General features: G+C 39.9%; 3 protein-coding genes across 4 annotated transcripts in view; 1 reads left to right on the top strand and 2 right to left on the bottom strand.

Moving 5' to 3' along the window:
* Positions 1-7,453: 7,453 nt before the first annotated feature.
* Positions 7,454-11,514, top strand: cd44a (CD44 molecule (IN blood group) a). Of its 2 annotated transcripts, XM_078173522.1 has the most exons (6): positions 7,454-7,610; positions 9,590-10,111; positions 10,205-10,333; positions 10,439-10,501; positions 10,598-10,676; positions 10,778-11,514. In XM_078173522.1, the coding sequence occupies exons 1-6, from the start codon at positions 7,514-7,516 to the stop codon at positions 10,953-10,955; spliced, it is 1,068 nt and encodes a 355-aa protein (XP_078029648.1). In that variant the 5' UTR covers positions 7,454-7,513; the 3' UTR covers positions 10,956-11,514. The 2 variants fall into 2 exon arrangements, with proteins under 2 accessions (XP_078029648.1, XP_033482557.1); XM_033626666.2 differs by having other exon boundaries at positions 9,590-10,333.
* A 109-nt stretch (positions 11,515-11,623) lies between these two features.
* Positions 11,624-30,659, bottom strand: LOC117256915 (excitatory amino acid transporter 2). The gene is made up of 11 exons (XM_033626655.2): positions 30,395-30,659; positions 27,008-27,147; positions 26,044-26,196; positions 23,335-23,585; positions 23,130-23,238; positions 21,788-21,914; positions 21,347-21,580; positions 20,342-20,536; positions 18,648-18,782; positions 17,644-17,851; positions 11,624-15,126 (listed from the first exon to the last, which is right to left on the bottom strand). Exons 2-11 carry the CDS (start codon positions 27,135-27,137, stop codon positions 15,055-15,057), a joined length of 1,614 nt encoding a protein of 537 aa, XP_033482546.1. The 5' UTR covers positions 27,138-27,147; positions 30,395-30,659; the 3' UTR covers positions 11,624-15,054.
* Positions 30,660-47,499: 16,840 nt separating this feature from the next.
* pamr1a (peptidase domain containing associated with muscle regeneration 1a) overlaps positions 47,500-62,218 on the bottom strand; it is a 20,846-nt gene continuing 6,127 nt past the window's right edge. The window contains exons 4-11 of the mRNA XM_033619690.2: positions 60,346-60,460; positions 58,993-59,214; positions 55,337-55,545; positions 55,018-55,212; positions 54,668-54,734; positions 52,929-53,179; positions 49,091-49,428; positions 47,500-48,401 (exon numbers count right to left, since the gene is read on the bottom strand). Coding sequence (XP_033475581.2) covers positions 47,829-48,401; positions 49,091-49,428; positions 52,929-53,179; positions 54,668-54,734; positions 55,018-55,212; positions 55,337-55,545; positions 58,993-59,214; positions 60,346-60,460 — 1,970 coding nt within the window. The 3' untranslated portion in view covers positions 47,500-47,828. The remainder of the gene's footprint in view (positions 48,402-49,090; positions 49,429-52,928; positions 53,180-54,667; positions 54,735-55,017; positions 55,213-55,336; positions 55,546-58,992; positions 59,215-60,345; positions 60,461-62,218) is intronic.

The following is a 62,218-nucleotide window of genomic DNA, read 5'->3' as shown; positions in this document are numbered from 1 at the left end:
TATTATGGCAAAGCTTAACTATACAGACCAGTGAGCAGTGATAACTAACATGTCTTTGGGGTCATCAGGTGGGAGCCTCCTTTCACCAGTGTTTCGTCTAGTTGGTCCCACGACACCTCCAGGAGGCTAGACAGTGATCTCTGGCATCCCAGAGACACTCCCCTAATGCCAGGTCTCACTGCTCCCCGTGCCAACCCAACAACCTCCTTTACCTTACTTACACATGGCTTTCTCAGCCCAAACAGCACGGCCACCTTCAACCAAACCCAGGCTCCGTTTATGCGAGCTCCAGGTAGTGGCCGTGCCAATACTACCTTTCCTAACACATTCACCATAGGCTACTCTATGTCACATGCTACATAGCATAACTCAAATATAAGAAAGTTAAGGGAGATAGAGAAGATAAACTCACAGGCTTTCTCAGGTAAAGCAGTTAAAATGTCTTAAATATAGCGTACACTTAAACTGACACTGATTGTTTTAGGTGGCTGAAATATATTTTGTTGCTGACTCCTCTGCAGGGATACGTTGCCTAACTTCCATGTTGGACTTCAGCTTGACATCTACTGTATATAATATGCTGTCTATGGATAAGTGCCCCACAGAACCCCACTTCCAAAAAAAAACTGAACTATCTCATTAGTGCTCTCTGAAACGTAGTTCAACTTGAATTGCTGTTTTCTAACTATTGGTGTTTTGGTACACAGATTTGGTACGGATAGTCCTGTTCTCAGAAAATGATGCTAATGACTTTGGTGATCTACTTACTTTTCATTGAGAGCTACTATTGGGTTGACTTTTGTTGTTCATATGTGGTAACTATTGGATACGATGCTATAAAATGTGGGACAGACATTCATTATAAAGAAAGGGTACTAAATGTAAATGGAAGAAAGAGACTTTTAAAAATAACAGCAGCAACAGCAGTCTACAAGGAATTACTGGAAGCTTTTAATACAATGTTCAAATCTCCTGTCTGGTTCTTACAAAATTTGAAAAACAAAAAATTCAAACAAATTGAACTGAGCATTTTAGAGTGGCAAAAATACACATGAAATCTAACACAGACAACAGTGTCTGGTTGATCTACCTAGCAGTCAACCAGTAAAAGAAAAATGCAATCAATCAACCAGGAATAAAACATGGTCTCAGGATTATTGTCATCTTAATGTGACAAGATAAGGTCTTGTACCTTGTTAAAGTTCCTCAAGGAGTAAAAACATGTTGTCTCAGGATTTAGAGAAGGTGAAGTAAAAGTAAATTTCAGAAAGAAATCGTGTACAAAACATTCAAGACGACAATTTTTACATTAAACATTGTTAAACCATGACAAGATTCTTCAAAAAAAATGTTAAAGTTCATTTGACTATTGATGCAGACTATCCAGCACGTTTATGAGCCATTTTACAGATTTTTATTGTGGGTCTAATGTATTTGCAACAAATTAGACGTGTTGCATCAATCTAAATAGGCCCATCCCAAGTGTCATGCAGCCTTAAACCTGTGGAGCACAATCAACCTCCAACTAAACAAGAGCAACACCCTTTAAGCTGCCGGCCATGTTCTTGTTCAAGTTTTGCCCTGTCAGGTTTTGTCTGCGATGTCACAAACAGGTGTAAATAAATCCAGCCCAGCCTGATCAGGGGAGGAGCCTTCTGTGTATTGGACTCCTTCAACACCTAAACAGGTATCACCGTGGAGACACAAACATTGGGTGTGTCTCGAACTGATATCCAGATCATTAAATCATACAGGAAATCAGCTACTGTGTTTTCCTGGGTGTGACAAAATGCAGCAAATTAAACCCAGAACAAAATGTTCAGCATTTGTCGAATCAGTTGTTAAGGCAGTGAGAAAACAAAGTGCCACATGTAGTCTACCCACAGCCTGGTAAACAATGTTACAACGTAGAAATACTACACATAGTTAGACGGGATTTTGCTAGCCTTGCAACATTTATTATGATGAGTTCAAATCTTGGTTTTAATGGTTTCACACACGATTTAACATTTCACAGTACAGATATGTTTCCTTTCTCTAGGACACCTGTGTACAACTCTTCTGAATCCACACTATGTACTGCTGTTTGATAACCAACTAAACCTGCCACCTGCACTCCAGTTTAACTGACTTCCCTCACCCTGCTGCTGCTGTGCGAGATGAGACAAGCTGGGAGGTTAAAATGCTGCGCAGCCAAAGCAGAGTAAACACAAGTGCAGCTTATACAAATAATACTGGTTAACTTTGATGTAGTGCTGACAGTTTGCAAGGCATGATAATAATGTTATCTGCCATGCTAACTCACTATAGCATACTTATATTGATTATAGTTATTATCTGAAGCCGTGTTGTCCATGTTGTGACAAGTCCACCTAATGAACTCCCTGGGAAGCCAAACATAAGTATTTATACAGATGAACCACTTTTCTTTGTTTTGTTTTGTTTTTTTTTACAGGCTCAACAATAACATTGACATTTTTTTGTAGATCACTGACTCAGCAGTGTCTTAGTGTTCGTTTAATCTGTAACTTAATCAGCGCCCCGACATCTAATTCACTGTACTAGGCAAGGCAAGGCAGCTTTATTTGTATAGCATGTTTCATACACAAGGGCAATTCAAAGTGCTTTACAGGGCAATACAATATGAAAGATAATTAAAGATGCAGATACTATAATTCACCATCTACTGCCCTTTGGAACTAATTTCAGACAAACCCACTGATCTCTTTTCCTGAACAAAGGTGGTAAGGATGAGGAGAAGCTTACTATTTTCTACAGTTTTTGGGTGTCACAGAGAGCTGGTGACCAGTGGCAGTGCCAGGTCGAACCTGTGTAATGGCAGCAACAGAAAGTTTCCTGATCCACTGGGGGAACGGGGTCTGGTCCCCTGGAGCTGGGGTTTGCACTGGCTAAACACAGGCTGCTATGGTTGCTGACTAGAGCTTAGATCGGGCCCAAAAAAATCCAGCCTGACCCCACCCAAGCCCATGAATATTCTGTCCGAGCCTGGCCCAGCCCGTCCCTTTAACTGTAACTTGCGAGCCCGAACCCGGTTTAAACCCAACATTTTTTTTAAGGATACGAACGTGGACATTGAAGGCTGACTCTCGTCTTTCTTTCCATGGCAAGCCTTCGTCATGTGCCTCTTAAGTGTCGAGGTCCCCGTCTTTTTGCTGTCATTTACCAGCATCGCACTGCACTTGGTACACTCGACGAAGCCGATACACACGTTGTCACTGTCGACAACTCACTTGAGCCTTGGTACTATTATGAGGAGCCTGACCCGTCTGAGCCTGAGGATAGTGGCCGGGTCGGACCAGGTCCGGGTCGAGTTCGGGCTCGGGCAGAGAATCTAAGCTCTATTGCTGACAGGGGGCTCGTCTCCGGAGCAGCTGCCCGCTCTCGTCTCTGCAAGGTGGTCTGTAGCGGTGGGGAGTGAGGCGGAGGACATTCAAGGCTGATTCAAGGCTCTAGCTAACATTAGCTGCATAAACGTAAACTTGAAGCTGCAGCTAGGAACCTTTAGCTCCGGTAGGCAAAAGGTTAAACTAATGGCAACATCCTATTGCCATCTCTGAAATGTTTTGTTGATATTGACAGCTGTTTTGTTTTGTTTATTGTCAGACACTCTTTTAGACCAGTGGTTCCCAACTGGTCCAGCCACAGGGTCCAGATTTCTCCTCAGTCATGAGTTCAAGGTCCACACAGTTTAATATATTCGGTGTCATACTTGTGTTTGGCCATCTTCTCAAGCTAGTTTGCTGTCTCTGTCAAGTAGCTGTCAGTTATTCACTCACTCTACAGCAGGAAATGACAATTCAAAATAAAAGCGCTGTGCTGGAAATTCACTGTACTTCAAAATTAAGTGGTTTTTTTTACAAACTTGACACGTTTGCGAGTCACTTGTGATCCATTCATTCCATTGTGGACCCACAACCCAATTTTGGACCGTGACCCACCAGTTGGGAACCACTGTTTTAGACTCTCTTTTTGAGAACTTTGTTTTCCTGTTTTGGGTTGCTTTGCAGTGTAGGCAGTCGCTGCCAATGCTGGAATGTTAAACGTCTTTGCAGGATTCTAAGCCACTGACCGAAGGGACATTCACACTCACCTGCATTCATAGGACATCCAATAGGAACACCCTCTGTTTAAACTGCCCTGTGATTGGCCAAAGTCTCCTATCACAGGCTAGATTTTGTAAATCCTGAGAACAGAGCCAAGAGGAGGTGCAGAATTCTAGTTTTCTCTCAGTCCACTTGAATTTCAATATGCTTAAAGTTTATAATGAGATCTCAAAATGAAACTGCCTACCACAGCTTTAACTGTGTGAACAAATGAAGACTAATTACATCTGTGATTAGTAATAAATATATGGATTACACTGAGTAATCATGTAGAAGCTCATGGTGTCATCTCTGAAACTGAAGAATACATATATTCAGGATGATCTGGTGAACAATGAAGGATAAACTTTCCAAACTTTGAGTGACTATAACATTTCCTTTTCAGCTGAAACACCACTGTATCTCCCTCCCTGTTTGAATTTATAAACTCTTTTCACATTTCACTGATATGGCTAAAATTGGAAAGTCATCAAGCAATAAATAGTACTTTGAGGTGGCAACAATCACCGCTATCATGTGTTTTTATGAATCTGATGCAGAAATGTGAAAACTGAAGCGGATATTTGTCCACGGCAGAATAGAGGTGATAAAGGCTGACTAGCTCCTCTTGATTATTCATGGTGGTAATAGATGTGAGAGCTGCAGAGAGAGAGAGCTGGGATTTTGGAGACGGGAACAATGGTGGCTGCCATGAAACATGAGATAACAGCGAGGTGGAGGGAGTGAGGGAGGGAGTCTTTTACAATGGCTCCTAATTGGCCTGCACATGCCCAGTAGACCTGCCCTGAAAAGACCCTGTGTTCTGCTGCTTTACAGAGAAAATCCTGTGTCGTGTTTTAGGGTTTGAAAATCTGGAGATGGATGTGTGTGTGTTTTTTAATACCTGAGAAAAAAATATGAACCCTAAAGTCGAGCCTCTTAAATTCTCCTAAGGTGTGAGGCATTTGGCCAGAAATGCTTGTGTTTAGACCGTGTTTTTGAAATTCAGGCTGTTTTACTTTTCAAGATTTAAATGCACTTGTAATTCTGAAGAAAAACCTCACACCTGGGGCCAAGTGTTCACAGCTTTATACCGAGGGTTGCTTTTGAAAAATGAAAAATGTTCAACCAAAGTGAAATACTGCTCAGAGTCCAAATATCTCAAAATGTAAAGGAAAAGCTCACACCAAAATGAGAATTCAGTCATTATTGATTCACCCCCATGTTAGCTGAAAAGCCATTGAAGTTTGCAGGATGATGAAAGACATAGCCAGTTAGCTTTCAGACTTAAATCTCAGCCTTGTCCCCGAACGACTGGCATTATTTTACTGCCCCAAAAATCCTGGCTACAATGAAAAATAGCATGTTTTCCTAAAACCCAAGTATTTAGCGAGCAGTTTTCTGCAAGGGATGATACGACATTATATCTTTTTAATGATGTTGTCATCCCCACATTGTTCCTCAACCTCCCCCCACAAAATGACGTGATGACCCTCTTCTCTCTAAACAACCTGCGCACTCATGAGACTGTGAGAATAATTTGAATACTGAATCATTACACCAGTGTCTAGCCAGTGAAAGCTGACTCTTTCACGCTCATGAATCCAAGATTTGGGCTTGAGCCTTGAGGTTATTCCTGTTATGCATCATCGCTAATACATTGTAACTTCCCGTTCTCTACAGTAACAGAGTTGAGCCTTTTCTGGGTGTGGAGTGCAAGACTGGACAGGCACACACCCACACATGCTGAGTAATTCATGACAACTGTCTCGATCTCATGAACGTGCCAGATAGCCCGAGGCGTGAGCTCTGCTGTGAGACATTCATTTCCGTCAAATACCAGCGAATCACAACAGTCGTTAGATACAATACACACTGCCTGTAGGGACGATGACACTGAGCTGAGTTTGTGGCAAAAGTTCGAAATTTGCATTTAGAAATTTTAGAATGACACCAAGAATGGAGATTCTTGTTTTGTTGCAACTCATCTGTTGTGACGTGGGGATTGTGAAATATAAACTTACAAGGAAACACTGATAAGCATTGTTTTGTGCTTTTCCTGAACCACGTGTCATTTATCATGTCACTAAGTGAGATCTTGAATTATTTCCAGGGTATTTCCCCCAACTGTCAGATATCAGATTCATGAATGCTGTTTCACATGGTGTGCAGAGTGGTGTCACTATGTTTCCTATAGTTAAACTGTTGGTTGAACTTTATGATATAGCAACGTGAGGGATTGTTGATGGTCTGTTGCATCTGTTTGTTCATATTTTATGTAAGACCTGTGCTCTCTATCTTACAAAGACTTGTTACCCTCAGCCATCTTAATTGCACATCAAGGCCAGGTAATGGCATTCTTAGATTTACAGGAATGTGGCAACTTCTTTTTCCTTTTTTTTCATTTCTGTTTTTTAAATTTGATGTTTTTGAGTACTTTTGAACTTAGATAAGAACATTGTTTGATATAAAAAATAATTTTACTTAACTAGTTTTCTTATTTGGGTGTTTGTTTCTATCTCCGTGTCTCTCTTTATATTTATATATAAAGAGAGACAGTTATATATATGTTTCTCTGTGCATGTTGTCTTTGTTCCTATATGTCTTTTAGTTCTCTTACATGTATGTATGTATGTATGTATGTATGTGTGTAAGCACGTATATGTGTATATATTTACATCTACTACTGACTGTAATGAAAAGGTCAAGTATATCTGTTCTACTTTCTTATGTATTGTATTAGACATTAAGCAAGCAGATATGAAAACTATCAGTGTATTTAATTTCTTAAAGTTTAAATCCATGCCTCCTTCCACTTTTGTTAGTTCCACTGTTTTCCCACTGGCAACATGTATCTAAGGAGCCATAGAAAAAGATGACTATACATTTAGCCTTTTCTGGTACTTCGTACTGTCATTTTTGTTGTGTTGTTGTTAACACCTGGCTGCCATGTATTGACTCATGGCCTTGATGAACATTAAAGTGCAGCAAACATAAGATTTAGGCACATCAGTGGTGTTTGTAGTTATTTTATTTGGTATTACACAGAACTAAAGGGGGAAATGTGATCATGCAGTAACTGATGCCATCGTTCCTGCAGTTCATGCGCTTCCAGCAACAAGTATCTAAAAACAAATTAACTTCCCGAAAAACTAGATTTTTTTTTCCCTGACTATTTGTGTGTCGTGCCTGAGGAAGAGAGTAAAAAGCGTGAGAAAGTGAGGAGGAGGGTGTGTTCACAGGTGTACCAGCCCTCTCCTGTGTGTGTGTGTTTGTGTGTCACCAGACATTGTTGTACTGATGTAACACCTACCTGCTGCTGTGTATAAAAGACAAGGCATGATTCATCCACTTCATTATTAGTTTAGTGTGCCAAATAGTTCCTGTTCACTAAGAGTCTACTTCAGTCCATGGGTGCGTCACAAGTTTCTGGTATGAAGATGAGGAATCTTCTTTTCGGGCTTATTTTTGGACTCCTTGCTGTTGTCCACTCAACACCTGTTGATAGTAAGTGAAAGTTTTTTTCTTATTTTGTCAGTTTTTCACAGTGTATCTCTCTTAAACACTTAAACCAACACTATTTTAGCTTAATATCAGTATGATTTTATTAGATATGTGATTTTGTCTCAGAGGATTTCACTCCGGAATTAAGACCCAAATCTAGGCAGATTTTTTCCTGGTTATATCCTCATGTAAGATATTCACAGGTGGTATATTCACTCAATGAACTTCTTTGGCAAAATGACATTCTTCACAGGAGAGGCCATAGTTATGGGTTTTACAGTCTGACAAATACAGCAATTCTTCTACACAGACCTCTGAAATTTCAATAATTCCCATGGTGTCCCTTTTCTTACCCCGTGAGTCAGCACTCCCCTCCTTACCTAAGATGCTCTTTATGTTTCAGGTCTAACTCCTTCTGCAAGAATTCCAGAGTAGTATTTCATTATCGCTGCACAGGTTTCACTGGCACCTTCAGATTACACACAGAGATCTTTGTACAGTGTTCTGAGCTGCTCCAGGAGGTGCATTAATGCGTGTGTCTGGAGTAAGGTGAAACCAAAGATTGGCAAAGAGGTGTTACACAAGTCTGGGCAACTTGGTAACCTCATAGGGAACATGGGAGCTGAACGTGACAGGGCAGAGATGGAAAGTGGAGATGTGTGATTTGATTCTTGGGCCGTTTCATTAAATCATCAATGAATTCACATTTTCTTTCTTTCTTTTTTCTAACTCTATTAAGATTTTTTAAAGCAATAGATGTTTCTTATTATAGTCAGGCATGGGAGAAATATATGGATCATTTACTTAGGTAAAGGTTTTAATAACACAATGTAAAAATACTCCATCACAAGTACAAATCAAGTGTTTAAGATACTATTTAAGAAAAGTACAAAAGTATGATGAGTAAAATATATTTAAAGTATCATAAGTCTGGTGCCCACTCTGGTGCCCCAGACTCAATTCCAACCCATGGTCCTTTGCTGCATGTCGTTCCCCATTTTTCTCCTCCTTTCACACTGTATCTGTCCCATCAAATAAAGGCAAAAAATCTCCCCAAAAAATAGCTTAAAGTATCAAAAGTTAAAGTATATATTCCACTGATGGAGTCGCTGATAATATAATACATTATATAATTAGATTTTTAATACTTTTGTAGCAGTAAGTAGCATATTTCTGTTGCTGGTCGAGCTGTAGCTTGTCTTCGTACTTTATACAATTAGCTTAGGCCAGAGGTTCCCAAGAGGAAGTCGCAAGAGGTCGCAAGATAAACCCGAGGGGTTATGAAGTGATTAATGGGGCTTAAAGAAGAAAAAGTTCTGCCACACACATTTTGTAATTATTTATCCTCTAAACTTTGCCTTTTTAAAATACGAAACACTGATGTAGTGGAGTAGAAGAATAAAGCAGCATACAATAGAAATACTTAAGTAACCTGATAATTGTAGCCTACTTAATTACAATACTTGAGCAAATCCTAAATATTAAATACTTTATTTCCACTACTCATTATGGTAATATGCTCTGAAATATTACCATATGTGCCAATGAGCAAAAAGGGAGAATATTTGCATTAATTATACTTTTTCTTATTTTGTCCTCCTGCTCGCACCAAAACTCTGACAATGGCTTCCTTCCAGAGAAAACAGAGAAACAGAACAGTCATGGTTTACTCTGTTGCAATGGGTGTGTCCAAAGAGTGGTATGCTCTTGTTGAACTGATGCTTTGATGAGCCTGCCTCTCTTTTGTTAACCCACTCAGACGATTAGTCACTCAGGTTAATCATTACTGTCCCTCACCACACCTCATCAAAGAAGAACATAACGCAGGTTTATACAAGAATTTGGGGCGAAGCACATAAGCCCTGTGTGGCAATTTTGTAATACATGAATAGGGCTTGGTAACTTTCCTTTCCACTCATGTCAGGGCTGGTAGTCAAACACTTAAGGTGACCTGTGGAATTTTCTGTCTCTCCTTGTCCTAGCTGTGACCCAGATCCCCGCCAAAGCTGAGGATGACATCCTGAGAGAGGCTGTGACGGACGGCTTCCTCGTCGAACACCCTTTTACCCCCTCACGCACAACGGAATCACCCAAAAGAAACACAACCGTTCAAGCATCCCAGCAGCCGTCCACTGACTCCAAACAGGATGACATGATTGAGGGCAGTGGGACTGACTTTGAGTCCATGACCTCTATTTTCCACAAGTTTGCAAGTACAACTCCGCATGTGTCACACGCTCAGAGCTCCACCTCCACAGTGTTGCCAGGGAACACTGACAGCTCCAGTTCACATTCATCCACCACCCAAAGCCTTCAGTCCACCACTACGTCTAGTCCAAATGAAGGGCCAAATGAAGCCCAGCCAAACGTCACCCCCGATCACATCTCGCATTCTCAAACTACTGACCCCGCTGTCTCCAGCTTTGGGTTCCCGAGCACCCACAGCTCTGAATCAGGGTCTGGTGTTGGAGGGATGCTTGGCCATCATTCCAGTACAACCACAAGTATGACCTCTAGCTCCAGCACAGAAACTAGCGCTGCATCATCAAGCTCCACTGCTGCTTCTGTCACACCTAAGACTCCAGTAATGTTTGCAGGAAATGAAGGATCAGGATCAGGCGAAGGATTGGGATCAGGAATGTACAGCACAGATAAAGAACCAGTGTCACCCGCCACTGAAGAGCGAAATATATCAACAGTGCCTGAAGCTCCAGCCATCATTCGAGGTAAATATCCTGTTCCTTTTTCAATAGTTATGCCTACAATCACTATCACAATGTCTTTATTTATTGCCTGTTGAAGATTTCTAACCTGTGTTTTTCTGTCCTTAGTTATACAACCACAACAACAGCCCAGCCCGACGGAACCCAGGAACAAAGGACACACTACACCAGGTGAGTCCAAAAATACACTGCTTTTAATAAACCAGATTTTTGCATTTTTAAACATGAAAGTCCATTTTATTAACTCCAGCTCTCCCATATCTCCAGGTTGGATCATTATCCTTGGTTTTATTGTTGGTCTTGCAGCACTAATAATGCTCTGCGTTGCCATCGCCACCAGAGACAAGTAAGACTTTATAATCAGGGGGAAAAAATCCTCCAAACAATATTTTTGTCTTTAACTTTTCTGAGTGTATAATTAAATTCTTACTGGTTCTTTGTGCGCAGGTGGAATGGACCAAGCAAGGCATCCCAGCTTGTGAGCAAAACTAACTCCTCAAACCAGCAGAGGGGGCTAGAGATGGAGACATTCCTGCACAAAGACCAGCCCAGGGAGAACGGAAAGGCGTCAGAGTACACAGTCATCCCCCTGGATGAGCTTCCAGAGAAATGTTCATCACACTGAGGTTCAGAAACGGATCCTCTGGAGGCGTGAGACTCATCACAGAACCACAAGAACGTATTTAAAGCAGATGAATTTGATCAGAGGAGCAAAACTATTTGGGCTGTTGAGCAAAAGGTTTCTGTGGACTCTTACAGCTCTGAGCCAAGTCTGACCCAGAATCTTGATATTCCTGCTGACTCTCAAAAACTCTAATATCTTTAATCTGAAATTACATCAATATTTTGGTTGATGCATTTATTGTCATATCATCTCTTGCATTAACTGTAAAATATAAAACTGGTCGGTTATCATCCACAAATGCCATTTATTTCAAAACAAAGACGTTACAGTGTTTTATTTTTTGTACATATTTAATGTTTAAAGTTTTTTTTATAATGGATGCAAAAAAATGATTCAGCGTCCAGTCTTAAAGTGTCTTTGTTGTATTATTATGTTATTTTAAATCTCCTTGTAATAATATTATTGATGACTTGTGTTGTAACTTATATTAAGCTGCTCTGTTGTTACCCCCACATTCATTAAAGAAGCTCTGAGTGCTGAACAGTGCTCAGCCCACTAACTTATTAGCCAACCTACACAGCCCTTCGGCTGTTGTAACAGGCGCTCAGTGTTTGTTCATATTCTGGATCACACCCGACCACATCTGAGAAAAAACAACAACACACAACTGCAGCTCATCAATAACCGTTTATTTTGTTTCCATTAATATTTACACACAAGTATTAAAACATTTACACACTTTCAGTCCATTTGCCTGACAAATGGTGTTTGTGCTCTGTTATAGTTTATTTAGTATGAGTGCATTCAATCCTGCTTGCATTTAGTCAGTCACAGTCAGAAGACGTTTTGCATTACAATGAATGTCAGACACAAGGAAAATGTTGAATACATTATTGGACCAACGTGTGCATAGAATCAAAAAGAAAGATAGAAAATATAGGTTTTATGATCTAAATATTATACAGTTTCACATGTTCATAGAAAACACTTGCTACACTAGGCCAGTAGGCTACCAACATATTCTTATTTAGATCAAGGCCCAATAACAAATGGAATAGATGGAAAAGTGATACGATGAATTAATAAATAATGGGTTTTTGCCATAAATCAGGATAATTTTTACTGAGGAAAACTCTCTTTAATTTCGGAGGAATGTGGCGCTTGAGCCAAACACTGGATGGCTGGCAGAGGTGTCACAGCGTGTAGATGTGCTGTAGCTGCCAACACCAATATTCAACATGCCCAAAACTGCCTTAATGTGCCCATAAGCCTTAAATAATCAATAACAACATTCACTCATTACACAGGTGAGAGATATTGGGCTTTCTTCCCTGGAAAACATTTGGAGCTCAGGTATCTCTTTAAAAAACAGATAAATTGAATGCTTTCTTTGTAAATAAATAACCCTAAGTTCACAAACGTTCGAGACAACTAGTCGCCTATATATGTAAAATTAAAGGTCCAGTGTGTAGGATTTATGGGAATATAATGGCAGAAATGGCATATCATATATTAATTATGTTTTCTTTGGTGTATAATCACCTACAAATAGGAATCGCTGTGTTTTTGTTACCTTAGAATGAGCTGTTTATATCTAAATAGGGAGCACGTACTCACTCAAAACTGCTTTATTTTGTAATTTTATAGGAATCTCTGGAGCTATTTGTTTGGGAGAGGAGGAGACCTCTGCTGATAACTCAGCTCAGGGTGAAAACTTCCTACACATCTGGATCTTAGGTTATCAGAGAAAAAAGGGCGAGCACATATTAGCAGTTGCTGGGCCAGCAGCCCATCTCAAACATGCCAAACACCATTGAAGAAACACTGATTTGTAACATGAACTTGCATTATTGTGTAATTTTACCAGTTTCAAATCCGGGTCTGTTTGCTTTAGAGACAGGTGGACTTCTGTGGATAATTCGGCTCACTCATCGGAAATCAATCTAGAGCAGAAATACGATGAGCACCAATTTAGTTAACAGAAACCATATGTGAGCACATGTGCAGGTGCTGGGCATGTAAGCCTTCTGCGACATGCCAAACAGGGTAGGAGAAACACTGATTTATAACACAAATTTGCCTTATTCAGTGTTTACCAGTTTCAGTTACCTGGTCTGTTTGTTTTGGAGAGTAAGAGACCTCTGCAGATAATTCGGCTCCTATTAAAGACCACCTGAACAATGAACACTGAAGGAATTCTAGCAGGAAAAAGTTTCAACTAGCTGCAATCTGCAATCCTCACCACTAGATGCCACTAACTCCCCCTAAAGCTCACACACTGGACCTTTTACATTGCACTAAGAGTGTAACATATATATAGTTATAGTCTTATAGAAACTTTTAGCATAGCAAAAACAGTTCTGATAGATGACATAAAATGTCAAATTCTATATACATTTGATTTATACACTAAAGAGAGTATATACACAAAGTGCAAGGAGGCACTTTAAACATGATTATATAAGCCATCGCTTATATGAAAAGAGAAATAAATAATCCCGTTTTTACCTTTGTTTGAACAGAGATGCTACAAGGAGTTAAACTCAAAAACATGTACACATGCAGCCGACATCCAATGACCTTGTTGTTACGGCTTCAGATTTACGCGGGCGCTGGAGGCAGAATTTCATGTGTATTTGCTAAACAGACGCGATCACAGCCAGTTAACTTTACATGTTATTACAAGCCAGTTATTCACATTTTTAAGAAATGCTGTATAGTGCAAAATCTAAGTGATAGCTTGTGAGGAAGGCCCAGCCGCCCTCGCTCTGAGTGCAGTAAAGCTGGGGGAACTGGAGGAGCTTTACTTCTACTAAAGAATCACAATATTCTACTCAAATGAATAGTGGTAACTTATATCCAGAAATGTCATCACACTGAGTGCACTCTGCAGTTGACGTAGTCAAGGCAAGGTTGTCATATAGCAAAGAAATTAACAGTTTGAAATAAAACACAGAGCAATGCACTGGCCTGCTGAGAGTTTGAGAGACACTCGCACCTTTTTCTCATGTTGAACCTCCAACTTTCCTTTCTTGTTAATCTCTCTCTGCTCTCAGAGACACACATGAACACACAGACATTGCAGTACACAGGCATATTTTTTGACTACAGACAGAAACTCAGTGCTTCGCTCATAAAGAACATACATACAAAAATAAATAAATAAATAAATGCGAGGGCACCCTTCACATGCTCTGCGGTGTGCTTTACAGCTTTCCACAACACATCCTGTACTGTTTATTGCCACATTTAGAGGACACACCCTCTGCTCTTATGCTCTAAGTCCTAAGCTGTGCTTCTTAGGCTTGTCCATGTGTGTGTGACATCAGGATGTAATCCCATAAGTCAAACAGTCAAAGGTAACGGAGTGTTTAACCATCACTTACATCATAATGCCACACAAAGCACTGTATCCTTCAGTTCATGATCTGTTTTCATAGACACAGCTTGCATTATTTTAAACCTCTGCTCCGGTGTTAATGGACATGTCAGAAGAGTACAGAGCATCTCGGAATACACAAATACACACTGATAATACCAGCCATTCAGTAATGACGTCTGATCTGTAACATTTGTTCTGAGTCCTTTACGCCAGCTTCTCTTACATGGTCCTTGTGTTAAATGTAACTGGCAAAAACAATCATCCACGTATCATCTCTCTGCCCTTTAAGCTACAAAGAAAATGCTTCAATATAAAAGAAAAATGAGATGTTGCACAAGGTTGATGAATTCTTTCGTTGACAGAACAGGAAGCTTGCAGCAACACCAAGTAAGGCCCTGAGTGTTGTCAACCGAATGATTTATTCTTCCCTACAAAGTGCATGAAATGCACCAGTTCATAACAGTTTGTGTCTACTTAGTGCAAATGCAAGATCTAATAAGAGTTCATCTGTAGTTTTGCTCCAGTGGCCACCCGGATGGGTAGCTGAGATAAAAAAGACTGGCCGACAGTTCATTCTTGTAGTACAGTTGACTCTGCTAACGTTCACTTTTTTTTCTTCTTTTGTGATTTTTTTTTTGGTTGATATTTACAGTTGTGTCAGCAGAAAGTAAAAGCTGTTGGAACTCAGGGTAAGGCGCAGCAGCATCTGGATCTGCTTTACTCGCATTTCCATGGTCCCTCCTCAACAAGAGAGAACTCTGCAGTCTTGCCATTTTTGCCCATGGTGACCTGTAAGCAATTATCAAGAACATCTAACTATTGGGCCAAGGCACCGTCATTTACAAACTGTCACCGGTTGGGAGCAGAGAAGCCATTGCATCATTACATTCAAGTCATTGACCTTGGGGCAGAGTTAATGTGTCAGTCCCCAGCATTGAAAAACATGTTACCTCATACACTGATACAATGATACAGTGATGCTGTTCACATATTGATGTGGTTTGTCAGTTACAGGGTTATATAAAAACCAGGATAATTAGAGCTTTTCAGAGTTGGCCATGTATTTTATGGATTCTCTGCCCAACCGAATTACAATACTCAGTCATCAAAAATAATGAGAATGCAACTTTAGCATCAGCATGCAATAGTTGCATCATACAGACAATGAAATATCAACAAAATTCTACTGTATGAGTGAAAGACTCAAATAACAATGATTCTGCTCTCATTTGTTAACTACAATATTGATAGGAGAGGATATTTGATAGGCATTTCATGAATGTATGCATTACTTTGGATGAAACACAGTGAAAGCAGTCTTTATGTATACCACTGGTTACAAAAACTCGGGAAAAAATCATTGGAAACTGTAATTTGGTAAGGGCTGCCACAAATACATGTCCAATTAAGTAGGCGAAAGAAGAAAAAAAAGAACAGATTCCTTATAAAATGAAAACATACCACAGAGGAATACAAGTCAAATATAATTGTGTACAAGACAATGCATTTGGAATGGTTGATGCTTACAAGTAAACACTTTCATTTGGATTTCATGAGAGTAAAACAGAGTTTTTGAGGATAATAAACAAAAGTATAATATAAAAAAAGAACAAACTTTGGTTTTGTTGAACCTGGTACCACAAAAACTGCTTTTTCAAGATTGTCCTCCCCCCAAAAATAGCCCCATAGGTTGTTTGTGCAAGCAGCTAATTACAACCCACATTTATGTTTATTGTTAGGTGGTGACCTCTAGTGTTGTAATTCTGCGTCACCTGACTTCCTTCTAAAGGAGGAAGTTGGGGTGGATGTACGGGTCAAACAAACACAGGACTTCGACCCAGGAGACCGCTGTTTGTGTCCTGTGTGAAACCAAAAATCAGCATGAAGTTCTTTTATGCGGTGGGTTCACACTACATGACATTTTCGTCTGTTCCGACAGTCACCATGTCAGATTAGATGATTGTGGAGTCATAATATCGTCCCGTGACTTGGCCAACAGACATGATAGACTGCGTGTTAGCCCACGACCAATCATTGCTGGTCGTCTCTCACGACGCGTGTGATGTCGTTGGATTATTCTCATCCTATTTTTATTATTATTATTACGATTATTTTAGTCACTGTGGGTGTTCGTGTGCCAGCCAAAATGTTATTGTAGTAATGTAAAAAAAAAATGCCACTAGGTTCACAACAAGTTCCTGCAAATTTTTCACAATAAAAGCCTTTTTAGAAAATGAAGGGATTCTTTCAACCGAAGTTATGAGGGGCTTTTAATTTGAAACAGATACAGGAAGTGTTGAGTTTGAAATGACAGCATGATGCATTAACTTTAGTAAGGTGAATGAGAGCGGATAAAAAGTAAAAATATAAAAATACAGAGGGAATAATATATAAAAGGTCCAGGTCTAATGTAGTCTGTTTCAAATGAAGCTGGTACCCTCTGCAGTTGTGGTCAGTAAATTTCTTTCTATTTCTTAAGTTTATTACTTTATATCCTCCATTATGACGATGAAATAACATTCTTTACTGGCTTGATGCAGCAGATAGCTCTGTGTTTCTATTGGTCCAAGTGACGGATGTGACAGAAGAAGTCATGATCAACAAAAAGAAAATTAAACATGCTAGACTTTCTGTTGGGATGTCGCGAGGCATCCCAGACGCTACATCGGTTGTCGTCTATTATGTCACGCTACACGAGATGAAACGATGGATTATCATGATCGGAGCCGACACCGTTGGATGCTGTGTTGGGCTATAATCAGGCTGATATAGTGTAGTGTGAACCGGGCATAAAACAAAGCATGTAAGCTAACTAATGTAACATACTTAACATATGTAACATACTTATCTTAACTCAAACCATGATGTTTTCCTAAACCTAAACCGAGTAATAAATCTAACCACGTTAACTAAGTGTTGAAAAGTGCAATACAAACTGTTTTGGCAAATGACCTATTCTGTTGTTTAGGGATGAGGATGTGTTGATCTCTTGTCACCAGCAATTGAGGAAATGCTCCTGTGGGTTGTATTAGAGGGTCGGCACAAACAACCTATGTGGCTGTAAGGGTTGGAGGACTTGTTGGCTCTTTCATGAATAACAGGTGAAGATTTTCCACCCTTTTTTAAAAACCTTTTTTCAATGAAAACATGACATTTACTATTCACATAGACACCAAAAACAAAGATATAAGAAGTCACATAGAAAAGAAACACAAACACAGAAAGGAAAAGAAAGACGAACACAGACACAGAGCTGGGGAGGACTCTCTACATACAAGTCTCTATGTCCGTTAATGTGAAATGTACCTTGCAGTCGTCTATCAAGATTGAGTTGTGGTGAGCGTATACATTCTGGTTGGTGTTATTTTCATAGAAGGATTGTGTCTTTGCCATGTCAAAGTCCTCCATCCGGGCCTGTTGGTCGTAGGAGTCCAGCTCGTCTTTGGAGAGGTGGTAGACGATACCCGCTCCATAGGAGTCCCCGACCACATTCACTGAGGTACGGAAACGATCCCTGTGTGTTGAGGAGGACAGGGGCGTGGAAGATACAGGAATATAATTAATGAAATAAACAGAGAACAAGATTTTTAATTTTAAGAAATGTTTGTTATGTTTCTGGATCAACACAGACATGTCAGCAAGTCAATGAGTGGGCATAATGAAAGTAAAACTCTACATCTACAAAAACAAAATGTTGCCGAAGCCTGACAGTCAGAGTTGTATGGAGTTTTTACACCCCAAAACATATGTTAAAGAACGGTACAACATGCTCGCTCTGTAATGAGGGTGACAAAAACTGTTTCAAATACATTAAAAAACCATTCAAATGAAATGCAAGCATCTGTTTTGATGCTACTTTGGCCACTGCTGTAGTTTAGCTCTGCATTGTACTCATTCTGTGCATGCACATGTGCTGCTCTGACAAGAAATCCAAAGAAAATTAACTGAAGTAGAAAATGAAATTCACATAGGCCTCATTAAAAAGTGAAAGGATACTAGAGGAGGATTTATTGGCAGAAATGGAACATACTATTCATTACTGTTTTCATTGGTGTATAATCACCATTAACTGAGAACAGTTGTTTTTGTAAGCTTAGAATGAGCCCTTCATACACACAGGGAGCAGGTCCTCTTCCACGGAGCTCGCCATATTGCACACCAACACATTCTCACTTTGACCTCGTCACATATTGTCACAGACATTTGGTCATGAACTTTACTTTAACAAACCTAGAAATTACAAACCTGTGCACGGTGTTGGAATGTGTCTGTCTGTTTTCAGTAATAGCATTTGTGTTGATGTTACTTACAGCAGCCAGTCGACAGCGACCAGGAGGCTGATGTCCTGAGTGGGCAGACCCACCGCTGTGAGGATCAGAAGCATGGTCACAAGTCCAGCACTGGGGATACTGGCTGCTCCAACGCTGGCCAGGGTGGCTGTCATACTAAATATGAAGCAAAGACAGCTCTCAGCAGGAGGACAAACCACAGGCTGCAGGGCTCCATCACACCATTGCCACAAAGCACTGTTAACATTCAGCCACTGTGTTTCTAATACTAATGGTATAATGACAAATTAAATATTTGATATAGCCAAACTAATCATTCAAACGATGTATGAAGTGTATGAGTCTACAGTACACAAACATAATTAAGATAATTATCTTTATCAAACTGATTGTTAGATTGATTATGAAAAACATGTCTATAACAAATAAAGTTTTCTCTAAGTTATGTCAGATAAAGTGACTCCATTATTTTATTTTATTTTTATTTATTATTTCATTTTATTCTATTTTACTTATTTTCCATTTTATTTTATTTAATTTTTTAATTTAATTTTTAATTTCATTTAATTTTTTAATTTAATTTTATTTTATTTTAAGGTTTTTATATAATTGTGTAGCTTCCCAGTAGTGTTGAGTGTTTAAAATTCAAATTTTGGTTAAAGTATGTGTGTTTTAGAGTCAAAATGCCATTTTCCCAAACCCCTCAAAAACTTTTCCCATGTGACCTGTTGCAGGATTTGGCATGATGGTGTTACTGCAATACATATAAACCCCTGTGCTGCTGTGGACGCCACGTTGGTTTGGTTCCGAAAGTCACACAATAACACAAACAATCTAAACGATTGAGGCAGCGGGGAGAACAGCAACTCCCGTGTGCTGTGAGGTAGAGCACAAGATGGCTAAATGGCTGTGCTCTCCGATCTCAGAACATGTTTTGTACTGAGGGTATATACAGAGTTTGGTAAGTAGGCATTTATGTATGCAGCTCCTTATATGTGGAATCTTCTGCAGAGGGACTTAAAGTTGCTTCATTGGTTCCTCTCGGCTGTTTCAAAGCTCTGCTGCAGGATTTTTGTACACAATCTTCTATATGACAATGTCAGGGTGTATCTTAGCTGGTCTTTGTAACCATGTGTAGTTGCCCTTTTTATTCTGTTTTTTTATTCTATGTTGTCTGTCAGTAACTTATATTGCTTCCAGTCTTGGCCAGGATACTCTTGAAAAAGAGTTTTTTTAATCTCAAGAGGTTTTTCTGATTAAATAAAAGAAAAAAAAAACAACAAGGAGTTGCTAGTCTATCACTGCCTCTGATTCGTTTGCTTGTTTGTGTTATTTTGTGACTTTTAGAGTCAGACTAACATGGTGTCTATGGTGTCACTTTTTACGGAGCAAAATGTATTTATACAGTACAAATGCAGCATATTATATTGAATCTCAATGTGTCATCTGGTTGAAAAAAGTTTTAATAATGATAAAACAATGCCATCTACCATCTCTGAGCTTCAATCTTCGAAGCTAACATTTACAATGACATTGTAAAATGTCAATAACTCTGCCCTTTAATTTTTTTTTTTACTGTACCCATGTTTCCCATTTGTAATATTATCTTCATTCTTTTGCCTGTGCAGATTTTAAGAGAAAATTCATCTAATTGATAGCCAAAATGTTACCTTGCAAATGTGCTGTGATATCTGCATCTCTAGCCACATTCTCACCTGACAGTAACAATCTGGCCCCAGTCCAGGACAATTCCATTCATCTGAGCGATGAAGATGGCAGCCACAGCCTCATAAAGCGCTGTGCCGTCCATGTTGATGGTGGCGCCCACTGGGAGGACAAAGCGTGTTACTCTCTTGTCAATGCCCAGGTTTTCCTCTAAGCATCGGAACGTGACAGGCAAAGTCCCGGCACTGCGGAAAAAAATTACAGGAAAAATTAGTTTTTGTTATGACAGTCACGAACAACATGCAGTGAGGTTTAGTTTGCAAAGTCTGCACCCAATTTGGCACTAAAAACTTGCAGAAATAAAGAACTCTACAACTAATTATTACGGACTGTCCATTGAGAATTAATCTGACTGGGTCACACTTGATGCTGCAATAGTTTTTAAACTTAATTACACTATTCTTCTATTCATACTGACATAAATCCACTCTGAACTATGGTAATTTATTCATTGTTAATTTGTTACATAAAATAGACTAATATAGGCTAAGGCTTTCATGAGTTTTACTTCACCATAGAAACAAAAAGTTATACTAGTTTAAATTCACTTTGAGGGTGAATCTCATAGAGAAAACAGCAGTTGTGACTCAGCAGTTGTTTTGTATACTTTTTTTTTTTTTGGTCTGATAATTAATAAGTGTTTCCCGCAGATGGTGGAGCAGTGAGCAGGCCAGAACTTGAGAGAACTGAGCTCACCCCAGGAGGGGAAAGAGTGCATCTATGTCATTAATAAAACATCGGGTACAGGAAAGTTATCCTGCATGGAGCCAAAGGAAGAAGCCATTGCTGGTGAGACTACTTCACCATTTGAAATAAAGGTTACTTTTGTTATTTACCATACGGCCATGGAGGAAAAGGGAAATCAGGGTATTCATTAAAACATGCTGCACACTGGAGAGGAAACCTGCTTAGAGACAGTCACACTGAGCTCACCAGGGTCAGAGAGGCAGAATCCTAGAATATTAAACAGGAACCGAGACAGAAATCTCTCATACCTGGATGCTGTTCCAAGCGCCGTGACCCAAGCTTGGAAAACTCCCATGAAGAATGTGAAGGGATTTTGTCTGACTATCACAAAATATATCAGCGGAAGAAAGATGCCTCCGTGGATGATGAGACCCACTATCACAGTGACCATGTACATCCCCAGCTGCCGCGCAACCACCTCCAAGTCAGCGATGGAGATGATCTTTCCACAAATGAGGCATGCAATACCAATAGGGGAGTACCTGAAGATACATACGTTTGTGATTAGGATTACTTTTTACATTAAATTCACATATGTCTGCAGGTCTATTGTTAGTATGTTGAATTTATTGTATATGATAGCTGTGGGATATTCTGCAACAATATCATTTCTGTGGGAGCAAAAATCAGTGGAATGGTCAGGCGGTGTCACTGAATGTGGAGTGAGACCTGTAGTGGACAGCACTTACCACATAATTGCACCAACAAGCCTCATAACAATCTCATTCAGGACGTTGAAAAACTCCAGCATCAGCTTGGCCTTTTCTCCCATTTTCCCCATAATGACTCCAAAAGCGACGAAGAATCCAATCAAACCTGCAAAGCACAGAATACAGTGAATTAGAATAGAGTGAAGTTTTTTTTTTTTTCAGCCAACATGGAAGTTAGTGTCACAAGAGTTCCCTCAAGTAAAAGCCAATGGGGTTTTTCCATTGGATTTTGGATTATTGCAAAAAATAAGATCTGTGACAAACAAAAGTTTATACTTGCACATTTGTTCAGCAAAATAATCTTCACAAATAATTACTTTTATGATTTTTGAAGCCTAAATGCAATCGCCAAAATAAAAAGCTAATGCTAGGTTATAAAAGAATGCATGACCATAACATCACCAAAACAAGAAGTCTGTGAAGCCATATTTGGCGTGATGACGCTCTGTAGTCTGTTGTAGCCACTTGTTTGCCATCATCTTTCTTAAGACACATGAGGGCTTTAAAATTTGCAAGTGGGGTATTTACTGACGTATTTTATATCATAGAACAAAACATATAAGTCACTTTAGCTTGGGTTAGCCACAAGCTTATTTCAGGCATCTCACCAAAACCCACTGACTTCAAGACAGTGGAGCCAGGAGTGCTAAAATGCAAACTTATTTCTGAGTTTTATGACTAAATGCTGGAGCACTCTATTGATAGGATAATGTAAGCTTAATCATCCAGACTCCAGGGCTGGTTTGCAAATTATTTTATCAGCTACGAAGCAACGAACAGCTGATCCATGAGTTACAGCTAGCTGGGCAACCAACAAGCTAACAGTAACCTAAGCTAAGGTTAGTCAGCAAGCTGTACACCGCATGAATTTCTGTGTAGTTTGTTAAGTGAACTGACATATGCCAAGGAGGAATTGTTTTTTGCTCTGTTTTGGTTGATGTACATATTAAGGCGAAGTTGTTGGTTTGACTATTGGTGCTTTCAAAAATATTTAAATATATATAATAATGAAGTGGGTAAAGGCAAATAACAACACAGTCTGATGAGTTCAGAAATGACATCACTTTACTGTGATACAGTCTTTAAAACTAAGAAAAGACAGCATTTATGCTTATACTTACTTATTACAATATCTAAAATCTAAGACAATATATATCACGCTATCTCTATAGTACCGACATAATGTCCTACCATACTATATATTATCTGAGTGTTTTCTAATAATGATGTAATTGAAACTGAAAAAATAACTTGTTTTCTTCAGCTACTGCAATTTCTTTTTCAGTTCTGCAGTGGGTGTGTTTTCAAACTTTTCACCTACCCAGGACATTCATCCCACTCTTGAACTGCAGCGACCTTTTAACTGTGAAATGTGGATGTGCTTTGGTTCTGTTAGTGGGCACTGGTACTTTAGTGGTTACTGTTTGGATCTGGACAAGAGGCAAAGAAAAGAACAAACAGTTGGAGAAACTGACATATGAATCACACATCATGTGGTGGGCGAACTCTTTCTGTCAGACGCCTACCTGCTGAAAGCAGGCCTGCACCAAGTTCTCTGGGAAAAGGTTTCGGATGAGATCGAAGAATGCGTCCACGCTGGACACGTCGTCGTTCTTCTTTCCCTGTCCGAGATTAGCTCTCAGCTTGGGGTTACCGGGATGGATGAGCAGCACCAGGATCACACCCAGGACAGCTGCGATCACCGTCGTCGACATGTAGTACACCATGGCCCTGGTGCCTAAGCGTCCACTGGATTTGGCATCCAAGCCGGCTAGTCCTGTTGGCATAGTATGATTTACAGGAAAAAAAGTAAGTGTCCAATATCTCTTCTTCTCTCTTTAACATATAGGGATGAGGTTGTGATTTAACAGAGTCAAATCTATGCATTTTCCGACCTCCTCTTTAGGTAGTTATTAATCACAATTAATTTGATCAGCTCCCCTCACTAAACATTTGCAAATGACTTCCACTCAGACCAGCTTGCAGCATTTGGACTGTGGAGCCTCCACGCATAAGGCTAACCTCATTTAGATAAGTGTTGTGTTTGTGACAGTCCCGTGTGTGAGGACATATTGTGCAAATACACTGGAAAAACTAATTTTCTCATGCTGTTTTCACTCACTGTTCATACTTATACCTACAAAAAATAAAGTAACGCTTTATAATTCATATATAACCCATGGACTCATGAGCCAGGAGGCTGTGATCAAGTGACCTATTCGCTGCAGGCTGTTGTCCATCATATGATGAGTGCAAAGGAGGGAGTCGGTTGACATCATATAAAGACAGAAGAGGTCTGCATAAGGAGGTGGTTGGGCAGATGGATGGGTCAAACAAACATGGGACTTTGACCCAGGAGACTGCTGTTTGTGTCCCGTGTGAAACCAACCCAACTGGCCACCATCATCTTTAGATGCTGATATTTGGTTGGATTTAGGTTGTGATGCTGGGTGATTGAAATTCGATGTCTGTCCATTGTTAATTTGATGTAGAATACTGACAATAATGTAATGTTAACGTTTTGATGGTTTAAAATTGTGTTGTTACGAAACCAAAATCCAACATTTTCCTAATGTTAATGCCAATGTCATCTTCACATGGAATAAGAACATTTATGACCACACAGCATGAAATTCTAACATTGTTAGACATTTAAAATATAGCCAACCCTTTACTCATTCCAATCAAAATTCAACGTCTGTCCGACAGAAGAGAAAGACGACATCTTTCTGACATCATTTTGACGTCCACTGCCAGCAAGGAAAAGTCAACAGTACATGAAATACATAACGTGTTGATGGTTTCCTAAACTTAACCTAAACAATAGGGGCTCTATTTTGTAAGATATTATGGGGCTAATTTACGACATCATATGAACAATGTGCATATCTTTTCCTAAGATATATGAACTTTGGTATGAGGATACATTGATGCTGGACCTCGAAATTTTTATTTTTTTTTAAGATATTTTTTGGGCATTTTTAAGCCTTTATTTGACAGGACAGACAAGCGTGAAAGGGCGAGAAAGAGAGGGAGTGACATGCAGCAAAGGGCCACAGGCTGGAGTTGAATCCGGGCTGCTGCGGCAACAGCCTTGTACATGAGGCGCCTGCTCTACCACTAAGCCACCGATGCTCCAACACCTTGAAAATTTAAAATGACTTGCTTCCAAAGTGAGATGACTCAGTCAGAAACTTTAAAAACTGCACTTTAATTACACATCAGTACATAGCTAGACAGTTGGACTTCGTTTGAATTCAAGGGTTTAATTACCCAGCCAGACAGGAAGTGATTTAAACAGTTTCTGCACTTTGTTGCCTTTTGTCTCAACTTCTGGAATAGCACATTATGAGTAACAGCAGTATTTATCATATGCAGGGTAACAGAGTTTGGTGAGGAAGGCTGGCCAGAAGTTGTGCACACTCTCAAAGCAGTGGAATGGCCGTACTGTATCTGTCAGCACACGGTACTGTAGACAACTTTTTGAATATAATTTGTGCAGCTGATTATTATTATCCTCATAGCTGGATAGCTGGAGAAAGATTTATATTTAGTTTTATCTCAGGTTATTAAGCTGTTGTCATAAAGTTTAGACCTGACAGCTAAAAGTGTCCGAGCCTCTACTTTTTAATTAGGCAGGTAGATTGTTAAACAGTTTTGAGTTATAATTAGGGACTATATTCAAAGCTTTGTTATCTTTTATAACAAAGTTTGTAAAGCAAAGTTGTGCAGTATCTTACAAGTGATTTGATGTGTTTGAGTTATGGCCACATAAATTGCAACATAAACTGAGTTTGTTTGAATAGGTCTACAGTGATCTAGATGCACATGAGTACAGCTAGAAAGCATAGCAAAAAGGCTAAACAAATTTTCCTACATTACAATAAAGGACAACCATATACTTTTTAATGTGTATTTCAGTGAAAATGTTGCCAATACAATTAGTATACAGCCAATCAAATATAAATATGTCCATATATTATATATCAATACATTTTATAGTCCTAATTTTATAAGTTTTCACTAAAATAGTTTTAATGGTGAAAAAACAATAACATCTGCACATTGTGCCAAAGAACTGTGCCTCCTCACAGGTGACATCGTTCATAAACAAGATGCCTGGAAAAAAAAAAAATCCACCTTCTCTCCTGTCTCTCCTGTTGAAACCCAACTCTCAGGTAGTAACAAGTCGCACCATGCGACCTCATTTGCAGCACCTACTGTACCTCACCCACCTGTGACCAGACTGGAAACAACAAGAGGCAGAATAAGCATCTTCAGCATCCTCATTAGGATCTCTCCGGGGAAGGCGATGATCATAATGACATCAGGAGGGAGAGGCGATATGTGCCGCAGCAGCATTCCAGCAATGGAACCCAGAAACACACCTGAGCCAGCGAGAAAACACAAATCAAGCGCCGAACCAGGTGACTCTGAGCTATGACATGCTAACCCTGAACACTGAAGGTGTCTGAGTATGATTCTATTAATGTGTATGTGATGAACAATCTCACCTTTTGCTCATGTGAGTCTTAATTAACATGACAACCGATCATCTAAGAGTCACAGTGGCATAGTGTTGCCTATAAATACTGTGATTATAATGTATGTGTCTTCTTAAGGTCACATAAAGAATGTTTCACCTTCATAAAAATAATGATGCAAAGAAAATATAACTTTGATCCATATGGTTTATTAATTACTGTACATCTGTCAACAGACATAGAAAAGAAAGAAGTGGTTGAAATTATAAAGAAGAACACTGAAGAGAGCACATTTTTCTTGTTTAATTTGCTTCTGGTACATTCAAATGAAATATTAAAGTAGCTCCTCACTTCAGTGTATCACAGTGTAATTTAGCTGCAGTATGAACCCAGAGAAAGAACACCATTAAACTCCTTTTCTTTTGGATGCTTTTAACATAAAGAAAGAAGCTGTGAACAATTTTCATATTTAAATGGTATTTAGTAAAAGGTTTTGGCTTCACGTAGGGCAGCAGCAGTGACTCAGTGGTTGGCACTATTGCCTCTCAGCAAGAAGGTCCTGGATTTGAAAGACTGGGGGTTTTCTAAGTGAAGTTAGGATGTTTTCCTCGTGTGGGTGGATTGTCTAATGCATGCTGGGAAAGGCTCCAGCCTTCCTGAGCAAGAATAGAAAATGGATGGTTTGTGGATGGAAGTAGCAGGACCAATAACTTACCGAGGATTGTGAGAGTGAGAACCATGTTCTTCATGATTTTATCACACAGAGAGCTACATGTGCTCTCAGGAGGGTCCACGATGGGCTCCAGGTGGGGCTCACCCATTCTGACTTCCACTTGCTTCTGCATTTTGTTGGCACTGAAAGAATTAAAGGAAGAATACAGATTTTTAAGTTTTACTGTGATGAATCAGACCGGAAGGCACCCTTTACTGCCTATATGATAAGCACCAGGCTTTCAGCCAGTGGTGAAGATACTGTACACCAAATCCCCCAAACAAACGGAAAGACGTGTCTGAACCCTAAACAGTCTGGCTTGCTCCAAGATCATTGTTTTTGAGATGGCAGCTGGGTCATAAACGTTACCATTTTACAGCTAAACAGTACATTAAAATATGTTTCTGAAAACATTTGAGGCAGAAATGGGCAATGCAGAAGAAGAATTTTTAATTCATATTTGTTCAGCTCTGCCTAGTTTGACAGTTTGATCTCAGTTTGCGATGGATGGACCTCATACTATGCATAAAATTCAGATAAATGGTCAATCAGTTCACCACGGTGTATCCATCATGCGGCTGACTCCCACTGAGAATAAATAGGATCTGTCAGTTTCACATATGTCAATAGATCCAATGTATTTTCACCATAACTCCAATGTAAACCCACCCACAGCAATATTTGACGCTCAGAGAAACTGATGCATTTCAAAGAGTGAGAAAGTCTTTGTAGGGTGTGTGGGAGGGAGGAGTGGATGAGTGGGTCTAATAACACAGGACTTCCACCCAGGAGACTGCTGTTTGTGTCCCATTGGACACCAGAAGTCAGTGCTCTTTTAATGTAACTTTACGTAGCTAACATAAAGCCAGTAATCTTTTAACATAATGTTACATAAGTTACGTCATGTCAGCGACATACTGACATCACGTTAGTTTGCATGTAACCATATCCTCAAAGCAAAGTACTTATTTTAACCTAAAACATGATGGCGAGTGGGCTTGACAAGGTGTCAGTATTTGACAACTTGAGAACTAGAACAGGTTGGATGAAATTATTTGCTATATAAATTACAAAGAAGCAGACATGCTTAGTGATTAAAATTCTATTTAATTACAGCTGCGACAAGACATTGTTAAAGGATGTTGAAAAACAGAGCTGGGGTTAAGTGTCTAGTTGGAGCTATGCCTTCTAGTAGAAGTATTATTACAAAGTGTGGAGTATGGAACAAATAGAAAGCTTTATCACAGCCACTTGCTGCTGAGACAACCTTTATTATTCACAGACAAAAAGTGGAAAGTTGGGTTGTGCTTTCCAACATACATTAACGCCATTTCCATTGGATAGTGGGAAGCAAGTGGGGGATCACATTCTTGTCACTGCAATGATCTTCTACTGTTTGGTCAGGGTGTGATCCTCAGGGATAACGTGCACTCATTATATCTTTCTATCCCTTGCTAAGAATTGAGTAGTGACACCATGTGCACCGGAGGAGACACGTCTGTCTAATACCCTCATCATGCCAACAATAGAGTTAGCGGTGACAAGATGGCAGCACACTGGATACTGAAGACTCAAAACAGGAGAGAAAAGAGGGCCCCCAACACACCAAAAGGAAAATAAAAAACAGTTTTGATGGCATTGTGTTTCAGTGCCAGAAAAATGCATTTGCGGGGTAAATTTACAATGTTGAATACAAGATTAGTTTTTCAAAAAAAGGTGATCACTGTGTCATTAAGTAATTAATGAGGGCACATGCACACATGATTGCATTCAATTAATTCTGCACACTCTGCACTCTAAATGCATGCAAAGTTGTAAAAAGTTTGCAGATGGCCTTTCATAATTAGCGACTGACATTTCCAAACAATTAGCACAGAATCAATAAAGAGCCTGTTTATAATCTGCATTTTAAACAAATTATTCCACTTTTACTCCATTTGAATAAACAGAACACCAGCTGTTACTCATATCCTCCCCTCTGCTTCTGCTGCTGTTGCTTCTGCTGGATGTCTATGCATAGTCATTTATGATAATTCCAGATACTCTGTGTTGAATAAAAACAACAAAACCTGCATGCGTTTGAGTTTTTTTTAGAGTTTTTTTTCTTCTGCAAGCAAATACTGTATGTATCAATTAAGTGTTTGTGGTGTGTAGTCAGTGATTTGGCCTCTTGTTTTCTGTGAGTTTTGAGGACTTGAATTGTTTAGAGATGCAAATTTCTCATCCTTCATCTTACTGCTTCGTCATCTCACCGAAGCAACAAGTAGCTCAGGTTTGTTGTGGTCTGCCGTAAAGCCTCTTTGACTTAAAGATCAGCTCTTCCCTGTGCAGCCTTTAAATCCTCTGTAGAGCACAGACGTGCGCGGTTATGTAACAGCGAATGCCCGTGACATTTGAACACTCTCAACCTTCATGACTTTAACACCTGGAATATTAATGCCAGCGGAGAACACAACAGAAAAATCAAGTTTCTCTCAGCAAAGGTTGTGGATTAAGTAAGAAACATTTCCTTCAGAAAAAGCACTTCCCTCCAGGACAGTCCGCAGTACAGAGCGGGGACAATGCCTCCCATCAAAAGCAGCAACATAATGTTCTCTTCTTCCCACATTCAAGAATTGATAATTCACAATTTGAATAGCTGGCTGTGCCAGACATTAAAGGGAGCAGGGAACATATAAGGTGAGGACAAAACAACTGCCAAGTCAATCACGCCTGTCTGATACACTGTGCTCTAGCATTAATGAGACTTAAGCCTTTTAAAGAGGATAAAATTAGTACCTCCAGCACTCAAGTGATTGAGTTATGCAACAGAAAAGGGGCTTCCCAGGAAAAGTCAAGGTGTCACCGTCACCCACCTGACAACTGTTATGTGGGAGATTACTCATTTGAATACCAAACTTCAGTGTTTGGACAGAGTTTCTCTTTGGTTTTGCACAACTAGGCACTCCGAGAACATTGGGAAAATCATTTAAGACCAAACAATGGTAGGCGGTTTTGTAACAAGAAAGAAAATATTTCTATCTTTTTCAATGCAAACTGAAGTCACACAACATGTCTATCAAGATCTTACAATGTTCGTTATGAAAGGCCAAAGGGCAGAACGTGACAGACTGTATTTGCTGTATTTAAAGAGTAATGACAAAGAAGTCTATTAGTTTATCACCAACAGGATTTCTACTGCTGTAAATCTAAACAGACATTTACGCTAACAGCAGTTATCGCTGGACACAGTAGACCACAGCTATCATTGCATCATTCATGCATCATTCAGTTTTAAGCTTCACTGGAGCTGCTGAACATTATTTTGATGGCCCCTCTTCAATACCACTGTTTTGATGACTCATCTCATAAATTACTACCACATCACTACGTGCTACTAATGATGCTTACCAGTTGTTTTGAATGTTGCTCTGGATTAAAATTAAATTCGTGGAGAGCTACTACACAGCCATCCGCGTCAGTGAAAAGAATAACAAAGTCATGGCTCATGCATTAGTAAATCCAGTCAGAACCTCCAAAAAAGTCTTTTATCCCCCTCGGAACGGTCTCTTCAGTCCTTAAAAATCTGCAGATCACTTCTTCCTCAGTGTTCAGTGTACATCCACAATCACAGATGCCTGCACATTCAGCCTCGGGGAGGTGCGTAAAGGTAAAAAGTGACTGTACTGGAGGTCTGACAGAAGTCTCCCAGACAGGAAGGGTGGAGTCAACCTGCTGAGATTAGCAAGGGAGGGAAAATCCTTGTTGGTGTCTTTGGCTGTCCAAAGACATCAAGCCTCAGGAGGCCCTGAATGAGTAAAAATAAGTGTTGGGAGTTGTTTTCCTTGACTGGTCCTACTTCAAGGAAAACAAATCGAGTCTGGATATTTTAAACAGCTTTTTAATTAGATAACATAAATTTATGAAATAAAACAAAAAAAAGGTTATTTATCTTGACACTTCTTTAAAGTACCACCCAGACACATTGAAATTTCCTACTAGGCTGATGTTTTGTTAAATATGATTTTCCAGATTTATTTTTTCACCCTCACTGAGAAATTCTGGATTCTGAATTTTTTGGATTGGATTTTTGCCATCACTTTCTCCAGTACTAGGTTGACAAGTAAAAATGGGTCTGCCAAGCTCTGACAGCCCAGTATTCCGAAACCCCAATAATCTGAAAATATGTCCAATTCCATTATCCCAAAATCAAACACCGATATTTTCGAAGGCCTTACCTGACCTGCCCTACTCTGCCTCTGATTGGCTAGTGCTCATTGCCTTCATTGGTTGGATTGATAGGGTTAGGCATGAGGAATGAGACTGGTTAGGGTTCGGGTAACAATATAAGGATATGCCAGTCAGAGGCAGAGTAGGACAGGTCATGCTTTCTTCATAGTAGGAAAAATATTGTTTCAGGGCCGACAGATTACAGGCCATGGATCTTTCTAACTACAGGATGAATGTGTAATTTCCGATCGTTGGAACTTCGGATCAATGGGCGTTTCTTTTTGGGAAAATGAGCCTTTGGTCCAACAGGACATTTTTTTCTAAAATATTGGGACTTTGGAGTAACGGGTCGTCAGAACAACGGCATGGCAACAGTAAAAGAGCAGTGTACAACAAGATGGCCGATGTTAGCATGTTAGCAATACATAATTTGGCCATACGTGTCTAAGCCTCAGTCAGACCCAGACCCAGAGGAGTGGAGTATTGTGCACCAAAATTGGCAACTAGTAGACATGTTAGAATGGTTGGTGTCGTAAGCATCTTGTGTTTGTTTGTGTATAATAATTTCTAATGTGATGGGTTTTTCGTAGCTAGTGGAAGAGAGCCCCAGAGTCTGGTTTCGTCCAAAAACTGCACTCTACCATGTGTGCTGTCAGTACTTTGACTATGCTAATGCTAACTCTCGCTCTCTGTACTGAGAAATCTGCTCCATGCTGGAGGTTTCAGATTTCTTCTACTGGTATTGTGTCAAAGTCTGTTCCCGATATGCGTTTCCCATATTAAACAGCGATTGCTTTTGTATCAGTGACGTACCCAATCTAGCATAAGTTTGAATCTCTGATATTAGGACGTGCATAGACATTGTCAATTTCACTTCAGGAATATGAAAATGCCACTCCAGTTACATCCTAAGTGCTATTTCGTAGGCAACTAGATTTGCTCGAGTATCTTGAAAAGAAAAAATATCGCACTGGTGGCAATGGTTACCATGACCTGGATGACTGAGAATCCTTACCAATATCTTCTTTGCAAAGATACAACTCAGTGTAGTCATGGTCAAACATTTTAGGAGACATGAATAGATGAAAAACACATTTCTGAGTGAAGAGGGACCTTAAGAATTCACATGATGCACTTGCAGAACATAGCACAAGAAGCACTGACATTTACTAAGAGCCACAAAGAGCACAGTTTGTAGAGCTTTCATCTGGCACAGCCTTTTCAAAAAGCATTGCCAAGAGTTTCAACAGCTGGGCTCTACTGTGTTTCCCTTGAATGATAACTCTCTGGGTCTAATGTGGCTTTCTCCTGTTATTAATTGGAGTCAGATAACACTTAATAATGGCTGATCAAATGTGTACTGTTCATCTGTGCCGCCGTGTGGAGAGTTTAACATGATTTAGTACTACTGAATGATGAAATGGTCTTCATAACATGACGAAGCCTCCTGCAAACTCAATGATTTATTTGCAGCGTTAAATTGTTTATGTGTATGCTTTATTAATATGTGAGCCAGTATGGAGAAAAGCAGAGAGTTAAGGGTTAATGTCAGGCTCTTAATTAATGTTAAGCATGAAGTTCACAAGAAACAATTAGTTCCAAATTAAGTGGCAAAAAGCTCCAAGGAGAGCTCATTTAGCAGAATAAAAGTTGATTGTGAGAGCAAAATAGAAAAAGTGATTGCAGTTTCCTCAACACATTTTTGAGTATTTAATCAGACGTTAATTATGGCTCATATTTGGGAAAGATTTCATATTTTTGACTAATTTTATTAGAGGGTTTAAGATGCAAATGGCTTGTCAGTTCTGTTCCTGGTCTTAAATATTGGATTGCTTGAGATGACTCGATAATTTTGATGAGAGCAAATAAAAAGCGAATCAAGCGAAATATAAACCTTTTATGATATTACAAATTGTGTGTTTATTATAGTTCCATAATATGAGCCTGAATGTTTTCCGTGCTGCTCTGCCAGCGCTGAATCTATTTTTTTACCTAAATCACTCAGCAGAGACCAGCAACAACTGCAACGAGTCAGGCCATGATTTTAGCTTTTTTTTTTCAGTGGTGCAGCTGTTTAGTGCTGCTTAATCACTGAGTGGCCTCAGTGTGATTATACTTTGAGACCACGGCTTCTTTTAGTTTCACAATGTGACAAGGCCATTGTACATGCAGTCATTGTGATGGTGTTGCCATGGCAGCATTTATTCTTTGATCTTATGTTGGGGTTACGGACTTTTCATATGGACGAGATGATTACTGAGGTGTGTATGGTCTTTGGAGCCATTTTAACATTTTGACAGTTGCCATGCTCCTGTGTGGTCTCAGTAATGATGATGTGCTGTCTGTTATGAGGCTTTAAGCTTTAGTAATGTTTATCTATGGTGGCCATGAGCGTCAAAACCCCCACGACATTTCGGAAAACAGAACAACATTTCACTGAACAGATTCAACAAAAAACATTTGCGAAACAAGATTTTAGAAAACTCAGCAAGATTTTATAAAATACAACATTTCACTACACACTTCAGTGTTGTTGGTTTTGTAAAATGTTTTTTTGTTTTTTTGTTTTTTTAAATGTTGTGTTTTCTAAAGTGTGTTTTGACCTTCAGGGACACCGTACTACTCCACGGTATACTTTACCCTTGTCAATGGAATCACACATTCGACTAAAAACATTTTAGAAAACACGGCAACATTTTATGAAACACAACATGTAACAAAACAAATTTTACGATACACTACAATGTTGTGTTTTGTGAAATATTGTGTTTTGTGGGAATTGTAATGTTTTGTAAAATACTGAGTTGTGTGAAATGTTGTTCTTTCTGAAATGTGATGTTTTGTTAGATGTTGTGTTTTGTGAAAAGTGTTTTCTGAAATGATGCCGCGTTGTGCGAAAACTTGTGTTGTGTGACATGCCATTGTGTCTTTTTAAATGTTGTGTTTTGTAAAATGTCATTGTTCTTATGAGATGTTGTGTTTTCTCAGGTGCTGTTGTGTCTTGACCTTCAGGGCCACCGTACCACTCCACGGTATAATTTAGTCACTGAAATGGGGCTATGAGAACTTTACCATGCTACTACTTTATCCCGTGACTTTGGAATCAAACAATTGCACATTTAACAAAAAACATTTGAGAAAAAACAGCACCATTTTATGAAATACAACATTTAACAAAACATGTTTCACAAAACATTTCACAACACACTACAGTGCTGTTGATTTTCTGAAATGTTGTCATGTTTTGTAAAATACTATTTTTTTTTTTTTTAATGTTGTTTGGTTTTCTGAAATGTCATTGTGTGTATTTTAAATGTTGTGTTTTCTGGAATGTTTTGTTTTCTGAAATGTTGTCATGTTGTGTGAAATATTGAGTTGTGTGACATGCCATTGAGTTTTTTTTTTAAATGTTGTGTTTCCTGAAATGTTATTGTGTTTTTTAAATGCTGTGTTTGTGGAAAGTTTTGTTTTCTGAAATTTGTTTTCTGGAGTGTTGTTGTTTTTGACCTTCAGTGCCACTGTACTACTCCTTGGTATAATTTAGTCACTGAAATGGTGCTATGAAAGCTTTACCATGTTACTACTTTATCCCTTGATTTTGGAATCAAATAATTGCTTGGTCAAATCAAAGGAGAATTAAATGCCAGCTGTCAGTGAATATTAAAGTACCAAATATCGGCTGGAGGAAACAGGCAGTTGCAGTTTGCAGCGTTACCAGGGCAAAAGGGTGTTGAGCAGGTGACACTTTATATCTGTGAAGTGTGTGTGAACATTCCCATCGCTGAGCTGCTCTCAGAGCGTGGACAGGGGGAAGAGAGATGATCTAAGAGCACATGGCAAAGCATTTGCCCATGCAATTCCACACCTTGCTCCGCCTTTTCTCCCCTCAGCACCAAGCCGACCTCATGCTGCAACACCTGACAACGCACACCACGCTTAGACGGTGCCTATAATTAACTAATCTGTTCTGAGCCACCCTAATCCAGCGCACATACACACCGATCAATCAGACACACTCGGAGAACAAGTCTGCAACAGTGATAACTAAGCATATTTCCACAAATCATGAAACAAAGCTCTCATTCTTCGGGTGCTTCGGTTGATAATGGATCAATTTGTGGCAATTAACCAATAATTAAACAATAATACAGATAATCAGAAACAAGTCAGCAATGTTGATCTGTGATTCAGGCTGTGTTATTATCTGTGCGAAACTTTAGCTCTCACTGAATTGTTGCTCACGTCTCTGCACAACAAAGTCCCAAACACCACAAATCCTACTCACAGGAACCACAGATATGGACCCCTAAAACTGACTAAATGGAGCACAAGGTCATTAGACACAAAAATATATAACTATCTACCTATAAATAATTCTGCTGGCTAAGTAATTAAAATGTGTAGTGTAAAAAGAAACAAAGCTTATTTAATACTTTACATTATACTGATGCAGTCATGTATATTTTACACTTGTCTGAGAACCTTTTATGTTAAGAGCTAGAGAGACTATTAAGCAGTGGAACTGGGCTGAATTTAATTCCAGGCACCTGCTAAACACCAACACACACTCACATATACACACACACACACACACACACACACATATACACAAAGGAAGAGAAAGGCAGAGCCCCAATCATCCATGTGTGAAAGTCAACAGTTGAATTTATAAACAGAAACCTTTGTTCCTTGCTGGAAACACAAAGGACTCCAAAATATTTAATATGACTATAAGGTTAAGTGTTTCCTTTTTTTCTGTCTTTTTCTTTTCTACAGGTTTTTTTTTTTTTGTCCCATTAGTCCCTTTTTGTCCTGTTTGAATGCTGATACACTGACAAAGATTTCAATAACATTAGTGTGAATGCTGTGTAGGCGTTCAGGCTAACTTTTTAAGGTGCTAAATGTATGTTCTCACCTCAAAGTTTCATTTTAAAACTTAACAACCATAAATAGAGACCATCTTGCAGTGGAATTGCACCAGCCACAACACAGTGATGTGCAACTTAAAAGTCAGAGGGCAATGGCCCCTTCCCTGCTTCCTGTCCCCCTACTTCCATCAGCCTTGCTCAGACTGCATCCATCCTCAAACTGGCCTTCATTTTGACCTCAACTACACACCCGTAAAGTTTCTTAACTGCAGCTTGCACTGTTGTGACACTATCGCAGTGACAAAATCTGTCCACAGACACAAACACCTGCCAAAGTACTCACAACACTTGGTGATAGTTGTTTGTGTCTCCAGGGCCACATTTTGCCACATTGACACACACACACACACACACACACACACACACACAGACTTACAAAGTGAAAACAATACCAGCCTTTCATGACGTTGTCACAGCTGGTGACAATATTGGAACATATGTTAGCGTTATTACTGCTAGTGCTTCTCAAAATTAATACATTTTGCACAAATCTTGTTAAATTCTGCTGCAAATATGTTCGTGCTTCTGTTTGCAATTTTTGCAGCTATAAAAATTTAACAAACGTTACAGTGCACGAAATGTAGAATACAGTAAAAAGACCAACGAGGCTGGTAAAAAGTCATTCAGCCATGTTATAAATGCTACAAAAAGCAGCTTTAAATCCATACAAGTAATCACGTAAATATGTTCCTAAAGTCTGCTCCACACTGGAGGTTTCAGATTCAATGACTCTGGAGTGTTTGTTCTAAACCTAAGAAACCAATTCCACGCCACAGCAAAATGAGGAGTATCAGAGGAGAAGCATTCTTTTGCGAGTAAACTTTCATTTTCTCTTTCACTTTTTGCCCATCCTAAATGAGGCAAAGCTGTGGAGATACATCTCAGCCATTTTGATGCATGAAGGTATTTTTTAATGACAGAAAATACCTCTAAATATGCCATTTTGATGAATGGAGTTTTTGATTTGATGAATCAATTTTAGAAGAGGAATTTTAAGTGCATCTGCATTCACTTACAGTTCTAAAAGTATTTGTTTACAAAATCTAACACACCACCGTAATGGACAAAATGTTTACTTTACAACATGGTGTTCAGATGATGGAGACCTTCAACTAAATGAATGTACCTGCAAACCTTTATTTCCCTCGATACAAAATTACTTTCAAGCTGTGCAGATAGCTCAGTAGCTGGTGGTGCATACAGCATAAAGCAAGGAATTTTTTGGACAGAATTATATTGTCACCTTTGTGCTCTGAAAGAAAGGGATTAAAACACGTTTTTTGGATTCTTTCTTAATGGTGTTGAACATCAGTGATGGTGTATGAATGAATACACACACACACACACACACACACACACACACACACACACACACACACGCACACACACACGCCATCGTTCATGAAGCCTAAATGGCACTGATCTACAAAAACTGGGACTCAAATCTCTGTCCCTCCAGTTCTTCATAAGGTGCGTGGACATGTGGCGTTCTCTGTTACCAGGTTATAGTGGAACTAGTTTAATGAAATCTCAGCCCCCAAATACCACAATCAGGAACCGTAAGTGTTGTGCATTGCATTGGACCACATCAGCACAAGCCCTATGAGACAGCCCAGTAACCCAAAGCAGTTGGACGATGTTCCCATAGCTGCAGGCTAACATTTAAAAGTAAAAACAAGTTTGGCATGTTGAAGGCTCTATGGGTAGTGCTCTCAATCTTCCTCCCCCAAAACTGGATCATGAACCAAGATTATTTGGCCCTAGATGTGGTTCTCATGGCCCCAGACTGACCTGTTAAACCTAAACCTTGGAACGAAGACAATTGCTATAAAACCAATTTAATATTCTGACACAGAGTTCAAGAGTTCACTGTGGACCCTTTGACTGCAAGGGCTCCAACTTCTCTAACTATGTAAGGATACATAGATCTGGATCGGTAAATGGATTCAATTGGCTCCATTATCATTGATGCAAAGTGGAAACATCAACACATACTGTAATCTTTAGGATGAGCCTTTATTTTGAAATTCCATGGCACATCTGTGTCACCATTTCCATCCAAGCACACCTCCATCCTAAACATTCAAACAGTGGTAGCGGCCCAGTGCCAGGCGGATAATGGCAGCTAAGAGACAGACGATGAGGACATTTATTGATATTATCTCATATCGATTGCAGGCCCTTGAATTGAATTGAGTTGAATTGAAATCATATTGTGGCAGACTTTGTGATATCAGCAAATATCATATTGTTGTCCAAAGAATTAATTTTATGTTGTTTCATGATAAAAATTGTGATTTACATCCATTTATAATAAAGTCAAAATAGGTTAAAACCAATTTAAAATTGATACTGGTGACGTAAAAGTTAATTCAATAGATCACAAGTACTGTCGTAGAGGTTATATCTCAGTTGTCATCTGAAGTGTACCGTGCGTGTTAGTGTGTGCATATAAAAGAGGAATAAAACTCAAGATGTTTAAAAGATGTGGAAAATTTTTAACGTCCAGGAATATGAGTCCAATCAACCATGTGCCGTCCGAGATTATTTTTTTGACAGGGCCATTGGACAGGATATGAACCTTCAATCACCAATCCCACAAAGGTGGACAAGTGGCAGGCGCTCTTAACAATTTAACGTATCCTCACACAGCAGTTCATATGATATCCTACAAATTAGCATCCCCACAAATCACGTTACATCCTTAACATAAAGTTACAGAGGTTAGGTTTAGGCACGTAAAGTTACTGTCACTTTATAATTTTGTGTTTGCCGCTGATCCGTGAGCAGTTCAGGTGCTGATTATTTGGAGTTCTGATGAGTTTTGATTTTGTCTAGCTTGTGTAAATGGTGTCTAATTTTTCAGTGACTAAATAATGCCTCCAAATGGCCTGTACATGACCCTGAAGGATGCAGGCTGACGGCAGGCTAATTCTGTTCTTCGGCCTCGACCCTGAAAGCACCCTGAAACTTGACAATTCACAGTCAGAGCCACATTATCAGTGGTCGATGTGAGAAATAGTGCCATCCTAAAGATGCCCAGAGTTGTAATCTAAAGAATGAAAACCTTTTTGATATCATATTTATTTGACTCATCAGCCAAGAGACTGTAGATTAGAAACAGTAGATGTCAGTCCGCATGCCTCCTGTTTGGCGGAACAGGCTGAAGGCTGCCGCAGAGGCTAATCAACGTATTCCTGTGGATGGGGTTGGGCAACAAAACAGCGTCAGTGTCAGTTTAAGAGTATGGAATATTAAGAGTGTTTTCACTGCTTTAGCTTTGCGCCAGACAGCCTGTTTCAACAAAGAAACCATTAGTGGCTCTGGTATCCAAATCTATGCTTTCATCAAAGCCACCAGACTCCATTGAGAGAAACACTAATTTTAGCTCACTGAATTTGGGGGCTGCTGGTCTATCACTGCATCGATTGGTTAGTTAGTTAGTGTTTTTGTGTGGTATTGGTGAATCTAAACTCTCCCTTTTAAACACCAAAGTCACACAATATCAGAAACAAACTAAGTGATTGGAGCAGTGTTGACCTACAGCCCCTGTGTTTAGCAATATTAAATCACTGTTTTTCTCAATAGAGTTTGGCTTTGAAGAGAGCAATATAACGGCTTCATTTTCCCATTGAAAATCCCTGTCTGACATTAAGGTAAAGCAGTGAAATACTCTCAGTAGAGCATACACTTTGACTTTAGATTTTAGACTTTAGTTTGCTACTCCAAACTGGGGTCATGCCGACTGACACCTACTGTTTCTGATATACTGTCTATGGATGAGTGCTGTGTACATCCTCGCTTCAGAAATCCCGAACTGCCCCTTTAAGCTACATACCTAGAGTGTCACAGTTGTCAGTTCATGTTTTCTGTTACAGAGAAGCACTTACAGTTTGAGACTTTTTGTTAATACACATCTAAAAAAAGAGTTACCTTTGTATTCATTTATTTACAATATATCTATATCACCTGACAGGTGTTTACACCATCTTCATACTGTAAATACAAGTTAAGAGAATACAAGTCCCAGCATGCTTTAACCCCTGTTACATAACACAGACACGTGTCTGCCGTGGACGTTGAAAGTCCATTAACTGCAGAGATTTGGTCTAAGGATACCAACCCGGGGTCAGTCAGTCGCTAAAACAGCGATAATTCAATGGGCCAGAAACAATGAGGATTAATGGGCTTTTTTTGATGGTTTCATTGTGCCAGAGTGTCAAACTGTCAATGCTTTTAGGGATTTCATGCTTTCAGATCAGTTAACTATTATATGCTTCACTACAGATTTAGAAATCTCCATCTGCTGCGGAGATTCTTTTATGGATATTATTTCTGGAGACTGAAAATGTAACCCAACTCTGCTCACAGTTTAGACAGCTATGAGAGTCGCCTTTTATTTATAGTCAAACAGTTATTCATCGTGGCATTCACCCGATGCAACCCACACACAGAGATTTTACTTCAGAGGGTCGTGACATTGTGAATATAATTACCAAAACATAATATTCTTTTAGTGATGGACTAAACTGAAACGCCACAGTAACTCTTTATACAAGCAATACAGTGTGAATTAATTTCTGAAGCTTCTCTCTTTATAGAATAAATGAGAACAAAAATTCACACGAGGTGTGAGAATGTCAATTGTATTAACATTGTATTGTAAACAATATAATTGTGTCAAGATCTTTTAAAAAGTGTTAATTGGAGTTAAGTGCAGTTAATTTGTCTCACTGACACTTATACTACAAAACAAAAGTATATTATGTATATATATATATATATATGTATTATATATATTATTAAGTATATTATCTTTGTAATTTGCAAGTTGCAGGAATTCTTAAAGTTCTTTATATCTCTTATAGGGCACTTATTTTATACTCAAGATCTAAAAACCATGACCAATAATCTGATTCTGGACATTTTCAGACTAATTAGGAAAAAATATAAATTCATTGTAGTGCTTTGAAAAAATAGGGCTGTCACTTTTTGTAGTGCGTGATATATTTTTAATTTTCTGTGAAAAAAACAAACCCTTAAGACCTCGCAAATTGTGAACAGCCAGAAGTATCCCAGACCTTCTTGTTCTCACGGCAGAATAGTCGCAACATGTCTAAAAATTCCAGATGATAATCTTCACCAATGCGACGTTAATGCAACAGTGCATAAAACTGGGATTTCTTTGCCACTGCAGGGTGGAAGGTATGCACATTTTTTACAGGTAACGGATCAAAAAAATCAAACTAAGGCAAGAGTCGCACAGCAGCTCCAAACAATTCTAACTGTGCACTGTTCCCATCTGACAGAGATCTTTGTCAGACATTGGCAAATCACCATCTTAAAGCAGAGCAAGCAATATATAGACACACACACACACACACACACACACTCATCACTCAGGTGATTGTGATCTGCTTGATTGAGAGTCTTCGCTCAGGTTGAAACAATCAGGTTCAATCAGAGCAGAGCTGAATGACACTGTCTGACTCCCACATTGGGGACAGAGCATTCCTCCATGAAAAGAAACTATAAACATCAGAATTAATATTATACAGACATGTTTGAATACAACAAATCCAAATTCGAAACCAAATAGATATCATGCATCACAAAAAAACGAAAACAGTAATGTATTACTCACCCAAAAGATTACTTTGGGAAACAAAGGCTCAATGTTGTGTGAACAAGGATCTCCAGCAGGACAATAATTCCGAACATACATTGAGACTGCGTCTGCACTGTCCGGCCTAGTATTTGCGAGGTTGTCCCTCTACACTCACCAAGCCTCACTGAATGTCTTTAAAAAGTGAGAAGGGAAAACATACTACAACTCGAAGCGCACCTGCAGAATGCAGAACTCCACCAAGGCCTAATTCCCTATCTCGCAATGTAAAAGAAGGTGAAAAATAATTTGTGTTTCCACTCCATGATTCGGATCCACTCCAAAACTGGGTTCTCCCCCTACAATATCCCATTCTGAGTATGAATTTATGAGTGAGACAAGGATAGTGGATAAGGGAATAGAAGGGGTTAAGGTAAATCCTGTATCTAGACTTAGTTTCACTTTTTTCACCTTTTATTTTATTTTTATTCTTTCCCCCCTTTATTTATTTTTTATTTTTAATTTATATACTTTATTAATCCCCCTGAGGGGAAATTAAATTTTTTGAATTTGAATTGAATATTTCAATTTACTTACTTGCGCACATTTATTATACCTATCTTCATGTTTTCCTGCTTCTGTGAACGTATTATTTCAAAACTTCTTTCTGTAAAATGACATGAGCGCTGATACTACAACATGATTTAAGTAATTACATCTTTGGCTCAATAAAAATACTCGGAAAATTGGGTTCTTCCTCGGCCCATGCTACACCTTTACACCAAGTTTCATGAAAACTGGGCTGGTAGTTTTTCTGTAATCCTTTACAAATAAACTGAAAACATAACCTCCTTAGCTGAGGTAATAATTGATCAATGAATCAATCAATCATGAACACTATCTAGAGTAGTCTGAAAGAGAGCATTGATTGATATCGACTGATGCCAGCCTGACAGGATGAAGGTAAACATTCAGCTGTACTGAAGTAGCACTAAAAACCAACGGAAGGTTTTTAGTAGTCTTGTCAAACTTTCAGTTTCGACTGTGAATAAAAATCAGACTATAAATAATGACAGGATTGTAAGGTCTCTCAACAATGCTAATAAAAAATGTACATACTAAAATGCAACACTGTGCATGTCAGGGAAGGTCACATACGATGAGTCCCGTCACTACCTAATAGAAACCCAGTTTTGCATCATAGAGGCATGACACACGGCTGACGATCGTGTTTCACTGATGGTTTTAATTACATCTGTCTGTAAGAGCAGGATTTCAGCTGGATCCGGGCCAGAGCTCAGCACCGGCTCCTGATTATGAGAGTTAACTGCTCTTACTTATGCAGGAAATGTACAATTAAAAAATTTAAGGAGCCCTTGACTTGCTCTGCCATCATGCCCTCCACTTGAGAATGAAGTTGAAAAGGAAATGCCGTTTCCACTCAGACTCATTTCACAAAGTCGTCTTGTCCTTCCTTACACAGAGTACGGGCAAATTAAGGCTGAATTATGCAGCTAGGATGATATGCTTGCTGAGGTGAGAGGACTGATGTCAGATTCCATCTCTGTGCATTTAAAACATTGTTTCAAAAAGTGTTTAGCCTAGCTTAGCTGGAAGCAGTGGGAACTATTGACCCAGAAAAAGAGAGAAAAATATATCCATCAACAGCTCCAAAATCTTGTTTATATGTTTTATCTCACTGGCTTGCAAGCTAACACTCATACATTCAAATTTTACGCTGGGAGTTGAATAGAGATTGGAAAGTTTGGAAAGCTGGCAACTTTCCGATGAGGACAGGACCTCTGAGATGCCACATGCTATCCAGAGTTCAAATTACACCATAGCTTTTGGGGGAGCCCTTTATTTTTGGCAGGTTGAGGGTAGGGGGGCACTGTAGGGTACACACCAAGCAGCAGCACGCAAAAGTGCCAAAAACTGCAGTTCCTCGAACGGCCACTTGAGGCTGGCTCCAGAAGTGAGTCAATTCGCAATTTGATTTGGCCAACCATGTTAAAATGCTGAACTTTACAGCAGAAATAAACATGTTAACAGCCTGGAACAAAAAATAGTTTTGGTCTCTATAGTTAATATCAGCTTTTATGACAGCTGTATGACTGGTGATTTTTATATAACTCACACATTTACATTTTAATAAGGCTTTGATTCACACATGATTAATGACCGCAAGGCATTTGAGTTAGCTCCACCCTCTTGTCCAATTATGGTCACTTCTGGCTCCAAAAAACCAAGATGGCGACGGCCAAAATGCAACACTCAAGACTTTACGCCACAAGTCCACAAACCAGTCGCTGATGTCACAAAGCTATGTCCATTATTTTATACAGTTTGTGGTAGGCATACATGTGCATACATGAATGTGCAAAAATATACTATCAATACATTTCAATTCATACGGGGGAAATGTGGCCTGGGACAACAGAGAAGGTGAGAAATGGTTTTAAGTTAAATGGCTCTCTGTCCAGAAAAACAATAAAAATGTCAACACACACTCAACAGGCAATGATTTGCTTTACTGGGTTACAGCCCATGACAATTATGAAAATGGGCCTCTTGCCACAGCCTCAAATATTGGTCTTATGGAAAACATAGCAAGTTAACTTTTCCAACAGCTACCCTATACACAACACCCAATATCCACTAAGATGGAATTTGGTAATTGAACTTTGAGGATCAGTCGTGTAAGGTAGTTACGATGGACCCCAGTGCACGTTATTGTGATAGGCCCTGGTGCACCCTAGTTATTAGTTATGACTTAGTAGTCTTAGGCGTATATATACATATATATATTCTACCAACAGTGTGTCTTACTGCCGCTTTAATGCTACCCGCTTACAGATGTGCCCAGCTTGTCAGTCTTGAGAGATTTTGCACCAAAACTACCCACTATAAATCATATCGTTACATGATTAAACAGAGACTTGATATTGGACAACATCACCATACATATTACCCAGCAATCATCATTACATATCTGTACATGACAAAAACTATGAAAGAAAATAGGAAATTATTAATTAAACTAAACAGTTTTTTTATAATTATATACCATTATGAAGATAGATTTGCCTTTTTGAGAGCATATGTGGAAAATTGCACCATTTTTTTAATTTAAGGGGATTATTTTTTTTTTTTTACATGGGCGTATGTCCAGGTGGCAATGGGGCCCCTGAACTCCATGGGCCCCAGTGCAACCACACTCCCGTCACTGTCTATATTTACGCCCCTGGTGAGAGTCGCCTATGCAAAGAAATATGCGAAAATACTGTTGTTGTTTTTTTTGAGGAGTTAGTGCATTATTTAAAAAAGTACAATGATATGAGTGAATGAATGAGTGAGTGAGTGAGTAAGTGAGTCAAGCAAAAACATTTTTGATGCCACAGGTGTCCACTACATACAATAACTCTGAGTACAATTTAAGGCCTCTGTAAGAGCGCATTGTATTTTAGGTTACAAATTGAAATGTGCAAAAAGCATTGTTATTTATACCATACCGTGTGATTATGTCTACAGTCACGTTCCCTAACAAGGAGCATAAAAGAAGAAGCTGTCTGTTGTGCAACCCATGCAGTTAATTTTACTCAGGATTTACAGTGTAACCCTTCAGGCTATTCTTTTGAACTTCATCTTCTTGCAGCCTTGTCTCGAGCTGGAGAGTGTGGTGGGAGTGAATCTCACAGAACGCCGTATCTCTAATGATGCACATGTGGCCCAAGGCCAGCAGTTTTGCATTGCTTAAAGAAACTGTCACTTCCATAAAATGCATGGGATGACTCGCTCCTGCTTCAGATGTAAAGTCATTAATCTTTAAATTTAGTTTATGTGTTTCAAACATTTTTAGGTGGAAAAGGACCAAACCAAGTCATTTCAAGACTTTGTGCAGTGATTAGTTTCCTTCAGAGCCTTTTTACCAGTATCCTGAGTTGACCTACAATGAGCCATTCACTCAGGAGTAGGAGTAGGAATACAACCAACGGCAGCTGCAACCATTACATTCAGGTATGCTCAGAATTAGGTCACAGCACAAGCAACATTGTAAAAACTCCTCCGTTACTGCTGCATATTATAAGTGTTTGTCTAACCTCGCAAACATCTCAAGTATAAGAAGTGTTATTCAGCATATTGATGCTGAATGACACTGCTTGTACTTTGCAGAGGATGAAGCTTGGGTCACCTTGAGGGAAATCGCAGGCTGAACTGCTCTCCTCACTACTTATAATTACTTGTTGTCCAGTCAGATGCACGGACAAATGCCATTAGCTTAGGATAATTATCCATCTCTAGCATATTTAAACGAAAGTGCTCACCTGTGGAAGTCTTGTCCTTGTTAAATTTGTGGTTTGAATAAATGTTAATTTCCTTCAAGTGTGGGTGAAATTAAATTAGCATTAAGATTTTTGCAGAGTTTTTGGAGAGAAATAATACAGGTGTTGCAGCAGGTTCCTCCTCTCCTGCTCTAAGGTGTAGAAATACTTACAACTCCCCCCCCCCCGCAACCTAAACAAACTGCACATGCACAGTTTGCACACTGATGCACAGACAGGGCGGTGGGGATTTGAGATGAGAGGTCAGTACTTTCTCTCAGGTGTGGGTGGGGTGTTCTCTCAGTTAAAGAGTAATAGATTAGCAGACTTTCACCTTATTTTTAGTGTCATGACATCATGCAGTAAGACATAGACCTCTGCTAGTGTAAAACAAAGGCCCAAGCCCATAATGTCAACTCAGATGCTAAACATTATAAAAGGTATTTACAATGTATTCCTGACATTTGTTCACTCATGTGGCTCTTTCTGTTATTTTTGCATGTCTAGTAGAGTCACTCATGTGTTTACAGTGGCAGTCTTTTTGCATTTTCTAGATCTGACATCTGCATTTGTTCTGTCATTCAGCTCGAAGAACAAATACAAACATCAGTTGCTATGTTGTGAACCAGTTTGCGAGTTGCAGAGGCCGACTACTGAGCCACTCACTGTTTAATTGGTGGGGCTTAAAAGGTGTCCTGCACAAAGCCGCGGAGAGCACAGCGGGCGTCTGCATCTCAGGAGTAAGAGCTAAGTTTAGCAAATCCTCTCAGTGTGTTTCTCAATGACAGCACATGTTGGACAGTCTGCAGGGAAACTCACGAATGCAGAGCCTCACATGCAAACACGCTGCAGACACACAGGTGCTGCGCAGGCTGCAAAGTGCCTGTGTGTCTGCACAGCCTGTGCATACAGCAGCGACTGTGGGAGATAAACATACAGTCTGTACACGGTGTACTGCCGTGCACATGCATAACTTGAGAATGCATGCAAATAAGGGAAATCTATTGTTGCATTCTATTGGCTGTTTAAATGTTTGTGGTCTTTAACAGAAAAGTAAAACATGCAAATATTTCATCTAGAATTTAAACTATACATACAAACAGAATAGCTCCTAATATAAACTTAGCAGAAGATAAACCTTTGCCCTATTTTGCAGATAATAACTTAACACATCTTGGAAAACGTCTATCTTTGGGATAGTCCGAGGTCAGAGGCCTGGAGCTGGCAGTGATCCAGTGATTTGCTCAAGGAAACAATACAGCAGAAAGAATCAGAAGCACACAGTGTCTAAAGATAATCAGTAAATTAAGGAAGACTTATAGATTTCTCATGCCAGTGACAATGCCATTAACTTAATTGTGTAATGTTCTAACTGGGCGAAGTGCAGTGCTGAGATAATGAGCATTAAAGACTCAAATAGTACTTGTTGGAGAAGCAGTCTTTATCTTCAAAAAAATTATTCTGAAAAAACAAAGCTCACAAACATCAGGTAACATTGAAAGATCATAAGCATGTGGGTGTGTAACCAGCTGATGTTGCGCTGTTTGAAGTGGAGGTGGCCCAAATACAGAACAATAACATGCACACATGAGAGATACAAGTAGTGTGCCAGGAAAAGAGTTCTTGCCTTACATGGTATTGACACAGATAGCAGGTACAAATGCTGTGTTCTCACCGTCCTCTTCTTCTGCACCGTTTCTACCAACTGTGAGATTTACCAAACTGGAAATAAATGAATGTAAGACTTTAGCTGAGGAAGTCTACTTCATGTTTTTCTCTATCCAGTCTCGAAAATTGGCTATCCGTGTCTGAACTCTATGAGTCTGCTGGTGGCAGTTCTCGTCCGTAAAGCTTAAAGTCTCCAAACCAAGAAGCTGCCAGCCCGTGCTGGAGGCTCCCCGAGTCTCCTCGTGACCCGGCAGGACACCACTTGTAGCTGAAAACCCAGCTGGCACAATTATGATACCTGGAATAACACTGGGACAAGGGCTTTGAGGACTGGATGGCTTTGTTATGACACACAGTTTGTTGTCACTGATCTCTGTGTTATGTGTTCCTCCTTGAGCAAATTCTCTTTCGCACTGAGTTACATCTGCCAACTCAACAAGTCTCGTCTGGCTCGAGGGAGTGTAGCGGCTCAGGTGCCTGTGATCGCTGGGTAAAATCCACCTTGCAGTGTAAGCCTCCTGCGCTGTCACCTCTCCACCTTGCACTTTGGGTAGACACACTGGCAGCACATGCTCACTGACCTTGGCCTTGTCTTTTAGCTTGAGCACAGCCACGTTGGAGTCCGGTGCAGAGTGAAAACTTGCATGGACTAAAATGTCTAAAACCTGTCGGGGCAGAAAGAGAGCAAGTGAAAATGAATCCAAAGTGAAAATTGGAACACCTGAGAAGGCCTGATGTCACTGCAAAGGTGCCAAGTGTTGTTGGTTTTGGAATATCTGTCATGATTATATAATATGCATCAAGATGTGCAAGGAATTCTAATCCAAAACAAGTAGAGTTGTATCCCGGCAAAGCTTTAAGTGCACATCTAACTGCCACAGGATATATTCCTGTTCCATTTACAAACAAAAACCTATCCAGAAGATTATATTTATTTAATGAAGATCCGTTGCTTAATACTTTCTCACTACATCTGCTGTTTGATTTTGCATTCATGGGAAACTTTTGTGCACTGTATGATCTAAAAACAAAAAGAATGATGAACATGGTTTTGGTAATTGCAACTTCAAAAGAAGTTTGGGCTTCTAGGTTATAAGTGGGATAAATGTGGCTGAAAAATATCTATATAACCAACCACCATTGACATGAATAATTCAACAAGCAGTTAGGACCTTGCACATTGAAATACAGTCAATGAAGTTCTCTTGAACAACTAAACTCATATGCAACCTAAAAATCTAAGAAATATTTCAGCCTATGTCTAATCTGGCTCATCTAATTAAGGAAAAAATAACAAACATTTGATGGATTTTCACTCAAAACTGTGTCTTCTGATTAGCAGAACACATTATACCCTGAGGTGCAGGCTTTTCAGCCGGTCCTTGGGTGTCTGCTGCCGTACGCCTATGACAACCTTCACTTGTGCTGGGTGAAGGGTCTGCTGCTTGTCCTTGTCGACCACACACTGAGCTGCCACCAGGACGCTACGCTGGCTGAGCAGAGCCCCGCTGCAGGCAAGGTACCAGAATGTGGACTCCTCTGAGGCCCCCTGCTGGATAGACAGGGTCACCCCATGGGGCCTGTGGGTGCTGTCAGTGTGATCAGGAGGTGAGCGGATGTAGACAGCTGCATGCCACGGCCATAGTGCGTCTGTGAGGTTGTGTGGAGTGGAAGTGTTGAGTTTACCACAAGCTGTTTGAAGGGAACAGTCACAGAGGAGAGAGGCTGTATCAAAAATACAACTTCATGACAAACTGGCAGTAAAAGGTGTGCACAATATTGGTTTAAACCTTTCATATAAAGACAAGGTAATATCTTCTGTCCTTTACGTGGAAAAAGTTTAGAAACACTCATACCTCTTTTTGACAGTCATGTGCTGGCTTGGCTTGGGCTTGTTATATTTGCTGCAAATGTTTTTCCACAGCAGGGCAGGTAAAGGGAGTTTACCTGTTGGAGGTGAGCTGTTTGCAGAGGTGCAGAAAGAGCCATCATCTCACTGTGGCTTTTTCTGCTTTCACTCTTCCTCCCTGCCATATCATTAGACTTGCCTTTATTGAAGAAAAGCTGCTAACAAAATTCCGCTAATTCAGTAATAGCACTTTTCATTCTCCATAGATTCTTCACAATAAAAGTCCCCCATTATTTTGTTATGTGTAAACTTTTATTGTGAAACACCAAAATACGGAAATGTAGAGTTTTTGAGCAGCAACTTCTAATACGCCAAATGGTGAACGTTAAACAGTAAAATAAAGCAGATATCTAAAGTAAAAACAGGACGCAGGACGAATCTAAACTCTAAACCACAGAGTTTCAGTTAGAAGATACTAGAAAGTACTCGGCGTGGCCAGGAGTGACAATGGAAAAAGGGTATTTGTGCAGAGTAAAGCTAACTGTTTCCCTCTGTTTTCGGGTCCATGTCATTGGTCCGACAACCCATTGGTCCGACATCCCATTAGTCTTACGGTCCGCGGTGCTGAACGGCTCCTGGCGGGCGTATTTCTGCCTTGATGGTGCGCTGTGACCGGCTCTGGGTCAGCTGGGAAAGGCTTGAGGCAGAGCAGGCTCACGGCTTATGTGTTTGCCACTTTCTTTTTCATTTTAACCCACACCATGATCTTTTCCTGACCCTAACCAAGTGGTTTTTGTGCCTAAACCTAGGTTGACCAAACATCCTCTTTTGCCCGGACATGTCCACTTTTCACGTCCCGTCCGGGGCGTCCGGGGGGTTTTTATAAACTGATGATAACGTCTGGTTTTCCGTGTGTTTGTGTGTGTGTGTTAGAGTGCAGCACGGGCAGCATATTTCTGTCCGAACCCGAACCGAGCCCGACATTATTTAATGACCAAAGCACTGAGTTTGTGTCACACAGTGGTTATAGGCTATTTAACAGGCCGGGCGTGCGCCGTGGGTGCTCAGCTGTGGAGAGGGAGACCTCCGTGTTTGAGACGGGAGCGGGAGGCGGGAGGTCCGACGCTTCTAGCGAGAGAAAAGGGAGAAATAAAACAAAATAAGATAAAATAGGAAAAACCTGTCTCCCTCTTTTATTTTATTTTCAGCGTTTAATCAAGGCGGAGGCGGGCGGCTGGAGGTCCGAGACTTCCAGCGAGGGGAGAGGTAGAAACAAACAGCCAGTGTGTGTCTGTGTGTGTTATGTTCAGGTGTTGTCACGTAAATAACAGTGCCCAAACAATAAACAGGACAGACAATAGGATTTTATTTATTTTTACACTACATTTTCAGTGAAAGCTGACCGAATCTGACCTGAGCCCGAATACAATTTATAGCTACATTTCTGACCAAACCCGGCCGACCCGTCGGGTACCGTCGGGCTTGGATCACCACACTCTAGTGTGTGTATGTGTCCCCTATCTATAGGGGCCTATCTGAATTTCTATCTGAATATATTTAAATTATAAGGCATCTTTGAGTAAACTGCGAGTATCATTTAAGTAGGCTATGTCGTTGCCAGCCGAGTGTCCTCTTTTTTGGAAATCAAAATATGGTCACCCTACCTAAACCTAACCAGACCTTAACCACAGGGCATCATGATGATTTCGGAACGGACTTCGGAACAATGGGTGTAATATGGTCGGAACAATGGGTTTAATATGGTCAGAACAATGGGTTTAATATGGTCGGAACAATGGGCTGTCGGACCAATGGGCAGTTCCCTTGTTTTCAGTCTTTATGCTAAGCTAAGCTAAGCTAAACTAGCCAGCTGTTGGTTGTAGCTTTATATTCGCCATGTAGATGTGAGAGTGGTATCAATCTTTTCAACTAACTTTCTGCAAGAAAGAGAATTTGTGTGTTTCCCAAAATGTCAAACCATCACTTTAAAGTGAGCCTCTGTAGGTTTTGCTAAACAGAAGTCATTGTCATTGTCTTTATTTGAAAATGTGTGTAAAAGTAGTACAAAAGTCAAGAATTTGACAAAATAATCCTTACTCAATGCCTACTAGTTAGGTGTCACATGAGCTTTCAAATGCAATAACTATTTCCAAGGTCAAGAATAAACCTCTATATTCAAGAGTAATACAATCTATTAGTTAAAGCAGCTGTGCAGAACTTTTTACCATTTATAAAACTGTCCCTAGTTTGTATCACCCCCCTTTGAAGATCCGTATATTTATTTGAACCCAACAGCGACAAAAAAGCCTTTCTCTATATGGCTATTTAGCATAGCCTGGCTCAGGTCGGACACAGCCGAAGTCAGCAAACCAGAATACGGCACCTGGAGGCGGAAGTTAAGTCTGGACGCCCGCAGCGGCCCGCAGCCATTAAACCACAGAAGAAGAAGGAGCCGTGTTTATGAGTAGGATTTAAGGAACAGGCTAAATGACATGTAGTAGGGAGTAGTCTCTTGTACAGTAGGTGGTGGTATGCACCTGGAAGTTGTTTGTAATTTGCCAATAAATTGAGAGAAGAAGAAGAGCTGTGTTTACAGAGAGTGTTCTTAGAGTAAGCGGTACGCAACGGGCATTTCTGAACAGTTTTACCAGATGTATCTATGAGGACTTGGTTGTACTTTCGATGTCGTGACGGATAAAGAAGGAGCACCATCTAAAAGAAAAAGAACAGAAGAACAGAAGAAGGCTAAACGGGACAGTGATAGGGCTCGAGCCCAAACACGTGTAAACCTCAGTCGGGCATTCACCAAGTGGAGAGAGCTGAGAGATTTGAAAGGTTTTAAAACTGATCCCGAGTTGGCCCTTTTCCTAATCGACAGGTATGTAAGTTTTGTTTTTATTTAGAGAATATACCGCAACTTGTTAGACGTTGTTTCACTTCAATATATGACGACATGGAAGTTATAAGCAAGCTAAATGTAACGTTAGCTGATGTGAACCGCTTTTGTCTAGTAACGTTACAACAAATGCCACAAAATTATCTGTGACTGTGACCATGAACACAAATATACAGCAGGCAGTTGTCCTCAGTTTATAAGAAATTCAGAGCTACACCAGAACATTTATGATTTTCCTCTCGCTCTCCAAAACAAATGCATGTGGTAATTGCCGGTTGCAGTCGAGATTTTACGAATGAAGCCGAATGCCGGCTGCAGTTGGAATTTTACGACACCAGACTGTGGGTGTCATACCGCTTCGACCAAAGGGGGCGCTATAATCAACAAAAACGTAAAGTTCCGCACAGCTGCTTTAAGTTAGAGAGCAATATCTAAAGTTTGCTCTACCTGGTGTGCAGGTAACATGGCGCCCACTCCACCTGCCAGACTTCAGACAAGTGCGTCGGGAGCTTCCTGTGTTGCGGTAGAGTGGGGATGCACACGTGTACTCGATGCTCGTGTAGACTTGGTGAAAGCCGTGAGGGAGCTCCACGTCGGCAGTGTCGCCTTTTTTTGATGTTAGTGGAATAAAACCAGCTGACAACAAATCGTGCATGTTGTACCTGGCTGAGAGGGTGATTCTTTGCTCTGGATTCTCTCTGTGAAAAAGAAAAACGTATTTCTTAATTGCTCCTTAGCTACAGTGTTTAGGTTCAAACATTACCAATGCACACTTAAAGGTACTCTGACGAAAAAGTCTAAACACAAGGTCCACTTACTGGTAATTTCCTAGAGCTTCTAATCACATCTTGCCGCCTTCATCAGCAGAGAGAGCAAACTCCATAACTAATTTCCTGTAATTGGACCTTGTGCTAATTTGTTTTTGGTCAAAATACTAGGCCTATTTCATGGGCCAATAATAAGCCTCCAAGCTTTACTTAAGGGTGCCTAATTTTGTATCAGTGCCCAATGAAAATTCATCAGAAGAAATTTGGGGATTTGCGGGCTTTTGTTGGTGCTATAATAAATTTATTTCAGTGTCCAACAAAAGCATGAGGTTATGGTTAGAAAAAACAGAAAAAAAAAACGTTATCAATCAATCAGTCAATTGCTTTATTTGTCCCCAGTGGGGCAATTAGTTTCGCAGCAGTGGGAGCAACACAAAGTACAAAAATACACAAATACACACAGCATAATAAACACATTGTGGACAAGCCTAATAAATACTTATACTCATGTTAAAAATAAAAAGAATTAAGATGTTCCACACTAATGAATAAGCTACCTTTTCCTCCTGGCGTTTAGAAGAGAGACAGCAGAAGGAACAAAGGAGTGCTTGTATCTGTTTGTTTTAGCAAGTGGGAGTCTGAGCAGTGAACCTGATGGTAAAAACTGAAACTGTTGGTGTAGAGGATGAGAGCAGTCGGACAAGATGGAGTTTGCTTTCTTAATCAGCTGTTTGTTGTAAAGGTCCTGTAAAGTTTCCTGTGCAGACCCAGTGATTTTACTACAAACACTAACAACTTTGTTTAGGAGATTTCGCTTTTTTTACCCTCAAGGATTGAAACCAACAGATAAAGGAAAATGTGATCACAGACTCAGACAGAAAAGAACGATAAAACATAGTCATCAGGGTAGAGTCAACCTGGAATTTAACAAGTTTCCTAAGACAAAAAAGACGCTGCTGACTTTTCTTAAAAATCAAGTCTGTATTTTTCTCAAATGTCAGCTTATTGTCAAAAATAGTGCCCAATTTCAACTGCCTGACCATCAATCACTGTGAAGTCAAGAGATGAGGGCTGCACACGTCTAAAATCAACACACATATCCTTTGTCTTCAAAACATTCAAAGATAAAAACGATTCCTGACACCATTTTAAGAAATAATCAACCACAGGACCATGTGAAGGTTATGGTTTGGCTCAACTTTCATACGGGAAGCAACAGCGGCCTCCCAGGTGAAAGTCTGGGGTTTGTTGGCCCCATCCACCTCCACTCCTGCCTAGTGGAGGTGGATGGTTTGTAGTAGTATGATACACTGACATCACTGACAAAGCAACAGTGTTTGATGAGTTCAGAATGAGAACGGGCTTGATCATCATTAGTATTGGATGAAATGAAATGAATCTGATGAAATAGTATCTTACCTGGATATCACATATGGCTTCACAACATTTTGTCGCACAAGGTCAGACACTTTGGGCTCTCGACATGCTGTAGGGGCAAATCAAGCAGATGACTGTTAGCTCACAAGGATCACTTTCTGAGCTTCCAGAAACAATTTGTTTTCTGTGAGATAAATAATTGTGCGCATAAAGTTAAGTTATTGAGAGTGAGTAGAAATAATTCTTCAGATAAATCAAAATCTGATAAACAAAATGTAAGACCAACTGTATGTTGGAAACGTTCTGTAACGTCCTCACAAAGAAATGACGTGGCAAAATCGACTACTTTGTGTGTGTGTGCCCAACCCTAATGTGTTTTTGAAAACAGCTACCTCTCACACACTTGGGTGGCCAGCTACTCCAGGATCCATTAGAGAGGCAGGTACTCTGGTGGTTTCCACTCAGGATGAAGGAATTTTTACAGAAAAACCCAATAACCTCTGCACCATCAGCTGTGTTAGGAGCCGGTCTGTGGTAGCCATTGAGCAATTTGGGTGGAGGGCGACACCGGACTTTGCTTGTTTGTCCTGTATGAGAAAGTGTTTGAGAGAGAAAAGGAACAAACTCCCACAAAAGACTGCAATATATGGCTTTTATACCTTACAAACATCAGAAATGGCGACTAATGAAGCTAGCAGGTGGAAAAAGTACCTTTTACACATGAAGGAACTGGGCCACTCCACGTGCTGTTAGGCAGACAGATCCTCTGCTGGGAGCCAATCAGCTTGAAAGGTGGATGGCACCGGTAGTTTACAGACACAAGCTCCTGCTTTGGTCCATATATAGGCAGCAAATATCCATTCATTGGTTTCTCTGGAGGTGCGCACACTGGATCCTTGATGGCTGAAACTGGTGATGTTCTGGTGATAAATGAAAGACAAACCTCTGCTGCAATGCATAACTCAATTAAGAATCCCATTTGTTCAAATTTTACCACTCATTGAATTCACGTAAAAGGTATGAAGGTAATCACAGAGTTTGAAAATCCTCTCATTCTACAGTTGTTGCAGATATTGTGCTGCTGTTTAAAAGCACCGCTGTGGTATGTAAAAATTTTTTTTGCCTCTTACTGCATAATTATGGCAATCCCTGAAGAGATTGCAATGGGACAAGGAACGGATTTCTGGGATTTTTAAAAAGCTCACGTGTGTTGGGAGGTAATGAGTATTTTTTTTAATTTATTGTTTTAATATGTTGTGAGGAACAACCTGGTCCCCTCCCACATACAGATACTTGGTCAGTGGCCCTCAGCATCAAATACCGATGCACCAAGGGCACCCTTTACTGATGGAATGAAATAATTCAGGCAGCGTCATGTTTTAAAGCTCCAAGCAATGCCATAGTATAAAGTGTGAGAAAGTCTGCTTAGGGTGAGTGAGGTGGAGAGGTGGATAGGTCAAACAGACTCGGGACTTCCAAGTGTTGTTGTGTGTTGCTTAGCAATTCTTTAGTAAGTAGAGATGATGGTGAGCAAGATGGCGGCGCGCATTTGTGCAGCAGCTTTCCGCTCTCCAGTTTGGTGCCTTTTTGTGTGTATGCTGTTTTTGTGCTGAGTTCTGTCAAGCAAAGTGTGTTTCACCTATTACACCTATTTATTTTACCCATTAAACATATTTATTGTCTAGTGTGAGGATTGGATGGTTGAATATATGGAGGATGTGGTTTTAACTCCCAGCACATATTTTAAGCCAAACCATGATGTCTTTTTTTTTCTTAAGCATGCACTTTTGTTGCCTAAACCTAAAGAAGTAAACCTAAAAGCAAAAATTTAACCTATGTTCTAAGTTTATTTTGAAAAGAGTCTATATTAATGAGCGGAAACTGTACATTTCCTCTGTAAAAGGAAAAAGACACAATGCGTGTAATAAGCTAAATTGACACACTGTCCTTAAGTGTCCAAAACTGATGCCAGAGGATTACCAGAGTGTCTTAAGTGCTATGTATATCGTAGGCAACTGGACTTGGTTGAGTTTCTTGAAGACGTTTCACCTCTTATCCAAGAGGCTTCTTCAATTCTAACTGACTGGTGCGGAGTCACACCTGTGTGGGTGTGAACCCTTAAGGTGTGGACACACCAAACTGACTTCAAAGAACTAGCGGCGACGAAAGCCAACTGTTGTGTCATCTACGTCGCCTCACGTCGCCCTGTGTCAGTTGCATTTGAACACACTACACGGACTACATCAGACGGCCAAGTAGCACGTACGTTCTGCGCCTGCGTGAGAGACAGCGGAGTGAGAGAGTGGGACATCCTGTCAGCCAAGGGGTTTCCTATCTGTGCAGCCGAGCACCGCAGCTCCCCTAGCCGCTCCCAGCTAGCCCCGGCTCTCTGTTTGGAGGCTAGCTGGGAGCGGCTAGCGGAGACTAACTGGCTGTGTTTTCCTCCGGTCATGCTGCGGCTAACGCTCCGCTAGCTGCTCCCAGCTAGCGCCGGTTTGTTATTCAGGTTAAAGTGGGAAGAAGCAGCGGATCTGTTGGGCAGCTGAGTGAAATAGAGCCTGAGGAGGAAGCACCTGTTAGCCCCGGTTTCACTACAGGCAGATTAACTCACTACAGGGGTGAGGAAATAAAACCTGAACAGCCAATCAGAATGATCTCTCTCACCGACAAGCTCTGCTGCCGATTCAACATGCTCAATCGGCTGAAAAGCCGCTGATGCTGAAGTGCCGACCGTGCAGGACACACCGCAAAAACTAGGGCGACAGACGCTCACCGACAGCCCGACTTTGGTCAACGGCCAACCGTCGGCTTGGTGTGTCAGGGCCTTTACACCCTTACACCCTGACAAAAACCATAGAGTCGAAACTGGTCAGTGTTTTAATGTAAGCAGCCATGTTTTGAAATAAAGGCCTTTTAACTTAATTCAAATGCATCTGTTCCTGCTCCACGCATGAGTGCCTGAAGTTCATTTTCATTTCATTTCATTTTGTCTGGGGAGGGATCTCAAGACTGCGTTCTAGGTGGCTGATAAGTGGTGTCGTAGGCCACCTCTTCTGTTTAACGATGGTCATTTCAGTTTGACGTAGATGGCTTCTTTCATGCCTCTTTCAATACATCTATCCTCCATGGCCAAGATGTGTACATTGCTGTTCTAGAAAATATTGCCTATAATATAGCACCAACATATGGCATATTTTGACATGTAGGGCCCCTGACCATGTGTCGGTACTTGACAAGTTGGGAGTGAGAATGTGAGGAAGTTACTGTAGCAGAAGGTGGCAGCAGTTTCAAAGATATACTAAACCCCAGCCCCAGAGTTTTTGATGTCCAAAATCCCAGAGATTGTCTTTCTCAGTTTCCAAAATGGGATGGCCTTCATTTTCCCTAAATGAGAGCCAGTTTTCAATACTTTGAATCTCAATGGAAAACAAATTTTGACTGACATTTCTACTAATATTACAGTATTGTCTGCATAAAGAAAGAGCTTACATGAGCAGGCTGATTTTAAATCATTAAAGCACATAGAAAAAAAGAAAATTGGCGCTAGGACACTGCCCAGGGGCGGCCAACAAATCCCAGGTTTTTGACTGGACAGCATACGAAACAGTTTGGGATCAGAGCTGAAGGAGGAAGTGAATGAATCCATTTCATTACGGCCTCTCTAAAACCACCACCCCTTAGTTTAGTCCGTTTTTTATATTATCATGTAGATGTTTTAATAATCGTTTCCCCCTGAGAATTAACTAATGCTAAAATAACTTCATTTGACTTATGGAAGTAATCTTACAGAATTGTGGCTAAAGGCGGGGCTTGAACACCCGCTGCAGCAGCACCACTATGATATGTTCATGTTAGCCAGCAGGAGTTAATGTCCTGGAGGGTAAAGACTGGATAAATGGCATGCAAGTTAAATGCATAATTTGCTTCAAAGAGGGCAAAGGGAGAGGTATGAGTATGATTAATCTGTGTCTCTGACTGTCCGTCTCACATCGCTGCCCTGTATAGGAGACTGCACACACCACAGCGGGATGAAGGAGAAAGGTCCTGGAGCACATAAGGTGTATGCAATTTAAGAGAGATGCTGCACGCATGGAGAGAGTGCAGAGTATCATCTGTATCATGTCTTCATGATGAAGGTGTCTGGAGTAAATACCTGCAGTAATATCATGAATGGGAATAAATCAGGCTGATACATGCATAACCTTTTTTAATGTGGATTCCACAGAGGAGACCGCCTTAATGCAGCTCAGCATGTGGATGATAATAATAATAACTGCTTTGGCAAAAACATACCTTGAGCTTTTAAAAGAAGTAATTCTACTAGACTGCATTACACTGGTGTTTCTGTTATTGTGTCACACATGTACCTGCCTGAACGTTCCTGAAAAGTGAGAACAAATCCATCAAAGTTGTTGTAGCCATCTGAGGTGAACAGGATGTGTAAGACGTTCCCAGAGCTTTTTATTGGAGGAGGCAGTAGATCCCCACAAAACCGGCCAATCACAGGGGAGCTCAGATCGTCGCCATCACGCACCTCGATGTAGTCATAACGACAGTTATGATCAGGCTCCAGGCTGAGCAGTGAAAACCTGCAGTAAGAGAAGTTAAATTGAAATGATTTTTCAAGCTAATTAAAAAAAAACCAACACCAGTCTTCTAAGTCCAATTATGTGGACTCGTGCAGGGCTGTCTATCCTCTCTGCTTGTGCTGCTGATGGTGCTATGGCTAAACCACTCAATTATAATAATCTCACTCTTTTTGCATCTGAAGAGCCTCCTCTATTTCTTTTTTTTTTGTCAGTGTGCAATTTTCCCCTGAGATGGGACTGTTCAATTTTGGCTACATGTACCAAAACTCTTGAAAAGGCGAGATTCAAGGGTGCAAACCATTTAACAACGCTGGGAACTAGGAAAACTAGTATCCAGCACACATAAACAAACAAATCCTTGAGCTTGGCCTGTTTCAAAGAAAAGGATTTTGAGTTAAGTGAACTGAACAAAACCTGTCACAGGTTATACTCATCACACTAATCCGGTTAAAGTTGTGAGCTGTGCTTTTGCAGTACACTGTGTGTACATCTCAAATTATGTGCTGTGGATGTTTTTTTAATTGCACTCAAACCTAACACCAGGTGAAAGAAGTGGCATCTCTATAAATATTTTGTAAACCTTACACTGACTTTAGTCTAAAATAAATCCTCACTCTAAACCATTCTCCACTCCAGTTGTTTCATTGATCCTAACACAGACAGTAAAATCCCTAGATTGCTTTCCTCACTGTTTGTCAGCTGAAGTCACTTTAATAACAAAATGACTCCTGGTGCTTCTACAAATAAAGTAATAATCTGATATTTTTTCTAGTTTCAGACACTGATTACTTTTCCATGTTTGTTCTGTGCGCATGTTTTGTTTAAACACATCTAACTGTCGCAGATGCAGGTGCGTTGAAGCTGATTCCCTCTTGCTCAGCTTCCCAATTTATTGATCATACTAAGGTTTTAGTCCCTCTGGACCTTCGTCAAGAGTTTTTTAAAACCATTTTTTACAGCACTGATCTTATATAGATAGTGCCTTGCCCATTTCATGTGCACAGGTGTGGGACAAACCCACCGCTGATTAATCATCACACACCTGTGCACATGTAACAGGTGGAGCACTATCTGTTTAAGATCAGTGTTCAGTGTTTTATGCACATGAAAGCTTCTAAATGAGGTACCCACCTCAGCTCGATGCTTCTGCCCCTCTCCACTTGCACCGTCCATTCACATCTGGCGTTTATTGGGTAGCTCTCCATGGCTATGTGACCCTGAGCCCGGTGAATGACACCTCCACATGCTACCCACAAGAGAACTGTAATTACTTTCACTGAGTAAATTCACATCAAATCAAATGTGTGTTTATCACAGGTGCACTGAATATTTTTATTGTTTACTGCAGGACTATGGAAGGAGACGACCAAACACTCAAGGGCATTGTTTAGGCTGTTCTACAGTAATGTTACATATCATGCCAACAAACAGTAGATGTACCTTTTGTCTGGAGTGCATGTTGAAATTAAAACTAACCAGGAGGAAGAAAACTTGAGTGTTTTTAGTCTTATTAAGAACATATGGTAGTGGTGCACTTTAGCCTGTTGTGCCTGAAATGAGTATTACAACAACAACAAACACAAATTATAAAATAAATAAATAAATGAATAAATAAACATGCCAAAACTTTTTTTTTATCTGTGGCCTAAAAACAAGAAATAAATAATAATAAATAAATAATAACAATTATAAAGGAACTTAGAAAGATTATCCTGGTTTTCCCAAATTAAAAATAGAAAATAAAATTAAAAAAAATAACAAAAAATAAATAAAAATAAAGGAACTCAGAAATATTATCCCGTTCTTTACTCATGAACACAGACCTCAAAATAATTGATCAGATTTAGAAAATAAATCACCTAATTTTTTCCTCACTTATTCAGGGTTTCTGCAGAATGTGACATGCTGTGCAAGTGGACAGATAATTTCCCAAAAAATGACAGCATGCAACCAGCCACTTCAATAACCATTATTATAATCATATTCATGCTGGCATTAGTGCTCTTCAGAGTAATGAAAAAAAAACAAAAACAAGATACTGGAAATTCTACATATTGATTTCTGCTGGTCCTCGATACTAAAACGTCCCAGGGCGTGGGCTGAGATTAGGGTTTGAGTTGGCATTTAATTGTTAAAGGTTAGGAATTCACCAGTCTTTTTGTACACACACCTTCGCTTCACATTATTAAAACCATGATCCTTGGACCTATACAAACTCCAAACAGGATGATTAGGACAACAGAAGTTGAACAATGGCACCATGCCTTTCTTTGTGTTTGTTAAACTGATACGTGACAGAGAGGCATCCGAGTGGCAGTTTCCCCAGGGCCATGAAGAAATAAAGAATGGAAAAATATCATGAGAGTGAATAGCAGGGGTGGCAAGCTGGTTGATGTGTTTGCTTTCCTCTATTAATAGCACAACGTTCCTATGGGATTTTACCACAACACATTTAGTTTAACTTATGTGGGAATGGCAGCAGCTGCAGCACAGTGCTGATAATGATGCTCTCAATTCTCATTAATATTTCAATATTTCACTGAATCTAAACTACAACTACAGCAGCTGACTGTAGTAGCTCGGCTGAAAGCAAACAAAACAGCGTTGTTGCCACCAAGTGTCAATTTGGTGTACTACAAATATGGACAAACTGCAGACCTCAGCCCCAAATCCTTTCTTACATAAACTCAGTTTACAATAAACCTATAATTTATAATATTTACAAATGCTGCAAACATGAACAAGGATTTATAGCTCGTCAAAACATCAAGTCATTGTCAGTATCAAAGAGTCCTGTCAGTCACTGTGGAATGACTCAGTTATCAGAGGTTGCATTTACCGTAGGAACTCATTTCATATGTTGACAAACCAGATAACACTTTATTCACTCCTATATTTAATCTCACTATGGGCAGATTGTAAGACAACAGCACCCTGGACACAGATATGCAAAGGGCCCCACCTCCTCTCCTACACAGAGCGAGACACAAAGACGTATATTGCA

The sequence above is a fragment of the Epinephelus lanceolatus genome, chromosome 2 (genome assembly GCF_041903045.1).
Source record: "Epinephelus lanceolatus isolate andai-2023 chromosome 2, ASM4190304v1, whole genome shotgun sequence".
NCBI lineage: Eukaryota > Metazoa > Chordata > Actinopteri > Perciformes > Serranidae > Epinephelus > Epinephelus lanceolatus.
The sequence above is the reverse complement of the archived record's forward strand: the minus strand, read 5'-3'. Positions and strand labels throughout refer to the sequence as shown.

Excerpts from the sequence above, each read along its gene's own strand:
- LOC117256915 (XM_033626655.2), bottom strand. The coding sequence starts at position 27,137 with ATGCAGAAGCAAGTGGAAGTCAGAATGGGTGAGCCCCACCTGGAGCCC. Across the intron at positions 20,537-21,346 it reads GCGCTTGGAACAGCATCCAG|TGCCGGGACTTTGCCTGTCA; the intron begins GTATGAGAGATT and ends TTTTTTCCGCAG. Across the intron at positions 18,783-20,341 it reads GGCCAGATTGTTACTGTCAG|TATGACAGCCACCCTGGCCA; the intron begins GTGAGAATGTGG and ends CTTCATATTTAG.
- cd44a (XM_033626666.2), top strand. The coding sequence starts at position 7,514 with ATGGGTGCGTCACAAGTTTCTGGTATGAAGATGAGGAATCTTCTTTTC. Across the intron at positions 10,334-10,438 it reads AGCTCCAGCCATCATTCGAG|TTATACAACCACAACAACAG; the intron begins GTAAATATCCTG and ends TTCTGTCCTTAG. Across the intron at positions 10,677-10,777 it reads GCCATCGCCACCAGAGACAA|GTGGAATGGACCAAGCAAGG; the intron begins GTAAGACTTTAT and ends CTTTGTGCGCAG.